Consider the following 72,089-nt stretch of genomic DNA (forward strand, 5'->3'; position numbering starts at 1 on the left):
AGCGATAATTTTAAATTAACAATAAATTATTATTATTTGTAAAATGAATTTATTATTTATACCATGAAATGACTAGAACGACACTAGGGGGCGGCCCGGGCTAATGGTATAAAATATACTTATGGCCCAAAACTCCGTGTCTTCTTCCAATGTGGCCCAGAGAAACAAAAAGGTTGGACATCCCTGGTGTAGAGCAATGTTTATTAAGTTTCTTAAACTTTTTTCTCGCACGATCCAATATATTCGTTTGTAATGGTTTCGCTTATAATACAAATATTTTGAAAAACATGGTAAACTGGAGTCACTGTATATTATTGATATATAACGAAATATATGACCGTATATAATACTGTATATTATATTACGCATTATTGATAATAACTTCTACGTGTAAAATACAACATTCAGTACATTTCTATTAAATATAAAAGCAATTCAAAGGATAATTTAAAGATGAAACTTTATCAAAACCAATAAAAGACTTTTGCTCATTAAAACAAAAAATGTATTCTTACATTTATGACAAAGGAAATAAAATAAACTGCAAAAGAAGATTAAAAGTTTTTACAATAAATTTCTTACCACGAAGAATATAAAGCAGTTTAATAAAAAATAAACTAAAAGCTATTTAATAAAAAACTTTTAAGACATCAGCAATGTGGAATTGTCAGTAAAAATCATACAGTAACAACTTATAGTCAAAATACGAATTTCTCTTCCCATTTCAAACAATTGTTACAGAAGAATGGCTGGGAAATCAGCATTGTTTTTAAAACACAGTACAGGTATACCTCGAGTTACGTCGTTCCCGATTATACGTCGTTTGTCAAAAAAGTATATGGAAAAATAAAAATCAAGTTTAAGTCAGTTTATTCGACTTTAAATCCGTCCGCCACAAACATTGAAGTCGTAATATCACTAGAAAAACGTTGAAAGCACATAAAATCATATTAAAATATGTACATTTACAGTAAATGTTAATATAATCATCATAAATCCTAGAGAACAAAACATGAAAACATCTGTGTTTCTGTGTTGTTGTCTTATTTAGCGGTCTTTAAGTGCTCATTATTGGCGTTTAGTTACGACGTAAGTCGTAGTTTCGACTTACGTCGTAACTACACAAGTAAATTCGACTTACGTCGCCTGTCCTGGAACCAATTACCGACGTAAGACGAGGTATACCTTTTTTTTTTTTTTTTTTTTTTTTTTAACTCTTTCCGCCCTGTGGGCACTAAGAGGGCCTCTTTTAGTAGGCCCATTATGGGTTCGGCCAGGCCCACAATGGGGCGACCGGGTGGTGAGGGACGGGGCCCGACATATCCGAACGGACCACCCCCGAAAAATTCCTGGGGATTATTCGACCCGTTCGGATTCGATCCCGGGTCCCCCAGAGCGGTAGGCTGCCACCTTTACCGCTCGGCCATCCGGCCGTCTACGAGGTATACCTGTATATTGATCAATGCAAGTGTTATTGATACTGATTACAGAGACAACATTGGATTATTAATACAGTATATAACTTTAGAGATGATGACTTTAGATTTACAAACATCACCTCCTATCATGCCAATTGATTGGGAAAAAATTCTTTACCAGTAGATGAAAACAATTTTTACCATTTTAAAAAATTTGTAAACTGGGAAATAATAAGACAAAGATCAAATTTAAGTCAACAATTCATTTATGACATTGCTGATAAATTAAGTTGGAATCATATATGGAAAAATTATAAATTCCCAATTTTATTTATCGAAAGAAATATTAATTAAAGTTGAAAATTGTCTTAATATGGCCACAAGAAATGCAGGTCATCTACCCTATTAATTATTATTGCATTTAACAGTCTGGCCTCTCTAGATGATTATTGATAATATGTCTATTGTTTTAGACTGTTCTGCGAAAATCCGGGCAAATTCTTAATAATTTGCTATATCCTAAGTTGAGTTACTGTTTTGTTTTACGAGCATATGACAGCACGTAGCTAGTGTGTGTTGTTATGGTCCGTTATGTGGCTCCATCTAGCGAGAGAAAATATTTTTCTTTGAACACAACTCTTCTATGGTATTTCCCCCATTTGACTAGGCAGTTTTTATTGTAGGCTGTGGTAAAACTTACGTATTCCACACCAACTGTAACTTGAACAATTATATTATTACCAGGTTGTTTCCCTTACATACCCGTCATTTCCTCTGTCTACAGAACAGAACGAACAATATGGCAGCGTTGCTAGACGTTTTTAGTGTTTGTAGCCAAAAATTTTCTAAAAAGTAATCCAAAAGTAGCCAACTCAAAAGGTTCCTTTTTAATAACCCGAGATTTGACGATAAAATAAAAACAAAACACACCATTTGTCAGGGCCGGATTTACCAATCCAGGGGCCCTGGGCACAAATTCGGTGGGAGTCCTCCCTTTAAGAGTAGGCAAATTTGATGATTTAGAAAGTTTACACAAAATACTGTACTTTCAATTAGATTTGAACTAGGAAGTTGTAAATTTCATTTAAAAATAAGGTTATTGTAAACATACATATATTTTATAGCGTAAAACTAATTATTTTAATTTAACTGAAAAATACCTATGTGAAATTTTTTCCCGAAATTTTCCGATGTTTCATAGGTTTTTTCCCGGGTTTGGTTTTCTCTGCCTGTTGCCCTCATGATTGGGCCACACTAGGCTGTCGCGGTAATAGAAAAAAAATTATGTTTAAACATAATTTTTTTCAGTTTTGTGGGGGTCCCTATTTTGTGGGGGCCCTGGGCACAGGCCCCAAATGCCCTTATGTAAATCCGGCCCTGCCATTTGTGCTTTTCCAGCAATGACTTTAACCACAGTATATGTTTTCGGCCAATTTACAGACCTGTAAACTGTCCGGAAATAAGGATGCAAGACTCAAAATATATGCACACACTGTAATTTACTATGTCGAGAACACTCATTTTATCTGCAAAGACGATTGTAACGAATTATGCAAACAAATGAAGTTGCCAAGACGGACTATAAAAAATTACAAGTTTTCTAATGTTATTTAAAAAAGCTATTTTTCTGTCTATACATTACTCTTATATTAATTCATAAAAGTATTCGTCCGCGTGGTATTGGAATGGACAAAAAAAGAAACAGGGTGTGTGAACGTTGTTCTGACGCGTGTTGCATCTATTGATTTTTAAGTACAGTAAAACATTTCCAAACAGAAAACTCTTTATGTAGTAGCCTATTGATCCACATCTTACATATATAAATTATTGTTATATAACTTTACATTTTTAAATTTAAAGGATTAGTTAGGCTATGTAAAACATATATGTTTATAAATTTATAGTTATAAACATTTAATCTGAATTTTAAAGTAATTTGATTGTTCCCTTTTTAACAAGTTAATCTAGGCCGGATGGCCGAGCGGTCAAGGTGGCAGCCTACCGCTCTGGGGGACCCGGGATCGAATCCGAACGGGTCGAATAATCCCCAGGAATTTTTCGGGGGGTGGTCCGTTCGGATATGTCGGGCCCCGTCCCTCACCACCCGGTCGCCCCATTGTGGGCCTGGCCGAACCCATAATGGGCCTACTAAAAGAGGCCCTCTTAGTGCCCACAGGGCGGAAAGAGTTAAAAAAAAAAAACAAGTTAATCTCGAAAAATAAATCGTCGTTGTCAAATCATAACTGGTGAATTTCGTTATAGAATGTTACGGTGTTACGGAAGCGTAACGCGAGCAAAGTTGGTCAAGTGTCCACGCGGGTTGCCCCCAAGAAGTAGTCACGTGTTAGCGATAAAGGATAATTCTGAACTCGTTTCTACATTCTGGTGGGAAGCGCGCTGTCGGACGAAACAACGGGTGTTTGTAATAGTAGTTTATGGTAGGAGACAACGTGGCGTGCTCCATGGCTCAGATAGTTCTTAGTTCAGCCGTTTTAGTGGTTTTATGAATGAAAAATTATTACTTGTGAAAGCGCACGTCAATATATATATATATACCCACACGGTGATGTAAGTGGTAAGTGTCGTCTTCGCAACTACTTTGAATGCTATTGGAAGCCTTTATTAAAATTTTGTCTCTAAAAACGCATATTTTAAAATTATAGATCCTGCCGTCACGATACTGTCGATACTACGGCATCGCCATCTTTTTCTTTCTTTGTCCGTCGTTCGCAATGTTTACAAACGACCGCTATTATTAACGAACGCACTTTATCGCGTGACGCCTGCAAGATATAGTTGACCGGAAACGTGTCAGAGCTGTAGTCACGTGACCGATGACGTAGTAACGAGGTCACGTGACACGAATTGTAACCGTCCGCCGTCCGACGTGCTACTCCGCGATGTGAACAAGGTTAATTGAGCAATGGTGGCTTCCACCGTGCAGAGTCGGTAAGTAATCCGATGAGTTTTCGCTTATAGCTATTATTATACGCGTCGTCCCGAAAAATTTCTGTGAGTTTAGGACACGTCTACAAGAGAGGTGGCTTAGAAAAAGTGCCCGATGTATAAAGGATGGACTTTTACCGGTCCGAAACACAATTACATCGTGTGAAATAGGGATGGGTAACCCGCGGCCCTCGTGCCGCATGCCAGCATTGAGTAATATTTTTTTGCAGCCCGCGTCGCATAAAATATGAATAAATATATCAATTTTCCAGCTTAAGGAAGTATACAGCAAAAATTCAAACGTTATTCTAACAAGAAACCAGCTAACAGACACATCGAATCTAATTTAAAACTAGCAGTGACTAATATTTAACCAAATATTCTCAAAATATTACGTTTACATCTGTGCCAGAAGCTAAATTACGTATACCTATGCTAATTTATAATTATATGTGGATAAATAATCGTGGTTTACCAGCATTTTCCCCTTTCTTTTCTCTTGTATGTGGCCCAAGTCTGTTCAAAAGTTTTTAAACGCAGTCCTTACATAGGAAAAGGTGAAAAATAAAAACTTTTTTCCGATTAGTTTTCTTAAATTTTGCTGAACCAGGTCACCAGTATAATAAGTCCTTGTAGACATTTACATACTAAATTATTCTATACCTTGTTTTATATATATATATGTAATTTACTTAATTCTAAAACTGTAAAACCAATGTAAATTGGTTTATACAAACACATATTAGTCTTTTTCATTTTAAAAATAGTAAGATTATTATTAATAATATGAAAATTTTCTAATGATTGTTGAGATAAATATTTATCACATTGATTTTTGGTAGTAGCAGCTTTTGAATTTAAATGTTTTCTCATATTCTGACATGTTTAAAAAAAGATTTATTAAGATCATTAGTTGCTTCTTGTCTTTTTTGATTATTGAATAAGATATAATGGATATTTCAGGATATTTTAAATCAACCTCTAAGTTATATCCAGTACTATTATCATCAGATATACTTAGAATGTTTAAAGTATCTATTTCATATTGTTTTAACCATCTAAAATTATTTATAGGTAAATACATACTCATTACATAGCAATATAAGTTATTAGCATCTATTGATTGAGATTTATCATAATTGTCTGGTAATAATGAGCTTTTGCAAATCATTTTCCAGTTAAACTTATTTCTCTTCTAATTATCTTCTTTTCATAAATAAATATTTGTTGATATCACTAAATAATTCTAATTCTATATTTGTTGTTTTTAATCCACAATTTCATGTTCAATCAGGTTTAGTTATAAAATATACTAGACTTAAATTATAATGTTATGAACTAAATAATCTAAAATTTTGAAATACATCTGCCAATAATAATGTATCTACATATTGATATAATTTTACATAATCTTTTAAAAGTTTTACAATTAAATTCTTTTCAAACTAAATATGATGATTAGTATGATTATAATCAGAACACAAAAAAACCTTTAACACTTTGTTTCTAGCAGTATAATCACAAGGTACAAATTAAAAATTGTTGAATATTTACTAATAACATGGTTAATGGCATCATTTCCACAATAAAAATTAGCATATATTATTACCTTATATTTATTTTCAATAATAATAATTGAATAACAAATAATTTTATGAATTTAAATAGTATTTATTTGTACAGCTGATGAAACTTTTTGCAAAATTGATTCAAAATTTGCATATATACAGAATGGATGAAAGAAAACAAACAAAATTTATGATCTGAACAAAATTTTATATGCTGTTTTAAAGTACGTAGATTCTCTTTGAAAACCAACAAGACATCCTTTACAAAATTTTTTTATTCCCGAACTTCCTGATAATAATCTACAGTAGATCCCCTTATAACACGGGAGATAAGTTCCGTGTTATAGGGGGGTCTACTGTATTAAAATTTCTAATTATAAAAAATGTGACTTATATGATACTTGGAAAGTTATTAACAACTTTTGTAATACTAAATCTGGCTCCTTCAATCAAAAAAAGATTGATTATATTGAATGGATAAAATATTTCCAAAAATTTTCCCAGGAATACTTACATAATCAAAAGAATATTCACAAGGAAGATAAAATAGTTTACCAAATTAATCAGGTAATAAGTGTAGATGAAGTGCAGAAACGAGTTAAGGCATCGAAAATCAAATCGGCACCAGGTTTAGATGGTATTCCGAATTCCTTTATTAAATTGTTACCTCCCAAATTGATTCAATATTTAACTAGAATATTCAATAATATATATTTAAGTGGTATAATTCCAAGTAACTGGAAGGAAGTAATTTTTACTATGATTTTCAAACATGGCAGCAAAGATGATCCAGCAAATTATAGACCGATTGCATTATTATCCAGTTTCAGGAAAATATTTACAGCAATACCGGCAGAGAAATTTAAACAATGGATAGAGGTGAACAATTACAAGAATTTGACACAATATGCTTATACAGAAAATGGTTGCACTCAGAAAGCTCTATTTGTTTTGCTAGCAATAATCCAAATACAACTATTAAAGAAGAGACGGAAGATTTTTGCAATTTTCTTGGATTTATCAAAAGCTTATGATTCTGTTAGTATAAAGTTGCTACAGGACAAATTAAATAACTATAATGTAAGCAATTACTTAACTAAGATAATTGGTCAACTATATGGTAATTATAATGTCATTGTCAAGCAAAATAATATATGCTGGAATCCATTTATGACTAGTAGAGGCTTATTGCAAGGTGATCCCTTATCTCCAATTCTGTTTAATTTCTATCTATTTGATTTAAATAACTGTTTCTCAAGGGAAGAAGATGGGATATATATTGACAATACATGTGTACACTCAGTGTCATATGCAGACGATATCATAGTACTGGCTCCTACCACTGGCACTAAAAAGGAAGATTCTCCAGATAGTTGAATATTTAGATACTTTAAAAGTCAAAATAAATCTTGATAAATCAGAAATCATGATTTTCAGAAATGGAAATAATCTTACGAAAAGAGCTAAATCCTTTTACATCGAGAATAAAAAAATTAAAATTGTTAATGAGAAAAAATTTCTGGGTATAATCTTCACGTTTAACTTATCATTTAGTAGGCATTACAAATGTATTACTGCTAAGTCCAGAAATCTAATGAGTAATTTAATAGCTCTATGCTGTAAGGCAAAAATAAGAAATATCAAAACTCATTTTCAGCTCTTCGATGCAACAGTAATAAACGCATTGTGCTATGCCGCTCCAATCTGGAGTCTAAACAATTTCTATGATTTTGAAAAAATCCAAAATATATTCATTTGAAAAACCTTTTAATTAGAATACAATACACCAGGTAGTGCACTGCGCTTGGAACTTAAGAGATTTAAACTTAATACTATTCTGGTAAAAAGATATATTAATTGGCTTCAAAAAATAATTAATGCAGAAGATTTTTCATCTAAACTAATGTACTTATTATACAATAGATCTAGAAATATAAACATTCAACGGAATTGGATAACTCAATTATCAAAGATTTTCAATGCCTATGGATTTTTAATAGAACTGGTATTTGATTATCTCAAAAATAAAGACCAACGAATCAGTCAATTACTATATAAAGCCATGGAACTTTCAATAAGCCAGGATAATGAAGATATACGAAAAAGAAGAAATAACTCATACTATAATGTAATCCTTAACTACCCTTATATCAACAACTATATGCTTTCAAATCTCCCATTTAATGTTAAAAAGTTTTTCATTCAGTTAAGACTTAATCAAAAAGGTCTAGTTATTATAAATAAATATATAGAATATAATCAATTTACCTGCTCCAAGTGTGGAAAAAATTATCAAAACTACACTTAATCTACGGATGTAACGAGAAGGAAGAACAAGATTTAAATATTATCAAGAATCAAAGTTATATCCAAAAGATGGAAATTGATATGTATAGAAAACTGGATAAAGTCAATAGTAATGACATTTATGGGTTGTATAATGTTGTCAATAGGTTCTTAAGGCAATGTTAATTGTTAATAGTTAATAGTTAATTGTTAATTAACTATTAACAATTGTTAATTGTTAATAGTTAATTAAGCCTTATGGCTAATTAATAAATTGAAAAGGTATACAATGTTAAAGGATACCTAAAATTGTAGATTATGTTATCCTAAAAAATGTATATTTAACCCCCCTTGTAACAGGCTAATGCCTATTACGCTAATAAACTTGATTGATTGATTGACTTATATAATACTGTAATAAATAAATTTTTACTATGATACACTTCTTGTGTAATCTTCTTAACAGCTTGTGAGCATTAAGATTGGCATAAAGATTAATTGTAAGAGAGTTATTTTTTAAATTTTAAAGGAAATTGTAAAGAATTAATATTAAAATATTTTAAATATTTATTATAAGAATACACAGAATTTTTTTTATAATTATTTAGAAATATATGTGCAACAATACAATCTAAAAGACAATAATTATTATTGCATTTTATATTTAATAAACAATACTTATTTTTTTAAATATTTTGGTTAAATTATATTATTACATCCTCCAATTAATACATTTCTATATGAATATCTAAAAATATATTATTATAAATTATCCATCCAGAACCACATCTTAAAAATTCATCAATAACACACAAAAATTTTTTCAAATGCATTTGTTAATTTATCATTAAACATATAATGAGATAAAATTAATTCAGGATTACTAGAAAATAAAAATCTTGGAACTCTATTACATTATTTTCTCTATATTTTAAAATCTTAATTTTTAAATGAATTAAATTTTTTTTTAAAGAATAAATTATTTAACAAAGTATTAATCATATCGCTTAATGTTACCTTAGGTAGCCAAGATGGCGGCTTGCCTCTGATTCCAGCAAGAAAACAGTGGGACGCACGTTCTAACCTAACCTAACCTAACCTATTCTATTAATTTGGTTGCTAATAATCATTAGTATTTATTAGAATAGGTTATGTTAGGTTAGAACGTGCGTCCCACTGTTTCCTTGCTGGAATCGGAGACGAGCCGCCATCTTGGCTACCTAAAGTAACATTAACCATAATATCAGATATAATATCTACAAATAATATATTAGGATCAGTACAATTAAAAATATTTACCCTGTAAGATCTAATATTACCTCTAAGATTTCCATTGTTTGATTTGCTGCTACTTTAATAGAAAATGGTGGAATTTTAATATAATTTTAAACATTTTCTTGAGTTGGCATCAAATTTAAGTTTTTTTCTTTTCTAATTCATCATCTTTATATATATGTTATGGACAAAGTGATTAATACAGGCATTATGAATAATGCCCGTATTAATCACTTTGTCATTGGTTTTTGGTCATTATCACTTTGTCTTTGTTTTTGGTCATTATGAACAATGACCAAAAAGGGCAGGCAGTGTAATAAATATTGATTAATTTATCAAATCGACCGGTCATTATGAATACTGCTATCATCTAGTCAGGCAAAATGATAATAATACGTTGAGGAGTGATCATCCGACATACGCTAGCCAATCAACACTCGAATCTAAGTTGCGTGTGCTTATTGCGTTTAGTACCAAATTTGCCGGCGGTCGCGACTGTTTGTGCTCTCGACGGATTCTTCCCGGAGGGAAGCCACCGGCTGGTTGCCGATTGTTTAACGTCGCTAGTTATTTATTCACAGTAGTTCTTGAACACACGTATCAATAACTAGTATGTATCAATATCTAGTAACGTTAAACAATTGGTGGCCTGCCGGCAGCTTCCCTCCTGAGGAATCCATCAGGAGCACAAACAGTTGTGACCACTGCCATGATGGTGCACACAGGTAAAATTTTACCATTTAATTAATATAGTTAATAGTACTTAGTTTTAAAAGATTACATGTTCTTTTTTAAATATTTTGAAATAATTCACAAAAATAAATATTTCTAAATGAAATAAGTGGGGTTTTTAATCAAATTAAAATGTCACAGAATTTAAAATTTGGTACTAAATGCAATACGCACTCAACATGATACACACATGCAACTCAAGAGTGCCAATTGGTTAGTGTATGTTGGATGGATGATCACTCCTCAGCGTATTATTATCACTTTGCCTGACTAGGTGATAGCAGTATTCATAATGACCAGTCATTATGAATAATGCCCAATTAATCACTTTGTCCATAACATATATATATATATATATATATATATATTTAATAAATACATCAAACTTACTTTCCATATTTTTATTCTTGTTGAATCTTCTTTCAAGTGTTATAAGTCTAATTCTAATTTTTTTTTTTTTTTTTTTTTTTTCTTTTTTGTTAGTCTTTCCACCCTGTGGGCACTAAGAGGGTCTCTTATAGCAAGCCCATTATGGCTTTGGCTGGGTGATGAGGGATGAGGCCTGACGTATCCAGACGGACCACTTCTGAAAAATTCATGGGTATTTATCGACCAGTCCAGATTCGAACAAGGGTCCCCCAAAGCGGTAGGCTGCTATTTCGACCCCTTGGCTGTTCTGCCGTCCAACTTTTCTTGGTATTAGTATTCACAATTTTTTCCATAAAACCCATCTGTACACTCAAAATTAAGTTTTGTGCCATTTTATAATATAAAATTCTTTTCATAAAACATCATAACATATGGCACTACCAAAATATTAAATGTTGCTGGATTTTTTAAAATTTAAATTATAGTAATGATCAATTCTATACCAGTAGAAGGGATTCAATACACTTTGGGTTACAAATTCTACAGCAAAATATAATGTATGATACAAGATAGATTACACTTAAAATTTTTACAATGTATGTGACAAAAGTTATTCTTTCTTTTGCAATTTTCTCTAAGATATGACATATCTCTGCAATAACGTGGAGTAACAGGGTATTAGTGTTGTTACTTACATAGAAATCATTGAGTTGATTTTAAAATGTAACACCATGGAAGAAAATTTTAGAATTTTTCTATGAAATCTTCAGAAAGTAATTGATATTGAGAAACTAATTGCCAATCCAATAAATCTTGTAAATTAGTTATAGCATCTGAAGTTAAATGTTGATATTTTAGAACTATATTAGTACAGTATCTAATTTTTGTATGTTATTTTTAATGAATGTATTTGATAGATTTTGGTATTGTGATATTTTTTCCAATTAATAGAATGAGTATATTTATTAACGAATTGATCATTTAATGTTTGATACCGAGAAATTAAGTTTCATTTCACATATTTGATATTTCTTTCAATAAATAAAATTAGAAATTTATAATTTTTTTATATGTGATTTCAATTTAATTTATCAGCAAAGTCATAAATAAATTGTTGACTTAAATTAGATCTTTGACTTATTATTTTCATCTACTGGTGAAGAATATTTTTCCCAATCAATTTGCATGATAAGAGGTGGTGTTTGTAAATCTAAAACAAGAGTTATATATTTATTTTGTTTTTTAAATTTGTAATTAAATATAAAAATTTTATTTTATTATATTTTGTTTCAATACAATAATCACTTACTAAATTGGTTTACGAGAAAATTAAGTTATAATTTTCATTTGAACACAAAAATTGATTACAATATATTTGTTCATAAAATTAGGTACAGCTTTATTTGATTATGTTAAATTATGAGGAGTAAATGTTAACATATATTGGTGTTTTAAACATTTACCACAACAAAGGATTTCATGGTTACAATGACATTTCTTTTTATCTGCTTCATTAATTTCAATAATGTCAATAATAATTTCTTATCACATTCACTATCATCATCAACTTCAATTATATTTTCTACATAACATTCTTCTATGATATTATTTCCACTAATATTAACATTTTTTGTACATTCATCAAATCTTTCAGTCGTTTTTAAAAAAGATTTTTTTAATAATATTGGATGGTAAATTTTTCAAAAATAATTTGAGTTATTACTTCTCCTTCTTCTATTATAAAGTCATCATCTGTAAAGTTACATACTGTGTTAATATTACAATGTTGTCTGTGTAATCAGTATCAATAACACTTGCATTGATCAATATATTGTAGGTATTTCCTTTAATAAAATATACATAAACCAACTGTTCTTTGTATGATGTGTTACTGAAGAAAGAAAGCCACTAGCTTTAAATTCTTTAAAGTCTACAAAAAACCAGTAATGGAAACCTAATTAAATCAACATATTGTGTTTTAAAAACAATGATTTTTCAGCCATTCTGTAACAATTGTTTGAATTTGTATAGCTATATCTTCAGAAAGATATTTAGAATATACAGTTTCTATAATAATAATAAAAAAGTAATGAATTTATAATATATATATGTAAGTTTTATCATTTTTTAAAAATAAAAACAGTAGTGTCCAAATGATTTTACATCCATTATCTAAAATAAATTTTTTGTCATAAAATAGGAAGAGAGAAATTTTTATTTTGAATATAAGTTGTTACTCTATGATTTTTACTCAATTCTATATTGCTGATGTCTTAAAAGTTTTTTTATTAAATAAAACTGCTTTATATTCTTCATTATTAAAAGTTTTTACAACAGATTTCTTATCTCCTTTTGCAGTTTATTTTATTTCCTTTGTTACAAATGTAAGAGTACATTTTTTGTTTTAATGAGCAAAAGTCTTTTATTGGTTTTGATATAGTTTCATCTTTAAAATATCCTAATTTACTTTCATTATAAAATTTATGGTGTTTTGGATAATTACTAAAATCAAAGATGTGAGGATACAGGGGCTAAATAAATTATATATAAAATTTTAACGAAAAGATTCAGATAGAAACTTTCCCTTTTACTGTCCTTTTCCCACTGGGCTTAACTGTAAACAACTCTTCCCCTCACAATGACCCTCGAAATTATCGCATATATGAAAGTTGACACTTATCTTTTGTCTAAGGAGGAAATTTAAAACAATCCACGGAAATACGTAACCATCGAATCGACTATTGTTTAGTTTTCATCGGCCAGCTATGGCACCTTTGATGTATCATCGCTACCAACAAACGGTCACCTGATCAGATTGGTTAAATTTACCTATGTGGGACAAAATGGCGGCTCGCCTCTGATTCCAGCAAACAGAAGAAAGGAAACAATGGGGACACACGTTCTAACCTAACCTAACCTATTCTAATAAATTACCATAATTATTACCAACCAAATTATTAGAATAGGTTAGAATGCATATTCCACTGTTTGCTTTCTTCTGTTTGCTGGAATCGGAGACAAGCCGCCATTTTGTCCACCGTAGGTAAATTTAACCATCAGTTTCCTATACTGAATACCCTTATAACGCGAGCATATCGATCTTTGGGGAATGCTCTAGATTGGCTTTGACTTGTGACTTTTCGTCCCTCTTGTCTCCCTATCTGGATATGGGCCACCCGGAATTTTACCTCGACTAGATCCACGATCGTCTTACCGAAGTCTAATGAACAGGACCCGGAACCATCGAGTTACAAGGTATTAATTTAAACTCTCGATTGTAAACTCTCTCGATCATTTAGCATTCGAGTTAGGACTAGTAGTAACAGCTATAAACGCCTATAGTCTAGGTAGCGTAGTAACGCATAGCTATAATTGTATCTTAAGCTTTATTTTTCTATTAAACTTGTTGATTTTTAAAATGGTTGCTCTCACTCGTTTATCACCAACGCCCTATCGACTTACTCATCGCGACCTCTCCACTCGATTTATAGCCCTCCTATTTTATATAGGTAGTCATCCAGTGACAACGTGAGTGGTCTTCACCAGACCGTCGCCGTAAAAAGGGGGTTTAGAATTTGACTCTTCTCCCCTGGCTTCTCACAAAGATATCTGGAAATGATTTAAAATCATCTTAAATATATTTTGTTAAAATTTCCAATGTTAAAGAATCTATATCAATATTATTACCACATTTTTTAAAAAAAGATTCTATAACATGTTCTATTTGCATTGGGTGATCGGTTAACGAACATAATCTGTTCCAAGACTTTGTTCGCTATCCGAATTGTTCTTTAATCGATTATCGATTTACCGTAGGTTTTTATGGGAATTTGATTAATTCGTTCTGGAGACTCCAAAAAATAAAAAATATATATGTTCATACTATGTTTATTTATATGTAATAATAAAAATACATTTAAATATACACAATCTTGTATTTTTATTAGTCATGTTTTTTCTTTTTGTGGAGGTTAAAGAATCTGTCTGATGTCAATTGCTTTTCTCCAACCCCAACCCAATTAACCTCAATTTGGTTTGGATGCCATTCTAAGACATTGTTCTGACATCCTCTTCTAAAGATCTTCAATGGCAATATCGGCATTAATCCCCTTTTTTAGAAGAAAACATATCTCGCAGAGTTTTTTGGTGTTTTTCATTCAAGAGTCCTTGGCATTCTTCTGTCATCAGATCAGTTTCAGGTTTCATTATGAGCTCTTCAATGTTCTTTGTTTCTGAGATGTGATTTTTGTTACTCCTTTAGCTGCTTGAGTCCTCTTGATTATACAGGATCTTTCTTAGATAAGATTGAACTGCACCCTACTGTAGACCTGTTTGAGCCATACTGCCCAGCAACATCATCTGCCTACTCTCTACCTCTATTATACTCTCACCTTTCGAAAATAAAAACCCACGCAAAACTTAACGAGTACCCCCCGACAGGCTTGCGAATACTTTAAAAGAATTGTTTCTGTCAGAAAAATAAAAGGCTGGAATTACAAGGAAGAGTTTCAAAGTTGGAGGAATACTATCCGATCAGTATATACCGGGTTGAGCGTCGATGTCTGAAAGTTTCGAAATTTTGCCCGAAGACGAGAGGAGCAATTGGTATTCATTATTTTACGTCGCTTCTTCTTGTGTTTGTTCTGTGAGGTGTTCATTGCCCGAACATCTTTCGCGAAAGTGTTCGTCATCCGATTTGTTCGTTAACCGATCACCCACTGTATATGTAATTTACTTAATTCTAAAACTGTAAAACCAATGTAAATTGGTTTATTCAAACACATGTTAGTCTTTTCCATTTTAAAAATAGCAAGATTATTATTAATGATATGAAAATTTTCTAATGATGGTTGGGTTAAATATTTATCACATTGATTTTTAGTAGTAGCAGCTTGTGAATTTAAATGTTTTCTTACATTTTTACATACTTTTTCCGAAAAACCTATTATTGATAAGTTTAAGAAAAGATTTATCAAAACCATTAGTTGCCTCTTTTCTTTTTTGATTATTGAGTAAGATATAATGAATATTTTCAGGATATTTTAAATTAACCGCTAAAATATATCCAGTACTGTTATTATCAGATATATTTATAATGTTTCAGGGATAAAAGCAATAGATTATGATATTTACATTCTCTATAGACATCTTTGTAGAGCAATTTTTAAAACACTCAGGAATGACACTTTATTATAGAAATTTAAAATTACCAGAATAGATTTCTGAAAAATTTAGTGGTATTTTACTAAATGTTTACACGGTTTATCTGTAAATATCAAGAAATTTCAAAATAAATTTATATATTTTAAATGATTCGGCGTAGCAAATAGAAATTTTAATCACTACAATATATATCTTGAAAATGAATTTTTCTGATATTTAAGATTGTTTATTTTTTCACATTTAGCTAATTTTCAGTCTGAAAATACCTGAAACAGAAAAAAAGGAAAAGAACGAAATTCAATCTTGCAAGAATCAAATCCATGATTCACTCTTAAGAATTTGTATTTCACACGTTCCGCGAGTACCTCTTATCGGAAACGAATTATCAGGGGAGTGTACTTAAGTCTTTTAAAAATACAATATTCTTTTTATCTGAATCTAACATATTATACTCCTTTACGTTTAACAATAGGAATGAATAAGAGTATGAATAATACATTCTAATATTAAACTCATAAAATTGAATTATAGAATTTATTTCATGTATGTTGTTATTATTTTCAGTTGCTCTTTGGATGAAACAGAGTGTTGAAGAAAATACTTTTGAAGTTTATAGAAAAAATTGTATATTAGATACACTGCTTTACTTACATCAGTGCCCTTCATTTAAAAAGAAGCAAATGGTCTACGGCAAGGATATCAACAGAAAATTCGTGAAGATATAAATGCACTTAAAAAATGTTTTATAGAAGTTACTTTAATATGACCTCCCTGATTAACTGTTGTTGAAAATATCAGTAACACAATATATTTATACTCGAACATTATTATCTCTAAAATTACTTTTTTTGTGCGTTTTGATACAGAAATGTTCTTTTAAATATAAAAATTATTATTTAAATAAATATTATTATTTATTTTATTATTGTTCTTATTTAAGAAAGTTTTTATTTATATATCACAAAATATTATTTAAAGCAATTTTATTAATTGCAGATAAGAGGAATGAAAAGATATTTTCATGTAAGCACTGTAAGAAGAATTTCACAACTCAGGGAAGTTTGCATAGGCATGAAAGAATCCATACAGGAGAAAAGCCTTACAGATGTGACAAGTGTAAACAGAAGTTTTCACAAAGGATAAGCTTAATTACACACCTTCGAACACACACTGGAGAAAAGCCTTACACTTGTGACGAGTGTAAACAGAAGTTTGCACAAAGGGGAAACTTAATTGCACACCTTCGGAGACACACTGGAGAAAAGCCTTACAGTTGTGACAAGTGCAAACAGAAATTTACACAAAAGTCAAATTTAACTACACATCTGCGGACCCACACAGGAAAAAAGCCTTACACTTGTAACGAGTGTAAACGGACGTTCACACAAAAGTCAAACTTAAATACACACCTTCGGATTCACACTCGACAAAAGCCTTACAGTTGTGACGAGTGTAAACAGAAGTTTACACAAAGGGGGAACTTAATTGCACACCTTCGGACACACACTGGAGAAAAGCCTTATAGTTGTGACCAGTGTAAACAGAAATTTACAGGGAAGGCAAACTTAATTACACACCTTCGGATTCACGACAGACAAAAGTAATACGAATGTTAAGTGGTTCTACTGAGATTCGGTCCAAACCATGATCTAAAAGCACATTAGAATATTTACACTTAGAAATTCCGAACAGATATTTTAAATTTTTATTCATGTATAATGATTAGTGATGCAAATAAAACTGGTTTTAAAATTAAAATATTTTTCTAATTTCCGAAAAGTTTCCACTAAGAAAGATTACAATATTCAATATACAATTGAAACGTAATTATGTAAAATTTTCGTGAATAAAAAAACGTACAAGTACTGATGCAACGATATTAATTACATTACACAAGTACTGTACATTACACAAAAAGTACTCTGATGTCCAAAGTGGCAAAAAGTGGCCAAATTTTTTTATTTCGCTGCTTTCCCTAAAAGTTATGTTACTGTGTAATGCAAAAATAGGATCGGACCAATTTTGATATTTTTACTTACACTTATTTTAATTTTTTCTACATAGCAAGTATAAATGCCAAAAGTGTTTCAATCTGTTTTTTGCATCTGACAATATAATTTTTAGGCAAATCAGCGAAATAAAATATTCGTTGATTTTTTGCCAGTTCGGATATCAGAGTGCTTTTGTGTAATGAAGTTTCTAAGAAAAGCGATTACGAGCTTATTGCAGAGATCGTGTTTGTGTATTGATAAATGTGTTGGTTGTCTTTATTTTTTGTGTATTTGGTGTGCTGTATTGAACAAAATGGTTATGCGGTTTGCGGTCGTCATTCTCTCAGTTATCTGGCCCGCTGTGAAAATAATCTGATGACCCTTGGTTTAGACAGTTCTTAATTTACTCTGGTTTGGATGCACTTCTGTGTTGTTGAAAAACTTCTAACATTAGTAAATTTCGAGAGTAATTAAATATTTTGAAAGAATAATTAAGTATATGGGACACTGACATCAATGTTTCATATATCTATTTATTTAGGAACATTATGAGCAAGTCAAAATTTGCCTCATTTTTATTGCTAAAACTCGACAGTGTTTTCCTATCAGTCTTTTGGTGTTTTTAAACAACTTTTACATCTGATACGAACAAATTTTTTGCAATAAGTCAATTTAAATTGTTTGGGCTTCAATTTGAGAAAATTGTAGACCAATAGACTCTCGTCTTATTTTTTTCAATTCTCTGCCCTGTGGGTACTAAGAGGGCCTCTTATAGCAAGCTCATTATGAGGTTCGGCCAAGCTCGCAATGGGTGGCCAAGTGGTGAGGGATGGGTTTTGACATATCCGGACGGACCCACCTCCAAAAAATTCCTGGGAACTTTTCAATACCGGTTCCCCAGAGCGGTAGGCTACCACCTTGACCTCTCCGCCATCTGGCCGTCCTTGCTGTCGTCTGTCTTTTCTTAATATTGAGAACGGTGTAAGATATAGATGCAAGTCAAGACCAGATATAGAAAGCTTAGTGGCAGGAGGCCCCGATTAACAATAATCGTACATCTTCTTTCGGCCAGAAGTCGTTATTTCAATTCAAAATTTTCTCCAGAACAGAGTCAGATAGACAACCGATATGACTACATTGTTATCGGGAAAAATATGATGCACGGAAGCAAGATGTTACTAAAATCGAGAGCATATATTTTAAATTAAATTAATTAATTTAAAAATACGATTAAAAATTGCAGCCCGACACTGTGACGATGTCACAATAATTTCTGCTCGTTTTTATTAATATACTAGCAGATAAGCCCAGTGGCCGGATGGCCGAGCGGTCAAGGTGGCAGCCTACCGCTCTGGGGGACCCGGGATCGAATCCGAACGGGTCGAATAATCCCCAGGAATTTTTCGGGGGGTGGTCCGTTCGGATATGTCGGGCCCCGTCCCTCACCACCCGGTCGCCCCATTGTGTTCCTGGCCGAACCCATAATGGGCCTACTAAAAGAGGCCCTCTTATTGCCCACAGGGCGGAAAGAGTTAAAAAAAAAAAAAAGCAGATAAGCCCGGCGTTGCTCGGGCAAAAAGTAAGGATAGCGAAGATTAAAATTATTACATTATAACCAACCTTACCCGTTTTCACAAAATGCAAGAGTTAGGTCTCCCTGTTTCCAGACTAATTAGAGAATTTTTAGATGGGTCTAAAAATATGTTCGATTTCCCGCAAGAACTCAAAAAACCGCATCTGCGCATGTAAATCTCGCACGTCGCTTTCTTTTAATACAGTATTTCCATTGTTATTTAACACTTTCATTATTAGGGAATACACTTCTTTCATCCCCATGTAGTACTCTACTAAATGTTATACCCTACTAAAACGCAGTTAAAAACAAAAAAATAGCTTCTGCTGTACTATTTTAGATGCAGAGTTCTTTAGGATAAGACTTAATCCTCTCACTCTCCTCCGCAAGGGAGGAATTTCAAAAAATCCCTTCTTAGTGTACAGTACATTCTCTTGTCGTAACCTATTAAAACGCAATCAAGAACGCAAAAAACCACATCTAAATAGTTTAATAGAAGCCGAGTTCTTCACGGTCAGCCTTAATCCTGTCCATCTCCCCCCAGTGGGGGAATTTCGATACGTATATTATATAAAATCACGTGCGTATTCGAATGCAACGTTGTGTCAAAATTTCAAAGAAATCGGTAGGAACAAACAAACATTACATTTATATATATATAGAAGATGATCTGTTTTAGTTCATCCTCACAGAAAAGCATAATGCCTCAGAGAAAAGCAAACTTGGGTGGTCGTACCAAGGTCTATATAAAAAAGTAAGGACACGCGTACAGGAGCCGCCATTTTGGGCCTTTTTGAGTCGCATGTTTAAGACAAACTTGAACGAGCAGTCAGTTTTATACGACATTAATTGAACTAATTATGCAATTATAGTTTAATAATGTCGTATAACACTGACTGCTCGTACAAGTTTGTTTTAAACATGCGACTCAAAAAGGCCCAAAATGGCGGCTCCAGTAGGCATGTCCTGACCTTCTTATATAGATCTTGGTCGTACTCGCGTAATTAGTGCCATCTGTTGGACATAAAAGCCTTAATGCTAGATGATAGCGAAGTTGAGGCCGAAGTTTTAAACGCGAAAACGAGTAAGTCGGACGTTCGGCGCCGTTTTCCTGTAAGCCTAGAAGTTTGACAATGGCGTTTGGAATGTCGAGCATGATTCTATTGACTTTCCAAATACCATTGTCAAACTTCTAGGCTTACAGGAAAACGGCGCCGAACGTCCGACGTACTCGTTTTCGCGTTTAAAAACTTCGGCTTCAACCTCGTTAATATCTTTTAATTTATACGAATGTTTAACGGTATAATATACAGCCTATGTCCTCCCTGAAGGTCCATTCTAAATATTGGTGAAAGAATTTTTGAAATCGGATGAGTAGTTTCGGAGATTACCTGCTATATCCAAACTTCCCTCTTTATAATATTAGTATAGATAAAAAAATTCGTATATTTTACCTAAGTCTTCGTGTAGTTTATTAACCAAATCTTTGAAACACGAAAATTTGTTCAATCAACTTTATGTAAATCTTTGAAATTTACTGAATATTTCACACTACTCTGATACATAATTCACATAACGTTTCCCCAATAGCTTTGCTTTTAACCTTTAATAAATCACGAGATCTTTCAAACTTAGATTTTAGATTTTTTTTTTTTTATTTACATTCAAATTCTTAAAATTTAAATATATTATTTGAATAACTGTAACTTTACATAAGTAAGAAACATTGAATATAAAAATTCACTTCTTGATCTGATCAGAACTAACCCAAAGTTTACAATTATATATCAGATAAATGCCTTCCTATATCAAGTATAAGTGCATTTTATCCTTAATTTCTTAAATACATTTCTCTTCTTTAAATGACCCGTTTACAGTTTATGCTTACAATTAAAACGTTTATTTCCTTGTCGGATAAACACATACGAAACAGTGCAGAACAATACTGTGAGCTAATAAACTTAATTTTAACATTATTAATCTTAGTTCTAGTTAATATAAAAATGCAATTTCTATAAATTAGTACAGTGTAATCATTCCCACCATACAAAAACAAATAGTGCAATTCTCTTGTTATCAGAAGAGATATTTACATTATCAAAGTCCTGGTGTTCTGGTGGAATAATTGATATAAACCAAGGAAAACAGTTGTAAACCACGTGGCTCACTAAAGGGAAGGCTTCTCTAAATGTTTGAATTAGTGGATCAATGCATATTTTACACACATCGTGAAAAGTATATACAAAGCATGTCTTCTGCGACATTTTCGGTTTTAAATGCTTTATTCTTTCAAACTTTTACGCTTTTATAATCACATTTGCCTGCTACAACAGGAAGAGAAAGAGCATTTACTCTTTCTCCGTAAAATATCGTAAATCTACTTGCTTCTCTTTCGATCGTGTAAAAAGCGGTTGAGTTAGGATCAATTTCGTACGAACACCCCGTAAAATCGTCGTAGGCAATGGCACATTTAATTTCTTCTGCGGATATGTTTACTTTTCGGCACAGATTCTGCAATTGCTTCTGCTTATCTGGTTTCCCATAGAATACATTCGATAGCGACACAGATTGATCTTCAATTATTTCGCTTGGAATATTAAAAACATTAAGACCGGGAACGTTCGGAAATATTGCTAACTGTACTTCAGTTCTTTCTTCGGTTGAAGAAATATTCAATGTAAACGGGTCTTGTAGGTCTGCAATTAAACAGGAGATAGATATTATCGTGTCACTGAATAATTATTAGAGAAATAATATCTACAAGTAAACCTACTTACCAATTTCAGATGACCAAATGTCGTCGATACCGGGACATCGCCACGTATGTAAAGGTCCATCTAGCAAGACAAACCAGTTATACTGAAAAGTACCGTTCGAAACCAGTATAAGGTTGAAGTTTTTCACATTCGTCCGTTTTAAAAGAAAGAATTTTCTGTTCAAATAAATCAGAATAGTTACAAATAATGTAAAATTCTTATCGTAACTTCAAAAGAAGGCATTTCTAATACAGCAATATAATATTATACGCTATACAACAGACTAATAGTCAACCACATGGGTTAGAAAAATACAATGAATCATACTCTTAACACACTGGAAGCTACACATGGCTTACATAGATTACAGGAAAGCATTGGATAGCTCTTTACATTTAGGGTTGTCACAATATGCTTCGAATTTCAATGTGTTCTTTAAATTTCCTTTTGTATGGATCCTTTCAGAATGTAAAACTTTGATATTGTTATTGTTTGATATTAGGAAACACCCTAAAGAGCATCTAATTAATATCTCTGATGGTATGTCAATAGACCCCCAATGGTACTAATTAATAGAGAGCGCCTCCATAAGTTAAATATTGTTTATAGCACACCCCAATGAATCGGAATGCCAAGTATGAATTGGATAACATTTCAAGACTTAACGGTATACTGTAACTCGGTTAAGACTGGTTAAAATATAGAAACATAATTTTAAGATGTAGCATCATATAATATGTAAGTTTTATATTTTTGTATTCCACCTTGCGTGTTATTTAATATTGTCGGGAAACTCACCATAAATTGTATTCTTTGACAGCACTGAAGGGGGTTGGGAGCATAAACCAACCCGAAATGCATTTGAATAAAAAACCCTGTAAATAAACCGTAAATTTCCTAACCATTGCTGTATGATCGTCTACCAGAATCATTTTTTTTCAATTTTTGTTTTGGATTACAAGGACGGTACACACAGAATTAGAATATACAGCAACCATAACTACTACGTTAATGTACTGTACAATTAATTTTAGTACTTTCATAATACTGTATTTTCGAAAGTTCCAAATGATATCGCAGAGAAATTGACTTGTTAGACTGATAAAGCATAAGAAATTATGTTCAAAATGAATAAAATGAACCTATGCAGGTTACGACAGTTACGTTACAGAACTATAGTCAAAAATAATAATAAATACAAAAATTAATTATTCTATTCTTTTATCATTAACTCATTTAATATAGCCCGTAACATAATAACGAGTCGGTTTCAAATTACAATATTTATTATAATTTTATATACATTATCTATTAAATTATTACTAATATGATATATATTATGATGATAAATATTAGTCAGATGCAACAAAAGATGTGTAATGTCTTCAGATAAATACAGTATATATAACTCAATTTTGCTTAAGACATGAAAGAGATTGGGGCACATAAAAGCTGAGTAGAATTATTAGTTATTTATCGAATTATCATACGTTGTTACATGTTGATTTTAATCCATATTTAAAATGGAATGATCTTTAAATACGGTATCGCTCCGTATAATATGAGATTTTGGACTCTGATATTGTTTTTAAAGAATTAAAAAAAGGTAGTAGGTAAATTTAAATGTAATAAGGTACCGGGTATAGATCAGATTAGAATAATGTTTTAAAAGTTTATCAGTTCTATTACAGATTTTAGACTTATTTAATAAAATTAAAAGAACTGCAAATTGTTGAAATAACTCTACTGAAATTCTATTCGAATATAAAAGAGATATATATATTATATTCGAATTTTCGAATATAATATATATCGAGAAAAATTGTATCCTTTCTTTTTTCGTTTTAAGTTAAGAATCTAATAATCGAAATGGGTTGATGATGATGATGATGATAATAATAATAATAATAATAATAATAATAGAAAGGCTGTATTTGCCAGTAAATCAGAGAGGAAGGGAGATATTAAATACAGTAGAGCGTCGATAAGTGGAACCAATTGGGGACTGGGGTCCTTCCAGTTAATGATTTGTTCCAGTTTCCGACTTTGTACGAAAAAATACATTAACCTGTCCGATGTTCAAATTTTCTCCGTTGCTTATCGCTTCCTGTTGAATTTTTCTCCGTTGCGTGTCGCTTCGTGTTGAATTTTCGTCGATTTTAAGCCTAACGAAAATTTTTATAATAATCATAACGATACGATAGAGGCTTATCGTATCGTTAAAAATTATTTCTGCATTTTGTACAAACAAAATAAATATATTAAAGAATATAAAAAACATGAAAATTATACTTTAGAAGTAAATTTAGTATCAAAAACATTCGATTCAGCACGACACAGTCCGACTGAAAATCGTTCCGATTTCCGGCCATTCCACTTACCGACGTTCCACTTACCGACGTTCCACTTATCGACGCTCTACTGTATAGAGTACATGTATAAAGCACAAATACAGTTTAACCCGATTATAAAGCCATTGGATGTAACGACAACCCTAATATAACGTCAAATTTTTATCGGTCCCACGATTTTAGTATACTAGATAATGTTAGAAAACCCACTTGTAACGACATAAAACCCTGTTTTATCGTCATATTTGAAGCACTCCCAAATTTACAAAATTAGATTACAAATTTTATTTAACAAAATAAAATAAAATAAAATAAAATACTACGTGTTCAGTCCTAGGGTCAGAGTTCACATTCCTAGAACGACTGTAGTGGTGCTCTTTCCACCTTACTTCGGTGGGATGAAATTCGCCACTTTTCACGTGACGATCGGTTATTACGTACTCATTTTTAAATTACTTTATGCTAAATTGTTAAATATTTTATTATTTTTTATAAAACATATTATATCAAATAGTTTATAAAGAAGTAATTAAATTATTTTTAATTGGCATACATTAATTTTTACTTTTATTGCTTTCTTTTTAAAATTTTTATAGCAGTCCCACAGCTGTTTGCTTTTTCTAAGCGTGACACCTGGGATACCATTATATTCTTTCGTTAGTAATTCCCAGGTGTCTCTCTACTGCTCGGAAGAAACAGCGTTCGTTTTTTTGTTCTCAATTATTGATTTGTATTTCTCGACTAATTCCAGTAGTATCTCTTTTTCAAAATTAGTAAAATTGCGGCGTGCACCGTTATCCGTCTGACTTTCCGCCATTTTCTACACGTGTTTACTTTCAACCAATCAAAACGCTGCTTAGGAAAGAAAACTTGTTTAATCTCGAACGCAGGATTGTTTTAAAATATTAACTCTAGAGTAACGAAACTATACAGTTAAATTTTTATCTAAATACGAAAGAAGAGTAACTCGTAATCTGACTTCGAGTTACATCTAAACTCGAGTTCGTCAACTCTCTGTTTAACTCGCGTTGGTGAATACGGGGGTTAGTATAGTACAGTACTGTATATTAGTATATCCCATGAAATTAGTATATCGCTATTAACCTACTTCGCGTTGAATTTTCATCGATCTTATGCCTAACAAAATTGTTTTTAAAATAATAATCGTCGCTATTGTATCGTTATAAATTATTTCTTTATTTTGCACAAAATAAATATAAAAATAAAGTAAAATAGAAAATTAACCCTGGTTTAAATACTGGCCTCCCCTTCGCGGTCGAGCCACTGTTACCAGTTAAAACAGGCAAAAATTTAAGAAAAATAATATTAAAGTAGCCAAGACATAGCCAAATATTGTAGCGCCACATCACTAGCGGACATTTGAATTTGTCGACTAGAACGCGGTCGGTTAACCGATGTGACGGTTGATCGGGGCTCGGATAACGATGCTCTACTGTATTTAAATCTAGGGAAATTTCTATAATTACGTTAATTACGGTTTTCATCGCCGAGGGGTTTCCTTCCTTTTTAGGAATTTATTCTTGGAAAGGATTTCGAACACGTGTGAAAAAGAAACTGGAAGTAGACGAAGAGAACAGTGCAGTGGCCAAGTAACTCGCCTTGCGTAGACGAATCTATTTTTGTTTAGGTTTTTAGGTTGAAAAAGACTCGGGAATGAAGTATAATAGAATTTGTCTTTTCTCCTCAAGCAAGGTAAGAAGGCAAGAACTCGAAACCCGTTCTGTGAGTAAAAGCGATTTCCTTATTTTTCACATTGCATACTTTTAGTTTTTAGGTCTAACGGTTAGACGAAGTTATGAAAGAAAAGTTTATTTAAACATTTCTAATGTAGAAGTAAGAATTTTCATTTCAATAGTCGATATTCTATAGCTTTTATATTCACTTAATGAACAATAAGAATATCGGCCCGTAATTCTGTTAGATATTTATATTTTATTCAGACTTAATCGAATTCATTTATTTTTTAGTGTGATTAATCAATTTATATTTAACTTTTTAAAAGCTTTGACAATATCAAGAATCAGATGTCGTGTTATTCTACGTAATTCCTGCATAAACGGAGTTTGTTGTCATTTATATTTTAGGGCTTATCACACACGGCAATCGAGTATACAATTATTCACGATTGTGATAAATTTTATAATTAGCAAAGTGTAATAGGCTTAAATTGTTTCGAAATACTCGATTTTTGTGTTTGGTAAGCCCTAAAATATAAACCGAAAATACGTCGAATAATGAAGTAAGGACAAGAAACAGAGTTATTAATATTAAATGTCATTGTGTTTATTTAAAATTATCGACAACGTTCGAATTAAATAAATGTACTCGAATAAAAATAAGCTTAAATTAGATAAAGATTGAAACTAAAGGCATCGTTAGATCGTTACTTCCTATTGGATAATACAACGTCACGTGGTAACGAAGGAAACATTTTTAAAAAGTTTGTAATAGAAGTGAAACGATGCGGCTAGTTTTTTTAAAAGTTTAAATTTTAAATTTAATAAAGTAACTTTTAAATACGCCATTTGTAAATATATTTAAAACTGCAATGGAAAAAAGTCGATCGTCAAAGATGAACCTCGCGTGGTAACTGACGTCACTGCAACAGTGCAGCGTAACTATGACGCCGAATCGAAGTCCGTAAAACGTTTAATACTTGCGCAAAAACAGTAGCAGCCTTTACTTTGTCAGAACGTACAAGGATTATAATCAAAATTTTATCTGGATTGGAGAAAAATGACAGAAGTTGTAAGGAATTAACACACACAAACGACGGCTTTGGTATTAGTAATATCAGCTTTTAATCAACTCGTGCTTATGAATATTAAAAATATTAAATTCGTTTAGAAAATAATTTAAGTTTCAATGTAAAAACCGTCTCTGTAATTCAAAAACAATATGGTAAACGTGTCTCACAGCATATAAAATATACGCACTTACGGTTTTTAAAATTATTGTACCAGTATAATGTGAGGGAGAAGGAATTGTGTGTCCTCCCAACCCTTTTTTGTTTGAAATTTTGTAATTTATAGAGTGCAGAATTCACTGAGGAGGGGTCGGAGTATATTATAACAACCCGAAATGCATATGTAGTTGAATTCGTAAATAAAAATATATTTCTAACCAAAAATTGCGGTGAGACACGTCTGCCATATTGTTTTTGGATTACAGAGACGGTTTTTACATTAAAATCTAACATACAGCAAGTCATATTATATAATTTAAATATTAATTTATAGATTTTATTTGTAGACCTTACCTTTAGCTCAGATTATTTAGGCCTATACTGTAGTTTTATATACAATGTATAAGGGTTATTATCTGAAAGTCATCTGTTATTAGTGACTCTCTTCTCTTCAAATTCAACCTCATGTAGTTAACAGTTCGGGATCATCGTTAAATGTAGACTTCGTGACGTCATATAAAGCGTGTGTGTTAGGCTGTGAGGTATACGGAATACGTTAGAACAGTGTTTTATTGTTTTGATAATCATTCAAATTGATATCTTTTTCTAGTTAGGAAAGGTATTTTACTCGTACTTCTAGTAATTGCTTTTCCGGCAGTTATATATAAAAGAGAGAAAGTTATGGCGATCGGTCAAGAAATGACCTCTCCAAGATTTTTACTTTTCGAACTCGGGACTTCAAAACTTCGAGAAATACAAATAAATTCAGAGATGTTTCTGTATGTGTGTAAGAGGCGCGCGATTTTTTTCACCCTGTTTGAAGCTTAATAACTCGTGCTTATTGTCGAAAATTTCTGAAATTTGCAAGGAAATTTGTGTATTACGGGGATTTAGGCTATTAAATTTTGATGGTTACAGCAAGTGAAGAGATAAACGGATATCGTGTCATATCTCGAGTAGGGTCACACTTAATGACGATTTTACTCGTTATTAGCATTTCCAACTTTTAATAATACCTAGCTTACTCTCAAAATTAAGTTATTTGCCATTTTATAATAAGTTAGTCCATATAAACGTTTCATTCTTAACACTGAATTATAATTACGAAGCATTTCGATCACTACCCGAGAGAGGTAAGTTGCTCACCATTGTGGATGTTTAAACATGACAGTCAGAAGCTTTAGGGCTGTCCATATATGACGTCCACACTGGAACGGAGGGAGGAGATTATGACAAGTCGGACAAAATCAAATATGGTGAGAGAAATTGGTTCAACTTTAATGCAAATTCGTTTTATTTCATTAAATTTTATTCAGTTTATGCCTATTTTTTATTATTCATACAGTGATAATAGTTTTGCGGAGATTTGAGTTTTGTTGGACGATCAAAGATAAGAGGGGTTATGGAAAGTTGGACAAACTGGAACAATGCGGGAGAGGAAGTAAAAAATTGAAGGAAAATGTAGATGTAATTTGTGCACAGCCCCTTTTATCACAAGTGGGCCCCTTTTATCACAAGGCTCAAGTGGAGCCTGGCTATAAAACAAATGGATTGCAAATGGAAGTACTTATTTTTAAATACTAAATCTATGATATAAAAATTCTAAAAAATTTGTGTTGTGTTCACAAGTCTCGCATCTAGAATCATTAGCGTAAAGGGAAAGACTGATTTCGTGCCGTCAAAAATGCATTCAGTACGCCTATCCCTCGTTTTACACGGTACTTTTTTACACGGTTTAAAAAATAAATGTAGAAAATAAACTGGCTATGATCAAAAGGAACAATTTTTACTTCTAATCTACATCTATATTCGAATCCACCTTAATTATATGTTATAGTTGATATTTACGATACTAGGTGACAGTTTTATTTCAATCCGTCAAATAGTAACTGATAAACCGATATAGGGTACACCCCCATACGCACGAAGTTGCATTCATTGCACATAGTTTTAAACCAGAAAATTTTAATTTTTCATATTCATAAATAACAAACGATTACATTATTTTTAATTACATTTTTTACATTAATTACATTACATTTTTACGAATCTTTCAGATTTTATTTTTTGTTCCTTTGTTCTTTGTATTTAATTAATAAAAGAATATATTTTTTTTTGCCTTTCAATATTTTTGTTTGATTTATGTACCTTTAAAAATTGAAAAAAATTCATAATTAATAAACAACGAAATTATGCGTTTTTTGCATACTTTTCGATTTACACGGTTTTACATTCAAAAAGATACAAATTCGATTTACACGTTTTTCTCAGGAACCTATCTTTTGTGTAAATCGAGGGTTAGGTGTATACAGCATTCAAATACTGAGATTCGCTACACTGATTATGCCCCTTGGTTATTGCGCCTCTAATAACAATTTTAGGCAATTGTACGTAACAACGACAATGGAACAGATCATATTCATTTCAATTTAAAATTTAGTTACACCGAAAGTTTGAATATTTCAATATCTTGTTGGACTGTCTTTTCTTTCCAGCTTGCTTTTCACTTCATTTCTGTTACTGATTTTAAGTCTCCGAATTTTTCTATGTAATTTATTCTAAAAATATTCGATTAAATTTAGGATTAAAGTCTGTCTGTGACTCAATCATTTTTTGAAAAGTGTACGGCAGTGACTTAATAAGATTCTGTTGTGGATAATTATCATGATTAAAATAGAAGATAGTCGAGATCCGTAGTTTTGCAGCGGAAGTATTTACGTTCTCTTTCGAAATACAGTCAAACCTGTTTTTATGCGGGGGATAGGGACCGCATTAAAAAAAACGCATTAAAAAAAATCTCACGAAACTTCACGAATGGCTGTAAATAATAGTTTTCGCAACACAATTAAAAAAATATTTTTTTTATGCGGTCAACAGGGACCGCATAAAAAAAGTCTCACATAGAAAATAACTCAAAACCGTACGAAATAGAATTTATTGACAACAGATGTCAGCACTTGACTGCATCGTCTGGTCTATCGTCTGTTTTACATATTTTTGTCCAGGTGGTGTTTTGTTGACTTAAAAAGTAAATTATTTCATTTTTCGCATATTCATGCAATAATATTACTATAATAAGTGCATTTATGCTATAATAAGTTTATTTAGCTATAATAAGTCAACGTGAGACATGACGAATCGCACGAGACTAGTCGCCAACTATACCGCACAAATTAAAAATTCGCATTAAAAAAATCGCACAAATAAAAATCGCACATAAAAAGAGCGCATAAAAACAGGTTTGACTGTATATCCACATTCTCCATACATATTTTGTCATTAAACACACATTTTCCAATTCCATAGACTACCATTCATACCCAAGCCATAAGACTTTCTTTTCCATTTTAAGGAAAAGCTTGTGTCAATAGTTCCTGTAGTTCGAGCAACAGAGCCAAAGATGTTAAATTTGCAGTCGACTGAAAATGTTACAAGCTTGAACTAGTCATAATGCTTTATTCTCTGTTTCATATTATAGGTAGTTAGTCAATGTAAACGTCTACAATAACAATTCCAATTTAGACTTATTTTTACATCTCATTTGCATCCTGTATAGATATTTTTCGTCCTATATCCAATTTGTATCCTGTATAGACATCTTTTTAAAAGAATTTTCATAAAATTCACGTATTACACTTCATCATAAAAGTTTATTGGTATTTTAATAAATTTGTACACTGTTTATCTGTAAATATCCTGTAATTTAAAAACAAAATTTATATATATTTTAAATTATTTAGCCTAGAAAATAGAAATTTCAGTCACTCTACAACATCCTTTGAATATAAATTTGTCTGATGTTTAATTAAAATCGTTTTATTTTTTCATTTAGCTAATCTTGACCCTGCAAATACAAAAACTAAAAACGAGAAGAACGAAATTCAATCTTGCAAAAATAAAATCCATGATTCACAGTTAAGAATTTGTATTTTACACCTTCCAACGTTATGAGTTCCTCTTATCGAGAAGTTATGAGGAAAGTATACTATACATAAGCTTTTAAAAAATACAATACTTTTTAACGTCTGAATCTAGCATATTATACAATTTTTATTTAATAATAGAAATGAGTAAGAATATGAATAATACATTCTAATATTAAAATTATTATTAATATTAAAAGTCACGTAAAATTAAATTTTATGCAATTTATTTCATGTATGTTTTTATTACTTTCAGTTGTTCTTCGGACAAAACACAGTTTTGAAGAAAATATTTTCCAAGTTTACAGAGAAAATTAAATGATAGATAAAGTGTTTTATTTATATCAGTTCCCTTCGTTTGAAAAAGAGCAAAAGGTCTACTGCAAGGATACAGAAAGAATATTCATGAAACATAAATGCACTTGAAAAATGTTTTACAGAAACTGTTTACTTTAAAATGTCATCCTTGATTAGCTGTTGTTGATTATATTAGTAGCATAATATATTTATACGCGAACATTATTATCTTTAAAACTAGCTTTTTGTGTGTTGATACAGAAATGTTCTCTTAAATATAAAAATTATTATTGATTTACTTATTGGTTTTAATTAGGAAAGTTTTTATTATCTCGATAAAATATTATTTACAAATATTTTTTTAATTGCAGAGGAAAGAAACGAAAAGAAATTTTCTTGTAAATACTGTAAGAAGAATTTTAAGACTAAACAACATTTGAAAACTCATGAAAGAATCCATACTGGAGAAAAACCTTACATTTGTGAAAAAGGTAAACAGAAGTTTACACAAAAAGCAAGCTTAATAAGACACGTTCGAACACACACTGGAGAAAAGCCTTACAGTTGTGACGAGTGTGAACAGAGCTTTACAACGAAACAAAATTTGCAAACTCATAAAAGAATCCATACAGGAGAAAAGCTTTACACTTGTGATGAGTGTAAACAGAAGTTTACGCATAAAACAAGCTTAATAACACACCTCCGAACACACACTGGAGAAAAGCCTTTCACTTGTAACGTGTGTAAAAAGAAGTTCACGCAACAAGTAAGCGTAATTAAACACCTTTGGATCCACAACAGACGAAAATAACATTGAATGTTAATTATGTCCAGCGAAAGTCATTCAAAATTATGATCAAAAAATATATTAGAATATTAACACTTAGAAATTTTCAAGAAATATCATTTTTAATTTCTATTGATGTAAGCAAAAGTGGTTTTAAATTAAAATTATTTTATTAAGTTGAAAAAATTTCAATCAAGAGACATCGCAATATTCATATTCAAATGTAATTATCTTCGAATATTATAATTATATTAGGAAAAAGTAACACTTCTGCCGATCTCGATAATTTATAGCACGTGGTTTCAGAACAAAATTAATATTTTCGAATTTTCTGAAATTTTGAAATTTTAATTATCTGTTTGAACATACAAAACAGAGTTTATTTAGAAATTTGTTCAAAAGATTTGGTTACTATTGAATCTCATAATCATAAGTTCATATCAATACCCCAATATTTTATGTATAATTAAAATATTCTTATGTAAACGTTTTTTGAATAAAAAGTGGTTTTATCGATACTTGCGTGTATTAATTATAGTTATAGTTAATTTACTCGATCAGTAATTAAAACAGTGCATATTCTGCTGTAATTCATAATACGGGAAATCCTCGTATATTCGAACTTCATGTGCACATCCAAAATTTGCCTCATTGTTTGACAGATAAACACGGTCGTGTTTTACTAATTTTTTGTTTATAACCCACTTTTTACATCTGATACGAAAACATTTTGTGCAAAAAGTCAATTAAAATTTTTTGAATTGCAATTTGAAAACATTTTAGACCTATAAATTCCCACTGTTGTCTGGTCTTCCTTATTCTCGAAAAAACGGTGTCAGATACTATAGATGCGTGTAAGACCAGATATGAAAAGCTTAGTGGCAAGAGGACCCGATAAACTATAATCGAATTTCCGCTTTGGACAGTAAGTCACGTGATTTCAATTCAAAAATATTTTCCAGAACGGAGTTAGATGAACGACCTACGTGACTCGATTGTTATCTGGAAAAATATGCACAGGAGCAGGGGCGTAGCTAGGGGGTGCGATAGGTGCGGTCTGCACTGGTCCCCTGGATAGCGATAGGTCCATGGGGGCCCCAAAATCACAGAAAAAAGACCCGAAAAGTTTTTCGCGGCAATCAGAACTAAGCAAAATTTCGAATTTGGCTGCTCGAACTTCCGGGGCCTCTATTACACAGGAAAACCGTTATGAAAAAAAGACACCCCCGCCGAAAGATTTTTTGGGGGCCCACAAATGTGGTTCTGCACCGGGCCCAGGGAACCCTAGCTACGGCACTGCACAGGAGCAAGACACTACTAAAATCGAGAACATGCAACTCGTCATCATGACGTCACAGTAAGTTTTGCTCGTTTTTATTAATACATTAGCAGATGAGTCCGGCGTTCTTAGGACAAAAATTACGTTTTCATCGAATGCAAGAATTAGGTCCCCCTATTGCATGAGTGACGAGAATTTTTAGATGGATCTAAAAATATGTTCGATTTCCTGCAAAAACTCGCATTTAAAGTAGTACGGGAGCCAATCTTACTATTAAAATTTGTTTTGTATCTTTTCATATATTATAAAGTGGCAGAAAGCTTCAATTTTAGGGTAGGAATGAGTTTTATAAAGAAAATTGTAAATGCTATTAACGGGTAAAATCCTGATTAAAGTTCGACCCTACTGGAGATAGAATACAAGACTCCCTTTTATCTTTCCATTTGTTCGACCTTTAACTATCGAAATTGAATAGCACGAATGCCATAATACACAAGCCTTGAAAATTTCAGAGATTTTCTACAGAAAATATTAAGCAAGTTATTAAGCATCAAAACGAGTGAACAAAATAGTGTCCCCTACTATAGCTTGCGTGTTTATCGTTGTTTATCTTATTATCAACGTCGAGAAACTCGTTATACGTTAAATAAAATGGAATTTAATACTCCTGTTTAAACTTTATTAAAGCAAGCAACATATAAAGAACGACAACAGCAGTGACGAAAATATTTAAGTCCAGGTTGTGTTTACCTACGTATTTCAAAAAGAAATTTTTTAATATTGATGTCCTCAATATCAATACATATTGTTTTATCAGAGACGGTAGGCGTAGCATATTTAATAAAAATACGAAATATATATACAGTATATTTATTTTTTCGGCTATAAATGTCTCATTTTAAATAACAAAAACAATATCTGAATTTAAAACGAGAAAAATTCATATACAGTAGCAGTGCCGTAACTAGGGCGGTTCCAACGGTGCCCAGTCACAGGGCGTAGACCTTGGGGGGCGCAGAAATGATTTGGACCAAATTTTGGGGTGTAGTTACAGATGCTCGCACCGGGCGCGTAAAAGGCTAGTTACGGCGCTGTACAGTAGACTCCCCTATAACACGGTAGATACGTTCTGTGTGGCTGCGTTTATGTAGCGAGTGTAGCGAAAATGATGTTTTTATCGTTAATTTAACTTCAGTTTCGATAATCTAACGATAATTTGTCCGTTCACAGCGCAGGATAGGATGACAAATCATACATACAGCAGTCTTCAAAAAATACTTTATTGAAGTTATTGTTAGAGACAAATCACAAAGCAGTTGACTACACGGAGGAAAAAACAAAACTGAAAAAACAAAACCAAAAAAACGGGGATATTATTTTAAAATAACGGGACGAGATCTCGAGCTCTTCTCGCGAGCACTATCGTTGAGTTGTTAAACACGGACGTCTAACATCCCCCACTAACTCCGAAAACGATGAATGCATATTTAGAGCACATCTATGAGTTTCTAAACGAGGTCTGGGCACAGGCTTTGTAAAGATGTCAGCAACCATTTCTTGCGTTGGACAATACACAACTTCAATTATCTTCTTTCTCTGAACATCTCTGATGTGATGATACTTTGTGTCTATGTGTTTCAGTCTTGAGTTGTATTTTTCACTTTGTGAAAGTTTTATTGTTGCTTGATTATCTTCTATAATCTTGATTGGCAGATTTCGCTTTAGCTCAAGTTCTTCTGTCAGACGTAAAACCTACAGTAGTTCTTGCGTAGCACTTGCTAAAGAAACGTATTCGGCTTTCGTTGAGAATAGAGCTACACTGTTTTGTTTCCTTGATTTCCACGATATGCAATTTTCTCCAAGGTATATCACGTTTCCTGATGTTGATTTTCTGTCGTGTCTGTCTTGAGCCCAATTAGCATCACAGTACACCCTTAGCTCAGGTTTTTCATTGATGAAATTTGTAGTTGCAGATATTTTGTTGATTTAAGATAGCGTATAATTCTCTTAACGGCATTCCAATCTCGCTGTCTTGGACTTTCACATCTGCTAAGAATGTGTGTTGAAGCTGCTATATCTGGTCTTGTAACAGTTGAAATATATAAGAGAGCCCCCACTGCCTGCCTATATTTTGTGTTATTTTGAAGCAGGTCCTCTTCTCCTTGTAGTTTGTAATAGTCTGTTTCCATTGGAGTAGGAGCTGGCTTTACATCTTGCAAATTAAACTTCTGTACAAGCTCTTCTATTTTATTTCGTTGACTTAACAAAAAACTTTTATCTTTCTTTCTTTTTACTTCTATTTTCAAGTAAAACTTTACTTCTCCTAGATTTGTAATATCATAGTTTTGCTTAAGAATTTTTACTATTTTACTAATGCTTATTTCACTTTCTGTACTAATCAAAATATAATCCACACATAGCACACAATATACAATATTTTTTCCTTCACCCTTGGTAAACAAACAGGTATCAGCTTTGCTTTGTTTAAAACCTTGATTAATTAGAGTTGTTGCTATTGCCTCATTCTTTGACAGCTTGTTTAAGACCATAAATAGCCTTTTGCAGCTTGCGTACTTTTCCTTTTTTTCCTTTTCCTTCAAATTTTATACGTTGTGTCATGTAAACATCTTCATTTAATTTTCCATTTAAAAATGCAGTTTTAACACCAACATGATGTACTTTCATTCTTTTATATGCAGCTGCAGCTAAAACTGCTCTAATAGTTGTATGTTTAACAACTGGTGCAAATATTTCATCAAAGTCAGTTCCAAATCTTTGATCATAGCCTTTTGCTACTAATCTTGCTTTGCATTTTGTTTCTCTTTCATTTTCATCATACTTTGTCTTGAAAACCCACTTACATCCAATTGCACTTTTATCTTGTGGTAAATCAACTAATTTCCAAGTTTCTTTTTCTTTTAGTGAATTAATTTCTTCACTCATTGCTTTTTCCCATTTTAGTTTTTCTTCCTGTGGTAATTCCAGTATATCTTCAAATGACTTTGGATCTCTATGTGGAATTTTAACTTCAACTATAAATGTCAGTTTTTCTAGGGATATACCTTTGGTTGATCTTTCAGACCTTCTTAATGGAATTTCTGATTCTGTTTCTTCTTCTGTTTGCTCTTCTGGAAAACTTTCATTAACATGGAAAAATTGGAAGACATCTTTAGTATTCCATAGTTCATGTTTTCCTTTATTTTTCTTTTCCTATATTCATTTCTGGGAATTTTACTGATCTGCTTATTATTACATTTCTATCACCTGTGTAATTCCTGTACCCCTTACTTCTCATATCATACCATACAAATGTACCTTCAATGGCTTTTTCATCTAATTTTCTTCTTTCATGCTTATTTATCTAGGCATATACTTTACATCCAAAAACTTTAAGATGGTTTAGGTTGGGCTTTCTTTTGTTCCACAACTCATATGGCGTTTTTTATATGGTGTTATTTATTGTTTTGGTAGGTAATCCGTTCTGCAAATAATTTGCAGTTATCACTGCTTTCTCCCCAAAAGGATTTTGCAAGATTTGCATTTATTATCATAGCTCGTGCCATTTCTATCTGTTCTTTCTTTCTGCAACACCATTTTGTGCAGGAGAATAAGGTATTGTAGTTTGATGAGTGATCCCTTGTTTTGTTAAATATTCATCAACATTTTTGTTACAGTATTCACCACCATTATCAGATCTTAGTGTGTTAATTTTTCTTCTAAATTTATTTGTAGTTGAAGCTACAAATTCTTTCAGTTTTGTAAGAACTTCATCTTTGCTTTCAATTAGATATACCAGGGGTGGCCAACAAGTCGATCGCGATCGACCGGTCGATCGCCAAGCCAATTTTTGTCGATCGCTAGCGATGTCTTGACTTAATGTATTATATTTGTAACCGAACGCAACAGTATGCATGCAGTTATGACTCGACTCATAAGCAGTGAGTACACTTCATACTAAAACAGTGTATGAACATAGTATGTATTTCACACTTCCCCCTCCCCACTTAGACTATGCCTATGATAACAAGTCGATCGCGACACATTTTTACGATAAAAAGTAGATCTTATGTGCACAAAAGTTGGCCACCCCTGAGATATACCATAGTAAATCTAGAAAAATCATCTACAAATGTAAGGAAGTATCTTTTTCCTCCTGTACTATCTGCTTGCATTGGACCACATATGTCACTATGAATCAATTCCAAAGGCTCTTTAGCTCTGTAAGTAGACTTCTTTGGATATGGCAATTCGGTGAGCTTTGCTTTAATGCATATTGGACATTGTAAATCATGTTTACCGGTGGCGTGCCGTGACATTTGATGATAGGAAAGCTGTGTTTCCGTAAGAAGCCGACTTCCAGGGGCAATCAGTTAATTGCGCGTCAGTGATGGTCTAGGGTTTATTCGTACGTGCGTGGTGGCGGAAAAGACAAAGACGACAAGTATCTGACAAAAACCATTTATTCTAATATAAAATAAACATGCACTATGTAAAAAATAGTTTGCTTTAGGACAATCGGCCGTTCGGACGTCCTGGGCGTCGATGAGGTTCTTTGATCGTCGATCGAAGGTGGTCCCAAGACAGTGGCGTTGACAAGTCTGTAAGGCACGGAGAGACTTCGTTTGTTGGCGTCGAGGACACGGTCTAAGACCGGAGTAACACGGTTACAGGCTGGCACAATAGACGAGAAATTGTTTTTTTTTTCTTTGCGCGTTGACACACGGCGTTTTGGTTATTCAGAACGTTTAACTGAGTGCGAGGTATTCTCGATTGTCGGGATTATATCCACCTCCGTTTTGATTGGTCGTTCTCCCTCAATTACGCTTCCCGAGTGGTTGGTCCCTGGTTACTAAACGTAACGAGACTCTTACCTGGAGCGCGAGAAAAGTCAAAATCGAAGATGAATTCGATCTTCCACCGATCATAAGACGACTTCCTTCCGCGATTTATGGTTTTTGTCTCGCAGTTTGATATAAACAATGGGTGTCCGACTACAAGCGACTTTTACCTATGTTTGTTTAAACTAAGCTCCCTGCCAGAGGCTAAGGGATAGAATCGTTGGAAGCGTTATACAATATTTTGGTGTGTAGCTTCCACCAGCTAAACCGGGTGAGGTTGGTGCTCTGTAAAGCGCATGCGCAAATGCCTATAATCTGGCTGCTTTACACCATTCGGTTATTTTCGCCGTGGAAGCTGACCCGGTTTCGACAATACAGCGCTTCCATTCCGCCACTGATATTCGAATATACAGTAGCAACTTTATCGTTTTTTTCACACGTAGTATAGAAATTTGTAATAAGGTACATAATGCGGTTATAATAAAATATTAATTTCAATTAATTCAAAGTTCGTTGAAATATAAAAATAATCGCCCAATATGAATTTATATTTTAGAAAATACAAGGGAAGCGGCGCTTCCACCGCTTCCAATGACGGCACGCCACTGATGTTTACAATTATGCAACTTTATTTCCTCTACTAAGTTTTTTCTTTCCATTTGTTTTATTGTGTCATAATTTCTGTGACCTAGTCTTTGGTGCCATTTAAGTATGTAATTTTTATTTGTACAATTTTGCATTAATTGAGCACTGTTTACTCGCTCTTGCCTATTTGTTGAAGCAATTAACTTGTAAATACTATCTGTGGCAATGCCTGTAGCAATTAACTCATCATCTTTCTCTATGGTGCATACATTATTTTCAAACTTAACTAAGCAGCCTCTATCAGTTATGGTTTTTACTGAGAGTAAATTTCCATCTAACTCTGGAACATAAAGCACATTCTCTAAGACAATTTCTTCTTCATCTCCATGAGGTGTTCTGACCTTTATACATCCTTCACCTATGTCATGTGATTTTAGCTTCGCTCCATCGGCAATGGTGATAGAGTTGCCTTTTTGCTTGTTATGTTTTTGGAAAAATTTTAAGTTTCCTGTCATATTACACATTGCACCCGAGTCAGTGATCCAGTCACTGCCAACATTTGTTTCATATGATTGTACCTTTAGTACTTTTCTTTCACTTTGTTCATCCTTTTCTACACAAACAGTGGACTTGTGTTGCTTATCATAATTTTTGTGAACATTTTTATTTGTTCTTTGTCTCTTAAAAGCATCTTCACTCGCCTTATTTTTGTTGTTTAAATGCCAACATTCATTTTTATAATGATTACTTTTGTGGCAGTAAGTGCAAAATTTCTTTTCTTTGTAGTTCCACTTTTCTGCATTTTTGCTTTTAAACGCTAAGGCTTGTCCCAACGAACTTTGTTTACCTTGTAAACGCCTTTCATATTCATCTATCGATTTACTTGTTATATATCCTTGAGTTAGTTCTTTTTCATCCGTACTTTCCAGTGCAGTTATTAAAGTAGACTATGACTCTGGTAAACTACATAACAGTATAGCACATAAGTGTGACTCTTTGATCTGTTCACCACTGCTTTCCAGGCGTTTTTTCAATCCAAGAATATCTTTTATGTGATCCTGCATTTTCGTGTTCTCACTATACTTTATAGAATAAAGCTTTCTAAGCAAAATAATTTGCTTGTTAACTTAGCTCGTTCGTGGACACTTTTTAACTTTTGCCACGTTTCCGAAGCAGTCGATTCATGTATTACATGAATCATTGTAACCCACCGCTTTCGGAAACAAAAAGAGGTTACATAATAATGGGGTAAGTACCAGGCCTGGACTTTATTTAAACCAATAATTTCCACAAACCACAACCAGTCCTGAACAATAAAAATAAACTTTAATTCTATTAACAACCAAAATAATAATAATAGGGTAATTGACCCGAACAAAAGTTATCTAATTGTAAAGTAATAACCAAATCAATAAGCAGAATCTTGTACGTCTTTCTAATAATACAGAAAACGTTTTATCTCTTACTCAAACTATAAATAGTGTATAGCCAAACGATACAATCTCCTCGAGCTTATCACCCACAACGTTTACCACCCTGGTCACCTGAAGCTCTCTCTCTCTCTTGGTCCTGGCTGTTCCGCTTTTAATTGTTCATCCAGTGTAGCTCCGCACTGTCTAATTTACATAGGATGATGTTCCAGGATCGGGCACCGATGCAAACTAAGTTAAAAATTTTCGTTTTTTGTTCTTTTGGTCATTGGTGCTTGGGAGTTTGTCCGTAACAACAAAAAAAAAGGAACCAAGAAAAAGAAAAGAATAAAATAAAAATAACGCCCCAAAACAAAAATTAACGATCGGACATTGACTCCTTTACACCATTTGAGAATCTGAAATATTTAAGCATATTAATGCTCTTGCAGTACGATCACGCTTATAGTATGCATCGTCTGGTTTTTCAGGTTTAACGCCGAATACTGCATCATATAAATTTTCTTTAATTAATAGCTTGTTTATTCGAAACTTCCATATTGAATAATTTATATCATTTCATTTTTCAATACTATTATTATCTTTTTTTGAAACTGCCATTTGTGACGATTTACTTTTGCCAAAAGAAAAAAATAATTCCAAGATGGAGCTATAACATCAGAACAACGACAGTCGAGACGCCTTTTCTGGTAATCACTAACTCGTTGGCAATGATTAAACACTAACGTATAACATTAATTTCACAGTTACAGCTTAAAGTAGCGCTTTAGTTAAAGAACTACAATATTTAAATAAAGAGATATAAAGAATTGAGCATTTTCCTTTCCGAAAATGAGAACGAAGTAAAGAAATAGGAGATGTATAATTATATTAAAAATATAGTATTTTCTTATTCTTTAGATAACTTCCAGAGTCATTTTATAAAATTTAATCCTTCTTAATGTTTCCATAATATTTTTATTAACGGTCACTTCGACTTTTTTATTTTCGCAACATAATACCGTATTATACACACAAGCTTCCATTTTGCTTTACACGTGTAACAGATGTAAAAGCTGCTTTATCTTTGCTGCAGCGACCTCTTGCAGCAAACGTTTAAAAACGGTTCGCTACATTGCAGCGCTGCATTTAGAAACGGGTTTCACCCCCGTATTCACCAACGCGAGTTAAACAGAGAGTTGACCAACTCGAAGTCAGATTACGAGTTACTTTTCTTTCGTATTCAGATAAAAATTTAACTCTAGAGTTTCGTTACTCTAGAGCAGCGATTCTCAAAGTGAGGGTCGCAACCCCTAAAAGAATCACGAAAAATAGATGCCAGATCAATATTTTTTTCAAATTTTCTATAAATTTACTATGGATTCATATTTAGAAATAATAGAAATAAAAAATATATAAAATAATTTTTACCTAAATAAATTGCACATATAAATAATAAAAACAATATAAATATTTTAATACGAGCCTAATATTCATAAATTTGTGCGCTATTGGGGAATCCCCGAGTTCCACTCTCAGCCTAAACTATGATAGAACAACATTGTCATTTGGAACGGTGTTCGCGTAGGTTAGTAAGTAGTTAGTAAATACGCCAAGGTGTATCTAGGAAAAGTTACATCCACAGTGGTTTCCCGTCGCCTTCTCTGGGGCGCAATGTTACACGATAGGAAATGCCTTCCGGGAGGTCTTGTAAGGAAAACTTGCCCCTATTCAGGTGTTACAAACATGGAGAAAACCCGGAAACCTCCACGTGGCCAGCCCGTCCGAGCGCGGCGCGAACCCGCGAACGAACTCCCCAGTGTTTAGCGACAGAACTACTCGGCCACTGGTGGGCTACTTAAATTTATATTATTTTAATTATACAAATAGTAATTTTTGGCAAATTGTATTTAGTGTTTCCAAGGCCAAGAAAGTGATGATCTCGAAACTATTATACTTGTGAGACATCACCTGTGATAACTGTAAATTTGTCATGATTGCGACGGCCTTTTAATGTATTTGTATAATCTTACAATTTATTTTTATAATTTGTATAATTTATATTTATATATGAACACCAACTAAAAATAGACGTATTGAGTTCGAAATGTATTTTGAGTGTTCTGTATTATATAATTGTCAAAAATAGAGCAACTTATTGTAGAGTAATGATTATTTGACATCTTATTAAATAAAGATTGTGTAATTTAATCTCGTTTACTGGTGTGATATGCCAGCATGTATATGTGTGTATTTGATCTAGACTAAGTGTAATTGGTATGTAAAAAATAGGTCTAAATTGGAATAAAACTACGTTTTGTTATTGTAGACATTTACAAGGAATAAAAGATTAAAATGTTTCATATTTATGAGTAGGTCAAGCTTGTAGTGTTTTCTGTCGACTGCAAATTTAACATCTTTGGTTCTGTTGGTCGAACTGTGAACAGAATAACTATTGGCACAAGCTTTTACCTTAAACGTGCAGAAGAAAGTGTTATGCTGCCATCCATGACAAAGTCATATGGAGATGGAATATGTTATTTCTTGTTATTAAAAACTAAACAATAAAATAGATTTCTATTTATATATATAAACTAAAAGTTCTTATTACATTTCTCTCTTCATTCGCATAATGACTGTCACTACATATTTCCAAACGAATTATCAAAAGAGAAAATTGAAATAACAAAAGTAAGTATCAAAACCTTAAACGAAAAATTAGGTGGTTTACCTTAAATTTTTATTATTTTAAACTTGTATAGTTACTCAGGAAAATTATTTCGGTATTTAAAGTAATGAAAATTAATGACGTTAACCTATTACATATAAAGTCAAAGTTTCATTTGAATTAAGTACTTCTAATTTAACATGCATTGTTAGTAAGTTAGAGTCCAGTTGAAAATACTTAATAAAAAATTGTTAGATTTCGTGTTCAAAATGTTACGCAACTCGTTACTGCATTTTTTTGCGGCAACGAGTTGCGTAACTTTTCCGGCGTAACATTTGAAACTGCGCGCGAAGCCTCTGTTATATTTTATTTAAAAAATTTTGTGTAGTCAATTACTGTACAAAGTGAATTAATCTACAGTAACTGCCCAATACTAACGATCTTTAAAATTTAAATCTCCAACGAATTCATTTTTGTCAGTCATTTAAATTTTAAACTTATTATTAACTATATATTTAATCTTCTCCTCCTCCTCGCGGTAGGGGGTTTCGAAAAATCTTTTCTTACTGTACGTTCTCGTGATGTACCCTAACTATGTACCAAATTTCAACTTTCAACTCCTAACCGTTTGGGCTCTGCGCTTATTATCATCTATTCATCTCGATTATATACATAGATTATTTAAACTTCTTGTACTGAAGCAGTGTATACATGCTAACAGAGAAGAGTATCGTTTGACACGAACAAAGCATTGCAATGGCGACGATCAGCAAAAGAAAAGGCGTGGGCTGTAGCCATGAAAACTGCATTTGACTATTACAATTACATTCTGTGGTCCTCCTCGCTGTTTCAGATGCCAAATATATGTTTACATATATACATGTAGGATCTCCAGGAAGCAATAATAATGCACATATTTAAAAAAAAATTCTCTCTCTCTTTTAACATGCCTACAAAATATAAACTCCTTAGAATTAGGGGAAAGAATTGGAAGAGAGATTGTGCCACCTTTAATTATTAGTGACTCTCCTTTTTCTTTACAGCCAACTTTAATGAACCCGTTCCAAATAAAACACAGAAAAAACATTCAATTTTAGATTATCTAGAGCTCGACGAGTAGTGGAAAATCCCTTTGGAAGATTAAAAGCAAGATTTCGAAGGCTTTCTAAACGAGTGGATAATAGGATTGATATATCAGAACAAGTTATTAAAACTTGCTATTGTACTTTAAATTCTGACATTGCTATTATTAAATAATGTATAAAATTTTAATTAAGTAACACTTTGTTCTAAAATCATTAATATAAATTAATTTTTATGTGAACAGTTCTAACAACTTAAAGTGTTAAATGAAACTCCCTGTAACTGAAAATTCTTTTTTAAACAAGTTCTTGAAAATCAGGAGACAGAGTACATGAATTTTGTAACAAATCGATATTTTGGGGTAAAATGTACGATATTACATAAGTTCGAAGCGAGTGAATGTAACTGTTGAAAGAACGTAACGGTTTTGAGAAACTGTTTAGTGCAGAAGTCGAAAAGTGCGGCTCTTCGGACATAAACTCAAATCTCACCTCATCTCAAGCAGTCTTATAACTTATGAGCGAATAAATGAAATATATTTTATCTAAATATAGGTTTCTCCGAATGCCCATCGAGACATTCGCGAAGTTATTAAGCTTAATTGAGCCTGACATTACGAAACAAAATACCCGATGGCGTGATGCAATATCAGCTCACGATCGACTTTGTTTGACATTAAGGTAAAATTAATTATTTCATACTATAAGTAGTAATCAATCTCGTTGTAACCATCTCGATGTTGTCACCTTCATATTTTAAAGCTGGATTTTATTTAAGCCTCGATGTGGCTCTAGTATTTTTGGTATCTTGTTTCCATGACAATTTGGCTCTTCTCACTTGACAAACTGCCGACCCCCGGTCTAGTCCAACAGAATAAGCAGCCCTGAGGAACAGTTCCAACAGTTCCACTTCCAGAAACAAAACTAGATTTTCCACCTCTGACAGATAGGATTAAAAAGGTTCAGGACAGAAAGAGTGAAATATCGAAAAATAAATAAGATAACGGTTTACAAATACAGTGGGTGATCGATTAACAAATATAATCCGTTGCAAGAGTTTGTTTGCTATCCGAATTGTTCATTAACCCAAGGACAACGCCAGCCAATGGGCCGGGGGCAAGCTAATGTAAATTGATAGAGGATATGAATTGTATGTAAATAAAATAAAAACGATTCATAAAGTTTTAATCATTTACTATGTACCGGAAAAGAAATATTTTAATGAAAACATTTTCATGGTTAAAATTAGAATATGGAAAAATCCCTCTTCCTTTGTTTTACTAATTCTTTGTTTTTATTTTCAAAACTTGACTAAAAATAAGAAAATTATAAATAATTTTCTTTTATTAAAATTTCGCTAAACATAATTAACATTCATATTACTTTCGTCTGTTGTGTTTAAGTTTGCCTTCTTTGTGAACTTCTATTTACACTAGTCACAAGTGTAAGGCTTTTCTCCAGTGTGGGTTCGAAAATGTTTAAATAAGTTCGCCTTTTGTGTAAATTTTCGTTTACACTCGTCGACATGTGTAAGGCTTTTCTCCAGTGTGAGTTCGAATGTGTCTAATAAGTTCGCCTTTTGTGTAAATTTTCGTTACACTCGTGACATGCGTAAGGCTTTTCTCCTGTATGGATTCTTTTATGAGTTCGCAAACTTTGTTTCGTTGTAAAGCTCTGTTCACACTCGTCACAACTGTAAGGCTTTTCTCCAGTGTGTGTTCGAAGGTGCGTTATTAAGCTTGTTTTCTGTGTAAACTTCTGTTTACACTCGTCACAAGTGTAAGGCTTTTCTCCAGTATGGGTTCGAAGGTGTCTAAATAAGTTCGCCTTTTGTGTAAATTTTCGTTTACACTCGTCACATGTGTAAGGCTTTTCTCCTGTATGGATTCTTTTATGAGTTTGCAAACTTTGTTTCGTTGTAAAGCTCTGTTCACACTCGTCACAACTGTAAGGCTTTTCTCCAGTGTGTGTTCGAAGGTGTCGTTATTAAGTTTGTTTTATGTGTAAACTTCTGTTTACACTTCGTCACAACTGTAAGGCTTTTCTCCTGTATGAATTCTTTCCTGAGTTTTCAAATGTTGTTTAGTTTTGAAATTCTTCTTACAGTGATTACATGAAAACTTCTTTTGGTTCCTTTGTCCTGCAATTTATAAAATTGCTTTAAATATTTTATCGATATATAATAAAAACTTTCTTAAATAAAAACAATAAATAAATCAATAATAATATTTAATTTAAATATAAAAATTATTATTTAAAGAGATTTCTGTATCAAAACACACAAAATTAATGTTAGAGATAATAATGTTCGTGTATAAAAATATATTATGTTACTAATATTTTCAACAACAGCTAATCAGGGACGACATATTAAAGTAAACAATTTCTATAAAACATTTTAAAACTGTATTTATGTCTTCGTGAATATTTTTTTATATCCTTGCAGCAGATCCTTTGCTTCTTTTTAAATGAACAGCATTGATGTAAGTCATGCAATTCAACTAATATACACTTTCTTCTATACACTTGGAAAATATTTTCTTGTAAACTGTGTTTCGTCCAAAGAACTGAAAGTAATAACAACATTCATGAAATAAAAAACGGCATAAAATTTAATTTTACGTGACTTTTAATATTAGAATGTATTATTCATATTCTTATTCATTTCTATTATTAAATAAAAAATTGTATAATATGCTAGATTTAGACGTTAAAAACTATTGTATTTTTTAAAGGCTTATGTAAAGTATACTTTCCTAATAACTCCTCGATAAGAGGAACTCACAACGTTGGAACGTGTGAATTACAAATTCTGAAGAGTGAATCGTGGATTTCATTCCCGCAAGATTGAATTTCGTTCGTTTCCTGTTTAGTTTGTTTGTTGTATTTTCAGGATGAAGAGTATCTGAATAGAAAAATACAACGATTTTAATTAAATATCAGACAAATTTATATTCAAAGGATGTTGTAGAGTGACTTAAATTTCTATTCTTTAGGCTAAATCATTCAAAATATATATAAATTCTATCTTTAAATAACATGATATTTACAGATAAACAATGTACACATTTACTAAAACACTAATAAATTTTTATGATGAAGTGTAATTCGTGAATTTTATAAAAATTCTTTTAAACTGATGTCTATACGTAAAGTATCTATACATAATGCAAAAATAAGTCTAAATTGGAATTGCTATTGTAGACGTTTACATTTACTAACTACCTATAATATGAAACAGAGAATAGAACATTATGACTAAGCTTGTAATATTCTCAGTCAACTGCAAATTTAACGTTTTTGGCTCTGTTGGTCGAACTGTCGATTTATTCTAGTCATAGTTTGACCAACGAGCCAAAAATGTTAACTTATCACAAGCTTTTCCCTAAAACATGGAGAAAAAAGCGTTATTGTTTGGGTATAAATGGTAGTCTATGGAGATGGAAAGGGTGTGGTTACTGATGAAATATGTACGGAGAATGTAGATATACAGTAGATTCTCCTATAACACGGATTCGTATAACACGGCGAAAAAAACGCAGTCGTGTTCGTATAACACGGTAAAACGTCATCGCCGACTCGTGTCGCGACAGGATTGGTCGAATCAAGACTAATAGCAAATATTGTACAAACAGTTGGGTTTAAATGAGCAGCGGACCTACTAAAAGTCTATTTATTGATTAACGGCCATAAAAATTATATTTATATTGATGATGTTTCCAAAGTTCGGCGTATTTTTCGCAGGAAAATAACTTATCGGGAAACACGCGCCCGCCGTTCAATGAGCTGCTCCGCGACGAAAACAAGCTTAAGCAATGGCGTCGTCAAACGGTGCACACTCGGTAAGTGATCCTACAATTTTTTGTTTATACCATAGTTTATATTGATTATTCACAAAAAGTTATACGTGATTTGGAAATGTTGAGTCAAATTAGTCTAGAATCGATTAATTTTTATGGAAGAAAACCTTTTGAACAGTTGTAGCCCCTAAATTGCACACGTGCCGGGCTGTGATTGGCTCATGTATTTAAGTGACTCGTACAACACGGACTCATATAACACGGAACGTATCTACCGTGTTATAGAGGATCTACAGTATTTCAAAACAGAATGCAAAAACTTCCGCTGGAAAACTATGGATCTTGAATATCTTCCATTTTATTCATGATAATGATCCAGAACACAATCTTATAAAGTGGCTGCGGTAAATTTGCCAAAAAATGATTGAGTCACCGACAGACTTTGATCCTAAATGTAATCGAATATTTTTAAAATGAATTAAGTGGAAAAATTTGGAGACTTAAAATTACTAACAAAAATGAAGTGAAAAGCACGTTGGAACAACCATGATCAGAAAATTGCCACAGAAAACTTATTTATAGACGATCACTGCCAAACAGATTGAACGCTGTGCTGGAATGAAAAGTCAACAAGATATTGAAATATTCAGTCTTTTGGTGTAACTAAATTTTAAATTAAAATTAAGGTGATCTGTTCCATTACCATTGTTACGTAGAATTGCCTAAAATTGTTATTAGAGGCGCAATCTTCAAGGAGCGTAATCAGTGAAGCAATTCTAGTATTCGATTGCGGTTTATAGAATAGATTTTTGACGGCACGAAATCAATCTTTTCCATTACGCTAATGATACTAGATGCGAGACCTCAGAACACCAGGCAAATTTCTCAGCTCTTATTTTTATATCATAGATTTATTATTTAAAAATAAGTACTTTCATTCGCAATCATAACTGGGCCGTTTTTATATAGTTGTTTGTGAAGAGTGAAGTTTTATAGTCAGGCCCCACTTGCTCCTCTTGGTACATGCGGCCCGGGCTGAACTTCATAAAAGGGTGTGCGCACAAATTACGTTCTCATTTTCTTTCAATTTGTTATTTCCTCTTTCTCTTTGTTCCAGTTTGTCCAAGTTTTCGTACCCCTTCTTTCTTTGAACGTCCAACAAAACTCAAATTCTTGCAAAACTTTTATCTGTGTATGAATAATAGAAAATGCATAAACTGAATAAAATTTAATGAAATAAAACGAACATCCAATAAAGTTCAACCCCCTCTCTCCCCATGTTCGACTTTGTCGAACTTGTCTAAATTTAGGTCCTTGCCTAACGATGACCCCAAACTGTTAAGAAGGTCAGAACTACACGAGATTCAAAGTGAAGAGAAGAACGTCACTAATAACAAGTGACTTTCAGATAATATCCCTTATACATTGTATATAAAACTACAGTATAGGCTTAATCTAAGCTAAAGGTAACGTCTACAAATAAAACTTATAGATTAATACATAAATTATTTTCTAAACGAATTTATTATTTTTTATATTCATAAACACGAGTTGATTATAAGCTGATACATATTTTGCGCAAATATTAACTAAATATTAAACGTTTTATCGATTTCGATTCGGCATCATAGTTATATAGTTGGCGGTGCAGTGACGTCAGTTACCTCGTGAGGTTAATCTTTTTTTCTTCATTGCAGTTTTAAATATGTTTGCAAATTGTGTATTTTAAAGTTACTTTATTAAATTTAAAATATAAACTTTTAAAGAACATAGCCGTATCGTGTCACTTCTATTACAAACTTTTTAAAAATGTTTTCTTCGTGCCACATAACGTTGTATTATCCAATAGAAAGTAACGATCTAACGAAGCCGTTAGCTTCAACCTTAATCTAATTTAAGTTTATTTCTATTCAAATAAATTTATTTGATTTGAATGTTGTCGATAAATTTAATATTAATGACACTGCTTTTTGCCCTTACATTATTATTCGACGTATTTTCGGTTTATATTTTAGGGCTTACCAAACACAGCAATCGAATATTTCAAAACAATTTATTACCCTTTACTAATTATAACATTTATTACAATTGTGAATAATTGTTTACTCGATTGCAGTGTGTGATAAGCCTTAAATATAATTGACAACAAACTCCGTTTATGCAAGAATTACGTTGGGTAACACGACATCTGATTCTTTTCTTATTGTCAAAGCTTTTAAAACGGTAAATATAAATTGATTAATCACACTAAAACATAAAAATAAATGAATTCGATTAAGTCTAAATGAAATATAAATATCTAAGAAAATTACGGGCCGATATTCTTTTGTTAATTAAGTGAATATAAAATGTATAGAATTTCGACTATTGAAATGAAACGTTTATTTCTACATTACAAATGTTTAAGTAAACTGTCCTTTAATGACTTTTTCTAATTGTTAGAGCTAAAAACTAAAATTATGGATGTAAAAAATAAGGAAATCGGGTTAATTTGCACCGAGGTATTCAAGATGGCGGCGTTTCCGGTTGCGACTGCCGACACTCTCGACGGCGAACTGTTGGAAGCGAGACGCAGATCACGTGACTACCTCGGAAAAGCGCCGACGCCTAACTAAAAAAATGTATGTTGTATGTAAAAACTACTACTACTACTAAGTTTTCGAAAAAAAATTTACTCACGTTTCCGAAGGCTGTCACTTTCTTTTCTTTTTTTTTGGCAACGACGACGTGGTGACCGGTTTTCGATTCTGCTTGGGACGATTCTTTTCTTTTTCTTCGTCCGTTTTACATTCCCACTTGTATTTTTCTTCCCCTTCGTTTCCGTTTCCTCCTTTTTCTTTCGGGGTTCTGGGGCGGCGGGCACAGACAGCGGTTCCTTCCATACGGGGATCTTACCCGATCCCGGATATATGTAACTTAAATGTTTCGCAAACAGTTCGAATCGTTTTCCGGGCCGTAGTTGGTGCCATTTAAACTTCTTCTTGTACATGAACATGTACAGATAAGAATCCGACAAATCCTCGGTATAATGTTTGGGCAAATGCTTTCTGTTTTTTAAGACTCCCCATAGCCTTTCTATCTTCTGAGTGTGTACTACGCCGGTTTGAGGGTCCACGAAATTTTTCGAATGATTCACCGTCTTGTGAACTATTTCTACACCTTCCAGGTCGTCTATGTGATTATAACCTCTCCACTCGTCGGTAAAAACCGTGCTTCCAGATTTAACGAATTTCGAAATTATCCAATTCAACGTCTCCTCGCTCCTGTCGTTGACCTTGCAAACAAAGCATGCGTTATCCTCGCGACACACTCCGCCGACTACCCATGTCGTACCCTTCAGTTTGCGACCCTTTTCGTATTTACGTCTGGCTATAACGGTCTCGTCGATTTCCACGGTTCTGCCGGGTCCTCCTATTTTAAACGACGAAACATTCTCTACCGCTATCATCATTACTAGACGAAAGTAGTTTGCCCAATCGACAGACGTGTGACTACTGATAGAGCACGCAAAGGCCGCGTTCTTTAGCGTGCATTCCAAGCACAGCAAGAGCCTTACGAAGGAAAACACTCTGCCCCAAGAAATGCGTCCGCACTTACCCCTAAAGGTACCTTCGAAAGCGGAGGAGTTCTTTTTACAATAGGCGCATCTCATCGCCACGGAATTCCTGTCGGCACGGTACACCAACTTAGACGCACGGGAACAAACGGTACAAACGGCCTCGACGATGTTGCGGCCAATTTCACGTCGGACGGAATTCTCTCGTCCATCCTCAAATCGTTAAATTCGCTTCCAAGCAATTCGAAGAACATTAGCGAATCACACCTAGTCCAGAATTCTTTCCGAAAATATCACTTCGGTCGACATTATTATTCTCTTCATTTTTTCTTCTTTCTTTCTAAATTTCGAAAAAACGAAATAAACAAAATGCAAAATGTCAGGAATAAACCTCGATACGAAAGGAAAAAAAGAAGCACATACCGTAAAAAAAGCAGTAGGAAAATTCTAAAGAACGAAAAGAAAAAAAACGTCTTGCATACGCCACGACCATGCGAAAGGAAACGAAAATTTGCATAATTTTACCGCAAGAAAAAATCTACGACGAACGAAGCGATTTGCATACAAAAATTGCCAGATTTCGAAAAACGCCCTCTACAGTCGCCAGCGCTAAGCTTTCCGAACGGGTCACGTGATCGCGTCTCGCTTCCAACAGTCGCCGTCGGGAGCGTCGGCATCGCAACCGGAAACGCCGCCATCTTGGACTACCTAGGTGCATTTTAACCGGAAATCGCTTTTACTCACAAAAGGGGTTTCGAGTTCGTTCCTTTTTTAATCTTGCTCGTGGAGATTCTTTCACTGTAATTTTAGCTGGCTTCATTCTGATGTTTCTTCACTTTTATTTATTAGAAAAGATAAATTCCATTATTCTTGAGTCTGTTTTAATCTAAAAATAATAAGAAATATAGGGGTGTACTATAGATTACCCCCTATGGAATTTCAGGAGTTTGATTATATATTGGAACTCAGGGGACCGAGACGAGTTCAACGGTACTCTACTTTTGGACCGGAGACGAAAAATAAAAAAGTTATCATACTTTTTCACTTACCATACTTTTTTAATGCCATCCATTTCCAATTTTTAAGAATTTTTAAAAATTTTAATTGGACTAACTTTGTTTTTAACGAACGTTTTAACATTAGATGGCTAAGTAGCCTAAATAAGGAAGGTCTGGTCATCTAAGAAATTTGTTCTAGAACAAGAATGAAAATAAATGGTGATCGTCTAGAAGAATTTTTTTCCGGAACGACTGTCTTCTTTAATTAATTTTAAAAAAAATAAAAATAATGTTAATGATACGGCAAAATAATAAAATAATTTTGTTACACGTAAAAAAAAATATATAAACTAAGATTTCACTGGACATCTCATAACTTTAACGCCTGGCTTCTTATTCACATGGCTATGGTAGTGTTGAAGACAGGGGTAACAACTTTTAGTCTTATAAGCTAAACACTCGATTTTCAGAGGCACGTTTTTCGGGAACGCTTTAGAAGCGGGTCCGTTAACTTGGACAAGGAACTATTTGTGTTTAGGGCTACTTGCTCGTCAAGTTTCGTTTCAACCGGAGAGTCGAACGTCTGGCTATCTCTTTGTTGAACAGTCGACTTCAGAGCAAGCTAATTTCAACACTTATTATTTTGTTTAGTTGAAGTAAATAGAAAAAAAAAAAATTTCTCAGATTGCCGAATTTATCCTTGGCAGAGGAATATCTTGCAATGTGGGAAATTTTTTCATCACTGTGCCTGGTCCCCAGAGAGCCATTTCCTAATGAGACGTTAGACAAGGTAACAACGGAACAAAGATAAGCAAAAAAAAAGATAATACCAATGTCAATAGATATAGAGCTAATGGGAGAAACGGCTAAACTAGATTGAGGCGCCTCTAGCGGCGAACTGGGGAAACAGAATCGGGGCTACAAAGGCGGCACGTGCTTCTCCTTTTCGGAGCGAACGAGTAATGATTCTTCGAAGGCAGTGCGGTTTTGACACAATATTTACCGAAACTCCGAAAGAAAGTAACTTAAAGAACTAACTATTATACCCAGCTCTTTAAAATACTTAATGAATCATCCAACACCTGACGCTGAGAAATGTTTATTTAACAAACATTAACGTTTTCAACCCAATATGATGGGCCATCTTCAGATGCGACAGAAATTCGCACGTATTTTAACATTAAATGCCCATCATATTGGGTTGAAAGCGTTAATGTTTGTTAAATAAACATTTCTCAGCATCAGGTATTGAATGATTCATTAAATTTAAAGAACTTTTTACAGTATTTACCAGTGACAGCAACAAGTAAATTTTAATGAATTGCATATTTTTGTTAGAATGAAACTAGTAGATATACTGTAATGTACCGGTATCTGCCATTATTTATTGAATTTCTCTTAACCACATTTAGTGTATGAGAAAGAATTTCACGAAAATAAAACTTTGTTCCCAAAAATTTGAGCAAATTTAGCTGTTTATTAAATATTCACAGGCAAATTACGGGTTTTTGCAGGTTTAATATATATATATATATATATAGGCATACATAATATACAGATATATAACTAACCAGGTATAATATAAAGACATACATATAAATACTAAGCAGATAGAGTATACAGATTATACTAATCACATATAATACATATATATGACAGGTAAAACAATAAAAAAAACTGATCAATATTAATATTCTGATATTTATTATACTCTTAATTTTGTACAATTTAAAGGGTGGTGTAGAATAAGAAGTTAACTACATATCCATCGCATGGAAATAATGAAATTTGTAACTAATGATATACAGTATGCAGGGCCTAAAGGAGCTTCAATAAGAACCACAGCAGTAGCTGATAGCATTGCATTAACTCGTTCTGGAGACCCCTAAAAATAAAAAATGTCTGCTTTCTTACTACGTTTATTTATATGTAATAATAAAAATACATTTAAATGTACACAGTCTTGCATTTTTATTAGTCATGTCTTTTCCGTTTGTAAAGGTTAAAGAATCTGTCTAATATCGATTGCTTTTCTCTCTTCTTCAGGATTTTTCAGATGTAATTTATAGCATTGTAATTGTAGAGATCTCTAAGCCTATTAACCTCAACCTGGTTGGGATGCCATTCTGAGACCGTTGTTCTGATATCCTCCCACTTCTTCGAAAGATGTTTAATAGCAGATATCGGCATTAATTGTTGTTTTCAGAAGAAAACAATTCTCGAAGAGTTTCTTGGTGTTCTTCATTCAAGAGTTCTTGGTGTTCATCTGTCGTTAGATTAGATCTAGGCTTTATTATGAACTCTTCAATGTTCTTTATTTCAGATGTGATTTTTGTGACTCCTTTAGCTGCTTGAGTCTTCTCGATTATACAGTACATTTCTTAAATAAGACTGAACTACGGCCTACTGTAGACCTGTTCGAGCCATACTACCCAGCAACATCAGACATCGTCTGCCCACTCTCTATCTTTGCTATTATAAAAACCGACGCAAAACTTAACGAGTACTTGCCCGACAGTCTCGCGAATACAGTACTTTGAAAGAATTGATTGTGAAAAAAATAAAAGGCTGGTATTACAAGGGAGAGTTTCAAAGTTCGGAGGAATACTATCCGATCAGTATATACCGGGTTGAGCGTCGATGTAGACGTCTCCCGCGCTCCGAAAAGTTTCGAATTGTCACCTGAAGACAAGGGAAGACCAATCGGTATTTATTATTTTACGTTGTGTTTGTTGTGAGGTGTTCGTTGTCCGAACATAAAAATCTTTTGCGAAAGCGTTCGTTAACCGATCACCCACTGTAATATATTTCATTATGTATTCCCTGTATTAAAATTAAAGAATTTTTATTGTTCTGTTTATTTACATTGTTGTCGTCTGTGGTTTTATCCTATTCTTTTAAAGAGTAATAATAATGGCTGTCCTTCTTCACTCGTATATTGTGTTTTATAAAAATATACTTATCAATCCCAGCATTAAATTAATAAAATGTAAATTTACCTAAATATGTAGGTGAGGAGCATTTTGACTATCCCTCGCCATCACATGAAAATGTTCTAATAGATGGTTTTTGTGTATTTGAAACTAATCTACGAAAACAGAAATATTTTCTTCTCTGGAATGTCTTATAGGAAGAATTTCAGAAACAAAGCAATCGTGCTTTGAAAATATTACACATATAAATCGGGTATTACTAGTAACAAGAATATCTTCATCAGTTTTCACAGAACTTCGATTCATATAATAAAACAAGTTTTCGTAATATGTATTGATATTTCCTCTCTCTTCTCTACCTACTTCTGCAAATAATATCACGAAGATTAGATGTAGACGTGGATGACGATGATTCTCTTATTATCGAATTTCTTCGTCTGTCAATACTTTTCCATTTACAAGTGGCAAAACATAACGTTGGAAGCATTCCAGTAGTATTGCTAGAAATCTGATTTTCGGTAGATATGGTTTCATAATTGTTCGTAGATTCGTTGGCTTTTATACTTTTATCACAGGCCCAGTAATAAACAGTATGAAACACATCTATTCATTCATCAATTTATATATGAGACGAGATACGAGAGTGTTTATTGTTTGTTTATTACACTTATTACAGTTTGATTTTTCAAACACTTCCATACATTTCTCGTCGAACAATTTCCAACATTCGTATCCAATATTGTTATCGGCAACCGTGCCTGCAAATTTCGTAAATATTGAATATATTTTGCTTATTAATAACCGATAAGATGCAATTATTACAAAAATTTCTCAAAGATATTACTTTAACTATTACTGGAATAATAAATACACTTCTTTTGCATTACTAAAAATGTCAATTCTATTCTTCTTGATATCATAAACCTGATTGATGTGATAGGAAGAACACCACATTACAACACTGAATTGAAATAATAACTTCATAAAAATAAAAACTTGTACTGTACTAGCGTCTTGTACTGTACATCACACTTTTGCTGGTAACAACCGAGTCATGCCGGTCAACTATGTAAATATTTATATAGTTATAACTATCCTTGATTAACTATAACGTATATAGTAGTTAATCAAGGCTTTCTGCCCGTAAGCTTTCCATATTTGGTTTCGACTTTTATTTATGTAATTCCGCTTTCGAGATTAAGGACGTACAGTCGAACAGGCAGTGGAAATTTATAGGTTTACAAGTTTTTGAAATTGCAGCCCAATAAAGACTGCCAATGCCCTAGTTGCGGTTACGATTTTAGAGTACCGCTCGGTGTGACCCGGGGTCGAATCCCTGCTGTCAAACACATAACAGGAATTTTTCGGGGTTGTCATTTTAATTGTCAATCCTCGTCTTCCACAAAGCGATCGTTCGAATTGCGAGTCTGAGCGACCTATCAGAATGTGTAAAACAGTTTATAGTTTCTAATGCAAAAACTTAATTTACCACTTGATAAATTATTTCAATTGTAGGCTAACAGAAAAAGAAATAATAGAATTCACTGTCTGTAATTTATCACCATCGATTCAAATAATTTACTGGAAGTGATAAAATACGCGGATGAAATTATTGAAAAATTATACATAAATTCCTTATTATTTATTTTCTATTCTTTTTTTTTTTTAACTTTTCCGGCTCTGTTATGTTTAACACAGGAAAAGTATGGTGATTAGTCAAAAAATGATTCTTCCCAAATTTATACATTTTTGGGCTCAGCGGACTTCAAAATACCAAAAAATAAAAAGAAAATTGTGGGTTTTTTCTGTACGAATGGATGTTAGTGAGTATGTGAATCCGTGTGTACGGGAGAAGCACGATTTTCTTCACCTCTCTGAAGCTTAATAATTCCTATGCTCTTTCTCAAAAATTTCTGAAATTTGCAAGGTTTGTGTATTAGGATGATTGATTCTATTAAATTTTGGTAATTAAACGTCGACGGAGTGAGGAGATAAAGGGGACGTGTCATATCTCGAGTAGGATCTAACTTAACGAAGACTTTACTCATTAACATTTATAAACATATATAAAATCTAATTTCAAAATCAAGCTTTTTGCCATTTTATAATATTAAAAATAACTTTTTATATTTTTAATTAAAATAACAGACGGTGTCACCAAACGTTGCCGGAAAAGTTAAGCATCTCGTTGCTGGCTTTTAGTACCTACAATGACTAAAATTTAAGGACTCATCACATCATTTTCGAAGAATTATTCACTGAAAACTAACTAAAACTAACCAATTATAAAAAGTACATAATTTGGTCCAACGAGCTGGTCAGTCATCAATCCTGAGTTAACTCTTTATTAGTGAGATGTTCAGCGTCTATTGTTATTGGATTTAATTCTTCATGCGATGCGCCATTGCTTGATAGTTAATAGCTACAATCTTTAATATCGAGGACAATAAATGAGGTGAGAATGATTGGTTTAGATTGGCGGAGTAAGCCAGCGCAACATGTGGCTGATCTGCTAAGAAAGTACGCCATCCAGTAGAACCTTCCATGGAAAACTGGCCGCTATTCAGGAGTTATATTATTATTTTCTATAATTGGATCTCTGGTTTTTTAATTACCTTTTCTATTGTTATCGAATGCCGGGGCTAACGAAATATTAAATGGCTTAAGTATCTTCTCGGCTGTCTCAAATACTGTTGGATATATTGTAATTTTTAAAAAATATGTTTGTTTTTTTTTTTTGGTATTTTTCTTGTATATAATAAATTACCATATTTTTTAAAAATATTCTATATTATGATTTATATATATTTCTATGTAATTTATGTAATTCTAAAACTGTAAAACCAATGTAAATTGGTTTATCCAAACACACATTAGTCTTTTTCATTTTAAAAATAGTAAGATTATTATTAATAATATGAAAATTTTCTAATATTGGTTTGGGTAAATATTTATCACACTGATAAGCTTTTAAACTTAAATATTTTCTCACATTTTGACATGTTTTTACAAAAAAGATTTATCAAAATCATTAGTTGCTTCTGGTCTTTTTTGATTATTGAATAAGATATAATGGATATTTTCAGGATATTTTAAATTAACTTTTAAAATATATCCTATACTGTTATCATCAGATATATTTAGAATGTTTAAAGTGTCTACTTCAAATACTTTTAAACATCTAAAATTACTTATAGGTAAATACGTACTCATTACATAACAATAGAAGTTACACTGTATTAGCATCTATTCAAATGAGATTAGTTGGGATTTATCATAAGTCTCCTGTAATAATAAGTTATTGACTTTTGCAAATAGTTTCCCAGCTAAACTTATTCTTTTTTTCTATAAATAAGCATTTGTCAATATCACTAAATAATTTTTATTTGTTGTTTTTAATACACAATTTCATGTTCAATCAGGTTTAGTTACAAAATACACTGGACCTAAATTATAATGTTTTAAACTTAATAATCTAAAATTTTGAGATACATCTGCTAATAATAACGTATCTACATATCGATATAATTTTAGATAATATTTAAAAGTTTTACAATTAAATTATTTCCAACCTAACTTGGCATGATTGTAGACATCAGATAATTTTTATAACAAAATAACTGGAGGAAATGTATTTTTTGCTAATAAAATATTTTCATTAAATACATTTTTATGGTTAGAATAAGAATATGGAAATATTCCTCTTCCTTTGACTAATTCTTTGTTTTTATTTTTAAAAATTGACTAAAAATAAGAAAATTTTAAATTATAATTTTTTTTATTAAAATTTCGCTAGACATAATTAACATTTATATTACTTTCGTCTGTTGTGAATCCGAAAGTGTTTAAGTTTGCCTTTTTTGTGAACTTCTGTTTACACTCGTCACAAGTATAAGGCTTTTTTTTAGTGTGGACCCGAAGGTGTTTAATTAAGTTTCCCTTTTGTGTAAATTTCTGTTTACACTCGTCACATGTGAAAGGTTTCTCTCCAGTGTGGATCCGAAGGTGCAGAATTAAATTTGCCTTTCGTGCAAACTTCTGTTTACATTCATCACAACTGTAAGGCTTTTTTCCTGTATGGATTCTTTCATGCATTTGCAAAATTTGTTTAGTTGTAAACTTCTGTTTACACTCGTCACAACTGTAAGGCTTTTCTCCAGTGTGTGTCCGAAGGTGTTTAGATAAGTGCGCCTTTTGTGTAAATTTTTGTTTACACTCGTTACATGTGTAAGGCTTCTCTCCAGTGTGAATCCGAATGTGTGCAATTAATCTATCCTTTCGTGCAAACTTCTGTTTACAATCGTCACAATTGTAAGGCTTTTCTTCAGTGTGTGTTTGAAGGTGTCCAATAAAACTTTTCTTGTGTGTAAACTTGCTTTCACACTCCTCACAAGTGTAAGGCTTTTCTTCACTGTGGATTCTAAGGTGTTCAATTAAGCTTTCCTTTCTTGTAAACTTCTGTTTACACTTGTCACAACTGTAAGGCTTTTCTCCGGTATGAATTCTTTCATGCCTTTGCAAATGTTGATTAGTTTTGAAATTCTTCTTACAGTGTGTTCATGAAAATTTCTTTCGGTTCCTTTTTCCTGCAATTAATAAAATTGCTTTAAATATTTTATCGATATATAATAAAAACTTTCTTAATTAAGAACAATAATTAAATCAATAATAATATTTAATTTAAATATAAAAATTATTATTTAAAGAGATTTCTGTATCAAAACACACAAAATTAATGTTAGAGATAATAATATTCGTGTATAAATATATTATGTTACTAATATTTTCAACAACAGCTAATCAGGGACAACATTTTAAAGTAAACTGTTTCTATAAAACATTTTAAAGGTGTGTTTATATCTTTATGAATTTTCTTTTTATATCCTTGCAGCAGATCCTTTGCTTTTTTTTTAAATGAACAGCATTGATGTAAGTAATGCAATATATGTAATATACACTTTTTTCTATTCACTTGGAAAATATTTTCTTCTAAACTGTGTTTCGTCCAAAGAATAACTGAAAATAATAACAACATTTATGAAATAAACGGCATAAAATTTAATTTTACGTGACTTTTAATATTAGAATGTATAATCTATATTCTTATTCATTCCTATTGTTAAATGTAAAGTTTTATAATATGTTAGATTCAGATTTTAAAACATATTGTATTTTTGAAAGACTTGTGTTAAGTATACTTTCCTCGTAACTCCTTGATAAGAGGAACTCACAACGTTGGAACGTGTGAATTACAAATTCTGAAGAGTGAATCGTGGATTTTATTCCCGCAAGATTGAATTTCGTTCGTTTCCTATTTAGTTTGTTTTTTGTATTGCCCGGGTAAAGATTAGCTAAATGGAAAAATAAAACGATTTTAATTAAATATCAGACAAATTCATATTCAATGGATGTTGTAGAGTGATTAAAATTTTTATTGTCTACGCTAAATCATTTAAAATATATAAATTATATTTTTAAATTACAGGATATTTACCGATAAACAGTGTACACATTTACTAAAATACTAATAAATTATAGTGATGAAGAGTAATTCGTGAATTTTATAAAAATTCTTTTAAAAAGATGTCTATATGAAAAATGTCTATACAGAATGCAAATCGTATGTAAAAATAAGTCTACTAAATATAACTTCATCAAAAACTGGAACAGTACATATAGAATCGCCAATCACACCTATACACAAATTTTCCAGCAAATAAACGTAAAAAACTTACAGAACGAATGGTTTCGGCCACAGATTTATCGGCCTTCTTCAGGAAAAAATAAACGGAAAAAACGTTCTATAAATAGAACATCGCCGCCTTGTAAATTTCAAAAGATCGTAAACGGCTGTGACGTGTAGTGTATGACATCTATTATGAGAGTAGATAGTGTTTCTAAGCCGTTGAAACAGGAATGACATCGGTTTTGATGCAGGTTCCACTTTTGCTCGCCTTGTAGATCTCCACTGCTTCTAAAATTTTAATATTTTGCCAGTCGAAGACCTTGTGAATTAGCTTGGCCTGGATCGCTGGCATAACGAGCTAAAGCAGTATTGGTGTTTCCTTTTAGCACGTCCTATTTGTGATCTTTTAGTCTTGCTTGCAGCGATCTGTACGTGGATCCTATGTACGACAGTATTCTGTCAAACCTCTCGTTATGTAGGGGGATGTGATAAATCTCAGAAGCCATTGCGTCCTTAGCTCTGTCCTTCGCGTTTGACAGAAGGCAGAAAACGTTGGGTTTCCTTTTGTAGGTCAGGAGTACGTTTATATTCTTTGCAATCCTTCTATAGATGCGAAGTAGCGACGGTTCGTAGTCTAAGACCACCTGATTCGTTTCAGCTTTGTTGACAATGTCTGATGACTGGGCCATATATTTTGATGCAAGATTGTCAATAAACTTGCGGCCATATTTATGGTTGGATGCTACCTGTTTGAGATGCTCAAGCTCCTTTTGCGTATCCGACAAGTGTGTAAAATGTGTGTAGGCTCTGGCTACCAGTGCACGGAACAGAGAAGCCTTATAAGACCATGGGTCAGCTGAATTGACTGGTATGAAAAGGGAGCGTACGTATCTTTGCGGTAAACAGCTGTGATGATTTTGTTGTCAGCCACTTGAATCTTGATGTCTAAGAAATTCACGCTATTACGGCTTTCCTGATCCAACTTTAGCGTTAACCCGTAGTTGTTTTTATTAAACACTTTTAACACCTCACAAATGTCCGGACGTCTTCTCCATACAATTAAAATGTCATCGACATATCGGGTGTAAAGAAGGATGTCATGCTTGATGTTTTTCAAGGACCGCCCTTCCAACTGTCGTATGACCAATTCACAGAGATCCCCTGAGATGGGGCTACTTATGGGTACTCCTCGTTTTTGGATGTAGATGCGTTGGTTAAAATAAAGTGGACGAATAGCCTAATAAGTGTGTAAGCTCTAGTATTTGCGAGTGGTATAATTGAGCATCAGGAGTACAGCTTAGAAAGAAATCTCTCAATGCACAGAAACAAGGCTCTAACCTTATAGAAAAAAACATGGAAACAAAATCGAAGACAGTATTCGTCTCCATTTAAACTAATAGCATCAAGTTTGGAGAGAAGTGCACCAGAATCTGAGATCATGTATGAATACGAATTAAGGTGTTGCCTTAACCTGTGGTGTATGTGTTGCTCCAATACAAACGTTGAGGATTTGGCTTTATCTATCACTGGCCGTAATTGTTGACCGGGTTTGTGCGTTTTAGCAAGGGCGAAGAGGTGTGGAGTGTCAAGGGAGCTGACCACTGCGTGCTGCAGGCCAAGTGTGGATGCAAGGCCACTGCGTGTGAACCTACTGGCACGACATTTGTGAATTACCTTGGCCTGGCTCCTGTTCGGACCAGGCAAGCTAATTCACAAGGTCTTCGACCTGCAAAATATTAAAATTTTAGAAGCAGTGGAGATCTACAAGGCGAGCAGGAGTGGAACCTGCATCAAAACCGATGTCATTTATGTTTCAACGGCTTGGAAACATTATTTAGACTCATAATAGACGTTATACACTATACGTCACAGCCGTTTACGATCTTTTGAAATTTACAAGGCGGCGATGTTCAATTTATAGAACTTTTTTCCGTTTATTTTTTCCTGAAGAAGGCCGATAAATTTATGGCCGAAAACATTCGATCTGTAAGTTTTTTACGTTTATTTGCTGGAAAATTTGTGTTTAGGTGTGATTTGCGACTGTATAAAAATAAATCTAAATTGGAATTGTTATTGTAGATATTTACATTGACTAACTACCTATAATATGAAACAGAAAATAAAAGATTATAACTAGTGATGTAACGAATATTCGGTTACTACCCAGTATTTCGCCTATTCGGCCTATTTTTCGCTATTCGGCCGAATACCGAATACCTAAAAACAGGAGTAAGAAATAACAAAAACACAGTAAATTAATCATTTTGAAAACTTTTATTAATGCTAAACATTAACTTATAATTATTAAAGTTAATAAGAAATAGCATCTAATTCTAGTAAATTATTTCGTAATTAAAATAATATTAGAGCCTTTATCTAGCCCGATATCTTATGGCATTGATGGCGTGTAGGTTAGAATGTATCGGGCATTAATGTTATTGTTTAGTTAATTATGTTATATTTGTATTTGTGTATATTTTAATATTTTTTACGATATTTTCAAATGATTTACGAAACGTTTCATTGAAACTTATCGTATTTAATGAAAGAATTATTTATCTATTTCTAGAAGATGAGTAACTAATATATAATTTATTTCATATATAAAGCAAAGAATGAGCATTTCTCATTATATACAAAAGATAACATTTGAAATCATGTTAATTTTAAAAATATTGACAAAAACAATAGCAACAAAATATCACAAAACTTCACAAATAGAAACTCCCCAATAATATAGCCTATTTGAACTGTTCCATATCTGGGGAGAAACTAGACCATATGTCCCCACTAAAGTATATATCCTTAGGGTACTATTCAGTCTACAAATACGTAGTAAAAACAAAATTTTACTGCTTAATTAAAGAGTTAAAAAGATCGATTGCAAATAAAATAACTTATAAGTTATAACTTACATCCAGTGGTGATATTCGGCGGGTTCGCACAGGTTTGGCCGAACCCGTTGTTAAAATTTTCAGTTTCCCGAACCTTGTTAAACACACGGAACATTTTTCAGTGGGTTTGTTTTTTTTAAAAGATATATCAAAATATGCGTATTATACTCTGTAATACTACTAAACTAGAGCCTTATACCCCGTTCGTACCGAGCATTTCAATCTAGATTGTGAGCAAGGTCAGGGAGTATGTCTTGGTGCGATCTCTCTCGACCGTTTCAATCGAGATTTAATTGCGATCGATTCAAGAGAGTTTTTGAAAGTAGATCCAGTCATAAGAGAGATCCCAGAATGACACGCGCGCGAGATAATACAAGATGGCTGTCGAACACGTGTCGCGCTATGGACAGCGAAAGAAAAAGTATAATGTATCTCGAGAGATGATGACACGTGTGTATTTGGAGAAGCGCCATTTCGCGGTAAAGATTACCCCTGCCTAAAAATAAAAAATACAAAAATACAAAAAAAAAAGGTCGACAGCCCTAAAATATTATCGTTACCTGCCCTTCACCCATGGCTCGTTACGTTCCAAGTATGCCACTGATTGTTAGATATACGGTTGCAAGAAAAGGTATTGTATTTATTTCTATTCAAAACTTCCATTTCGTTTGTCGGTGATTGTCAGGGAAAAATTTTCTGCTAGCGAACCCCTTGTTAAATATTTCGAATATCACCACTGCATATAACACTTCTTAGACAAAGTACGCAAGGTCAGTGCTTTTGCTATATCTTCTTTTGTCCAATGTGGCTTCATTTTTTGTTATACGACAATCTATTTGTGTTTTGGTAAATATTTTTTTCAAAATATTATTTATTTTCTCATTCACTTCTTCATGTTTTTTATTTTCTAATAATTTTAATTTTTGATTTTTCTCAGTAAGAGCCAAATGTAATAATTTATTTTTTCTTTTCAGAGTAAATATTTCCCTCTTCAAGTGATCAATCTTAGCATTTGCTAAATCCAGTTTTTTTGCTAATTTCACTTCCAGAGAAGGCTCACTTATAGGTTCAGTTTCAGTACCTATGTCAATTTTATTCTTTTTTGGTGAAACATGGGACAGTCTGTTCAGTGCACGTTTCCGATTTTCTCGCTGTGTATATCTTAGGGTTCGTTTACTTTTGAGCTAATAGTGCTACGTCTGAACACCGGAAGTGACGTCATTAGCATGTGTATTCGTGCTTACATGTCCAGTTTGAAAGTAAACGCGAACGCTAACAAGAAATATGGAGGTTTCCTGCAAATAATCATGTCAAAGCTGCTATTTTAAATGTTGCGTTACAGATAGAACTACTTGATTCTGAATCAGACGAGGATGATCTTATTGTGGATATAATTATAGATAAAATGAAAGAAGAAAAAAGAAAAGTAAGGTCAAATAAAAAAGATAGAAACTTTTATTGAAGAGACTGTACCTTTTTGTAATCCAACCGATTTTAAACTGCAGACTTACAAGAGAATCTTTTGAAAGTCTCTTTTATACGAACTTACGTAGTTTTGGATTATTATTAACGCTGTTCATTTCCTTACGATTTATTTAATGCTCTGAACATAACATTTCTGAAGATTCCAAATGCGTATAAGGTAAACTTCACTTTTAATCATAAACAATGAGTCGAACTTAAATTTTTTCACATCTGTTTATGAAAAATGTCATCTAAAGCTATTGAATCTTACACAATAAAAAAAGATCATTGTAAACATTTTATACAACAAATAATTGAAATTTACCAATAAAAATACTTTCTGCCGTTTATTTTTCCAAAAATAATTTTATATTTATTACTTTGTACAGAAAGTAATTTTTTCATGGGAACAGCCCTATTGAATTAGCGCAAAGCTCCACAAGGAAGTAGCTAGCACTCCGAGCTTACCAATTTCGCTAAACATGACGTCACATAGCTCTAAAGTAAACGCCAATGAGCGTGGAGCTCCGACGAAAGTATATAGGCTGAGCGTGCTGACAGTAAAATTAGCTCAGAAGTAAACGCACCCAATATGACAACCGGAAGCGCGGCTATTGGGTCTACCAAGGTAAACTTAAACCCAATATTATAAATTTTTGGTCATTAGAGAGATATTTTTAACGTTTTTCGTATTGAGGCAGTTAACAGCCTCCAAATAAAAGTCGACTTTACATTAAGACTTATTTTTGTGTTTCATTGTTTTAATATCAAAAATTAACACTCAGTGTAAAAAAGTTGATTACCTAACACGGCTATAGTAAGGACTGCAGTTATAAGTGCGAATACTACGACCAGAGAAACGATGATCCCAGCAAGGAACTTTTTTTCTCTCTTTGTTCTTTTTCTTGGTAATCTACTATATAAATTAATACTTGTTTAGTGTATATAAAATCAATTATATGTTTATAGTATAATGATAAATTTACTCACATAACATAAGTTTTGTTACCTTCGATATTCCAACTCGAACTCGTTATTTTTCAAAATTACAGTTTACACAAATATTACCTGAGAATATAATTTATATTACTTTAAAGTTAAATTATCTTATTTAAACAATTTTTCAAACATAGTTCATATCCTAACGAACAATATTCTAAAAATCTGCACAAAGTTCGATAGCATTTTCCGGTAACGTCACCGAACTCCTAAATGAGGGATTCCCAAACTGTTTTGACTGTCGCAGAAACCTTTTCTGCGACTATTTATCGATCCCCTCTTTTTTGATAATAAAATTAATAATAATAATAATAATAATAATAATAATAATAATAAATAAATAAATAAATAAATCTGGAGTACCAGTATTAGTCTAATGCGCATTGTTTTCATATAAAGATCAACTTCATGAACAAAGGGTTGTTGATCAAAAAAGAACAATTATACACAACAACCTTATTCTACAAACAACACTTGAACTTATCAAACAACAGGTTGCTGATCAAATACATCAACAGACAGAAACATCTAACATTAATGAAGATCATGTAACCTGTCAGGATAATCCAGCAACAAGCATTGATAATAACACACATACAACAATTACCACTAATGATACTACAGACACTTCCTCATCCATCACTGATAACATAGACTTGGATTTAGTTAATACGCTCTCACTTATATTTCAGGAAACACTCACTAAATATACAGGTACAGATCCCACACAACGACCACGAATACCAAAAATCAACACGTCAAAGGAAGTAGGAAAAACACTAAATTATGTAAACACTCACTTACTACCACACTACATTCATTCAATTTCTACACTCGCAGACATTCATACATTAGTTTATGCTGGGGCAGTCACAGTAGTGACACACCATGGACTGAAAGTACAATCACAGACAAATACACAGAAAACACAATTCTATCACAAACCTGCCTGGCAGAGAAGAATAGAAACACAAATAAATGACATTAGACAGCAATTAGGCAGGCTAACACAATACACTAAAAACAACATAACACCCAAATTAAGGAAACAGCTCAAAAACATTTTCAAGAAAATAAAAACACACACAAAACATGAACATCACAACACACGCATTACAGAATACATTGATACACTAAAACAAAAACTTGCTGCCAAAGCACGTAGACTCAAACGATACAAAACATGTACACTACGAAAACAACAAAATAAATTATTTACAAACAATGAAAAACTCTTTTACAGACAAATTAATAACAAAGCAAACACTGATACACAGCACAGTGGCACACCAACAGAAGAAGAACTCACAACATATTGGTCTTCTCTTTGGTCCAGTGCTGTCACGCACAATGCTGATGCAGGCTGGATCGAGGAGGAGAACAGAAACTTGCACAACATACCAACTATGCCCTGTGTTGAAATAAACATACATGATTTCCAATACACTGTTAACAGAACACACAACTGGAAGACACCTGGTGTAGACAACATTCACAATTTCTGGTACAAAAAGTTTACATCACTGCACCAGGAACTAGCTAAACATCTAACACACATCATCATCAATCCACAAGACATGCCAAATTTTCTTACTCAGGGCATCACCTACATGAAACCTAAAAACAACAATACCACAGACCCCACACAATACAGACCAATTACATGTCTTCCAACACTCTACAAATTATTGACATCCTGTATCGCAAACAAAATATACAAACATATTGAAGAACACGACATTCTAACAGAACAACAAAAAGGTTGTCGTAGAAACCACAGGGGATGCAAAGAACAGTTACTCATAGATTCAGTCATTCTACGGCAAGCACACAGACAACACAGAAACATACACATGGCATATATAGACTACAGAAAAGCATTCGACAGTGTTCCACACAGTTGGCTGCTACATATCCTACACATGTACAAAATACATCCATCACTCATTGCATTCTTTCAAAACACTATGCAGCACTGGAGAACAACACTACATCTCAGGGTTCATAACACTTTCATACAAACAAACCAAATTTTTATTAGGCGAGGAATTTTTCAAGGAGATTCCTTGAGTCCTCTCTGGTTCTGCCTAGCCTTGAATCCATTATCCAACATGTTAAACAACACACAATATGGCTACAATATCAGGCATGAAAAAACAACACAGTATACACTGTCACATCTCATGTACATGGATGACATAAAACTTTATGCATCCACACAAAAACAACTTCATCAACTCCTACAAATCACACATTCATACACCAAGGACATACAAATGGAATTTGGCCTAGATAAATGCAAAACACTTCACATAGAAAAAGGAATCCTGAAGAAAGAAGATTTTGCACTTGGAAATGGAGACGTTATTGAATCCATGGAAGAGGGCGAGTTCTACAAGTATTTAGGATTCCAACAGGCCAAACTAACAGAACATGCACAAATAAAGCAAAGATTAATTAAAGAATACCAAAGTAGGTTAAATGCTATTCTCAGAACAGAGTTAAATGCAAAACACACAGTTAAAGCAATAAACACATATGTCATTCCAGTACTCACATATTCTTTTGGAGTTATACATTGGACTCACACAGATCTCGAGCAACTCCAAAGGAAAACAAGAACTACACTTACTAAGCATAAACAACATCATCCTAAATCTGCCACAGAAAGATTAACCCTTCCACGTAAAGATGGCGGACGTGGCCTGATTGACATAGTTAACCTTCACTACAAACAAATACAGTCACTGCGAGAGTTTTTCTACAAAAAACAAGAAACATCACAATTACATAAAGCAGTAACTCTAGCAGATTCAAATAACACACCATTAAACTTACACTCACATCATATGGACACAACGCAACATATAAAAAGCACAGACACCATTAAGCAATCGTGGGCTCGAAAGGCACTCCATGGCAGGCATCCTTACGATCTGGCCCAGGATTTTGTTGACAAAACTGCGTCAAACAGCTGGTTAGCTCGGGGATGCCTCTTTGGGGAGACGGAAGGATTCATGATTGCCATACAGGATCAGGTCATAAATACTAAAAACTACAGAAAACACATACTCAAAGATGCAACACTCACAAATGACACATGCAGAAAATGTCACGTCATGCCAGAAACTATACAACACATCACCTCTGGTTGCAAGCTCTTGGCACAAACAGATTATTTACACAGACATAATCAAGTAGCAAATATAATACACCAAGAGCTTGCAAAGAAACACAAATTAGTAGACATCCACGAACCATACTACAAATACATTCCACAGACAGTATTGGAAAACAACACGCACAAAATGTACTACGACAGAGCCATAATCACAGATAAAACAATTTACCACAACAGACCAGACATCACACTCATTGACAAACACAATAAAATCACATACATTATAGACATATCCATTCCAAACACTCACAATATACAAAACGCATGCACTGAAAAAATTAGCAAGTACACAGAACTCGCCCAGGAAATAAGGCATCTGTGGAGGATGGATAGGGTGCTTATTGTACCTGTTGTTCTCTCCTCTACAGGTGTCATACCACACATACTACACAAAAGCCTGGGCACATTGGAATTGAATAGAAACACATACATCACACTACAGAAGGCCACTATATTGAATACATGTCATATTGTGAGAAAATTCCTGAATACAGACACACACACTGATACACTTCTTTAATTTCTGTTTTGGTTACTATGCCTTGACTTTGGTCCGGCATAGTACACAGCCACCGGTGTTAACCGAGTATATCTCACTTAACCCAACATAATAATAATAATAACTAGTAAATAAATAATTCTGGAGTACCAGTATTAGTCTAATGCGCATTGTTTTCATATAAAGATCAACTTCATGAAGAAATTTACATTCCGAAAGTACTAAATATGTTTTTAATCGACTCCGGAAATGCCTTATCTATCCACGAGGATCGATATCGATCACTTTGGGAACTCATTTGTAAATAAAGACCTAAAACTTATCCAGTCTAAAAGTAAGAAATATATGTGAGGTACACGCATTATATTTAAAAAAGAACATTAAGCCAATTTTGTGAATCAGTGAGTGACGGCGGAGATAATGGTGGTGGGCGATGTGTGAAGAGAGGATAAATCCCCATCATTAGAGACTGGTAAAAGAGAATAAATGTTCGTAAGGGAATATTGCAAGGTTCACTTCCTATCACCACGGAAACAGTGAGCGATTTCAAGAACTCTTGGGGGTGCTGTATAAAATGTCGAATCCAAAACATTGACATTAAATAAAGTCTTACATGTTGTTAATGAGAATATAGGTTCACATTATATTAAAAATAATAAAAGTATAGTGAATGTAAGTTCTATTAACTAAATTTCAAGAAAATAATTCGGTTAATATTCTTATTAGATTATTTATGCAACCTTCAGCATTCGATCCTCAACTCATAGAATTAATCTTATTGTTCTTAAAAAAAATTAGACAACCATAATTGTTACAAATGTACTTGTATCTTTCCTCAACGATTTTAAGATTACGAAATTATTTTTATTATTTTGAGTAATATTCCATTCAATCAAGCTATCGCATAAAAAGTATATTTTAAGTGTGAAAATAATAAATCAATAAAATAAACGCATAAAAGGAATTTTCATACATGGAATCCCAAGGCAAGTGCTCTGAAATACAGACGACCCTGGGCATGACAAAGTGAAACCAAGTATGAAAAACTATTGAGAATGACAACATGCAGAGTTAGTATCGAGGAGCGATTCTCTGAAATTTTATTAAGCAAATTTAAAAAGAAAAAGTTTGGAAGCATAGAGCGCGGAACGGAAAAATTACGGACGCGAGAGATTTTTCGAAACAGAAGTTTGATGGTTTGGAAAGTTGGAATCGAATGACAGATTGCTTTATCGGTTTCAGAGAGGAAAAAGAGTTTTCTTTTTACACAAGTTTTATCAGGACACAGTGAGATAAACATAGACCTGAAGTGGAGTTGGATGCTGCGTGCTGAACATTCTCGTCTGCCGAAGGCTCAATAAATAACTGTACCGATCGTCTCGTACGCTTAATTCGAAATTAATTTTTTCTTGTACGTGTAATTGTGGTAGACACTATACGGAACTAACTAAACGTTTGTGTTGTTTTTCTTCACATTCGTGACAAAGTTCTGATTTTCATTCGTTGAAACACATTTAATGAAATGTATGATGTAACAGATATGTAAGTAATAAATGGTTTAGATTATCTTATATATTCACTCCACATCTACGTTTAACAATATCACACAGATCTATTTTTATCGTATCGTAGAAAGTATAAAACCAGTAGAACATTTACTACATAAAAGTTTCATTCGTTTTAATGTAATTTTGTAATATAGTCTTAAGTTTTATAGATTTTTTATCGTAAATTTGTTTTACACATAGCTGATTAATTTAATATAATTTGTTGTTTTGTTGTTATAAAATATCCTTATATATTTAATTGTTACAAAAACAAATATAATTTAGTTTACACGTTAAAAGAAATTTAATA

At 32.7% G+C, this 72,089-nt stretch overlaps 2 protein-coding genes across 2 annotated transcripts; one reads left to right on the forward strand and one right to left on the reverse strand.

Annotated features, from left to right (window-relative positions):
- Positions 1-16,542: 16,542 nt before the first annotated feature.
- Positions 16,543-17,515, forward strand: LOC136990567 (zinc finger protein 239-like; the record flags this gene model as incomplete). Its single annotated transcript, XM_067288965.1, has 1 exon — positions 16,543-17,515. A coding segment is annotated over one exon (819 nt), but the record flags the coding sequence as incomplete, so codon positions are not given.
- Positions 17,516-45,654: 28,139 nt separating this feature from the next.
- Positions 45,655-61,884, reverse strand: LOC136990500 (zinc finger protein 84-like). The gene is made up of 4 exons (XM_067288898.1): positions 61,612-61,884; positions 59,355-60,054; positions 45,823-46,207; positions 45,655-45,757 (listed from the first exon to the last, which is right to left on the reverse strand). Exons 1-4 carry the CDS (start codon positions 61,882-61,884, stop codon positions 45,655-45,657), a joined length of 1,461 nt encoding a protein of 486 aa, XP_067144999.1.
- Between the last annotated feature and the right edge of the window lie 10,205 nt (positions 61,885-72,089).

This window comes from Centruroides vittatus, unplaced genomic scaffold (genome assembly GCF_030686945.1).
Source record: "Centruroides vittatus isolate TY-2023 unplaced genomic scaffold, ASM3068694v2 contig_1317, whole genome shotgun sequence".
Lineage (NCBI taxonomy): Eukaryota > Metazoa > Arthropoda > Arachnida > Scorpiones > Buthidae > Centruroides > Centruroides vittatus.

Coding starts and splice junctions, on each gene's coding strand:
- LOC136990500 (XM_067288898.1), bottom strand. CDS start 61,884: ATGGCCCAGTCATCAGACATTGTCAACAAAGCTGAAACGAATCAGGTG. Junction 60,055..61,611: donor CCACGTACAGATCGCTGCAA/GCAAGACTAAAA, acceptor ACACACTGTAAG/AAGAATTTCAAAACTAATCA. Junction 45,758..45,822: donor AAGCCTTACGCATGTCACGA/GTGTAACGAAAA, acceptor ACTGGAGAAAAG/CCTTACACATGTCGACGAGT.